This window comes from Anabrus simplex, chromosome X, assembly GCF_040414725.1.
Source record: "Anabrus simplex isolate iqAnaSimp1 chromosome X, ASM4041472v1, whole genome shotgun sequence".
NCBI classification, from domain to species: Eukaryota; Metazoa; Arthropoda; class Insecta; order Orthoptera; family Tettigoniidae; genus Anabrus; species Anabrus simplex.
In genome coordinates this window covers 112,837,263-112,909,351 of record NC_090279.1, presented here as the reverse complement: position 1 = coordinate 112,909,351, position 72,089 = coordinate 112,837,263, and the positions used below count along the sequence as shown (strand labels likewise).

The 72,089-nt window shown below is 41.0% G+C and overlaps 1 protein-coding gene across 1 annotated transcript; it reads left to right on the top strand.

The window, feature by feature from the left end:
* The first annotated feature begins 24,067 nt into the window (after positions 1-24,067).
* LOC136886065 (CD209 antigen-like protein D) lies at positions 24,068-57,280 on the top strand. The gene is made up of 5 exons (XM_067158796.2): positions 24,068-24,110; positions 36,574-36,682; positions 39,770-39,814; positions 44,230-44,448; positions 57,094-57,280. The coding sequence occupies exons 1-5, from the start codon at positions 24,078-24,080 to the stop codon at positions 57,237-57,239; spliced, it is 552 nt and encodes a 183-aa protein (XP_067014897.2). The 5' UTR covers positions 24,068-24,077; the 3' UTR covers positions 57,240-57,280.
* Positions 57,281-72,089: the final 14,809 nt, after the last annotated feature.

Genomic DNA, 72,089 nt, shown 5'->3' with positions numbered 1-72,089 from the left:
TTGCAATCCAACACCTGGTTTCTGAATCTCTGCCTAATCATAATAAAGTCTATTTGATACCTTCCAGTGTCTTCAGGTCTCGTCCATGTAAAAAGACGTCGTTTGTGGTGTTTGAACCAAGTATTCAACCAGCCGACTTCATCTTTCGTTCCTTTGTCCCAATCCGAATTCTCCTTCTGTAATACCTTCCCTTCCTTCGCCTATCACTGCATTCCAGTCTCCCATCACAATTAGATTCTCGTCACCTTTTAATATTGAATTAAATCTTCTATCTCTTCACATGTTCTTTCGATTTCCTCATCATCCGCTGAGCTAGTAGGCGTATAGACCTGCACTATTGTTGTGGGCATTGGTTTGGTGTCTATCTTGACGACAATAATTCTTTCACTATGCTGGTCGTAGTAGCTTACCCGCTGCCATTTTTCTTATTCATTATTTAACCAACTCCTGCCTTTCCCCTGTTTGATTTTGTGTTGATAATTCGGTAGTCGCCTGACCAAAAATCCTGTTTTTCCTGCCAACGTACTTCACTTATACCAACTACATCTAACTTTAATCTATCCATCTCCCTTTTCAGATTCTCTAACCTACCACAAAGATTCAAACTTCTAACATTCCACGCTCCGACTCGCAGAATGTCATTATCCATCGTCCTGATGATCGCCCCCTCTCGTGTAGTCCCCACGCGGAGACCCGAATGGGGGACTAGTTTACCTCCGGAAAATTTTACCCGGGAGGAAACCATCATCAGTACATCATTCATACAGAGAGAGCTGCATGTCCTCGGGAGTTAGTTACGGCTGTAGTTTCCCGTTGCTTTCAGCCGTGTAGCAGGATCAACACAGCTAAGCCATGTTGAGTATTATTACAAGGCCATATCAGTCAATCATCTAGACTGCTGCCTTTGCAACTTCCGAAAGGCTGCTACCCCCCTTTCGATGAACCATTCCTTAGCCTGGTCTGTCAGCAGATACCCATCCGGTATGGTTGGACCTGCGGCTCGGCTATCTGCTTCATTGGGACACACAAGCCTCCCCACCGAGGCCAGGTCGCATGGTTCGCAGGGGAAGCTGTTTACAAATATGGTATCAGATTTACTGTAACACCCACACTTCTTATGTAATTACGTAATTTTCCTTCTTTAAATTCGCGCGTAACAATGTGCACTGATCTATAAAATATGCACATTAGAGTAATCGAAAACGCTCAATTGCGGTAAAATCGACAGTCTGATGTCTATGTTTACAGAGTGTAATTTATGTTAAAAATAATGATCAAATAAGTTTTCTATTAGCGATAAAATTATATTTATACCATCCAGACGGTAATGCAGATAGGGCTAGTAAATATAAAAATACATTTCCAGAATTATATAAAATTCGAGAAAAATAAAAAGTTGTGTTTCCTGTAGAAATAAGAAATATAAGCAAACTTGAGAAGATATCAAACATGTCAATCAATGTATATATTTGTGATGAAAATGAAACGTATCTTGTATATCCACTTTATCATACTAAACTAAACGAGAAAACATGATAATTTGCTTTTGATAAAAAATGAAAACAATTCACATTATTGTTGGATGAAAGATTTATCTAGATTCGTTTCAACTCAAACAAATATACGTAATCTAAAATTTATACTTGTGATGGATGTTTGATATTTTATTATTCGCAATAAGAATTAGATGAACCTGAAAACAATTGCAAAGAACAAAAAGCAGTAAAATAGATACGCCTAAGACAGATGAAAAATATGATTAAAAAGTTTTATTCATTCATTTACATTACCATTTGTAATTAGTGCTGATATTATTACTTGTCTACCAAATCCTGAAAAATCGTACACTAATAAATATCAAAACATTAAGCCCATTTCTGTTAGTTATTATATGAAATATGCTAATTGGGATTTTAAACCTCTAATTGAATATGTTGGTAAGGATGCTCCTAAAATTTGTAGATATGCTTATAAAAGAATCACAAGATATTTATAAATTATATAAAGGAATTAAACCAATAATAATGACAAAAGAAGATGAAATACATTTTAAGATTCTAAAAGTTGTTTTATCTGTGATGAGAAATTCGAAGTTAGAAAAGAAAGTAAGAGACGATCATCATTTAACAGGAAAATTTGGAGGAGTGGTCCATGAAAGTTGTTAAATTAATGATAAAGATCCAACTTTTCTACGTGTTTATTTACATAAATTAGCTAATTGTGATGTTCATTTATTCACAAAAGGATTAGGAATTGATAGAAATGATATTGATGCAGTACCAAATAGTGGAGAAAAATATATATCATTTAGTGAACAAGTAGAAAATGGATTAATATTATGGTTATAAAATACATTTAAATTTATGGCTTCTAGTCTAGGTAAGAAAGGCTGAGCGTCGAAGAATGCATTTGAACTATGGTGTTGGAGAAAACTCCTTAGAGTTCCGTGGACTGCGAAGAGATCTAATAAGTCCATATTACAGGAAATCAACCAAGGCTGTTCACTGGAAGGTCAAATACTCAGACAAAAACTGAAGTACTTCGGTCATATTATGAGAAAACATGATTCACTGGAAAAGACCTTAATGCTGGGGAAAACTGATGGTAACAGGAGAAGGGGGCGACAACGGATGAGGTGGATTGATGGCATCAAGGAAGTCACGACTCTCAATTTAGAAAGACTTCGGAAAATAGTATACGACAGGAAGAAATGGCGCACTTTGGTCTATGGGGTCACGAGGAGTCGAAAGCGAATAAACGACTAACAACAACAACAACAACAACAACAGTCTAGGTAAGTGATCATCTAATCTAACAAAGGACAATTTTCAGAAACAAGTAAATATTTTAAAGGTGAAAATTTGGTTTTAATGTTTTAGTAAGGTGCTTCTCCTTATGATTATATGAATTGTAAAGAAAAACTTAAAAACAGAATTACCTAAGAAATATGTTTTTATGCCAAATTTTTAAAATCTCATATAATTACTGAAGAATATCTTCATGCAAAACTAGTTTGGAAGAAATTTAATATTAGAAACATGGAAGAATATGCGAGATTATATAATAAAACTGATGTACTAATATTAGCAAATATATTTATAAATTTTAGAGATATTGTATTGAAGCATATAAATTAGATCCTGCTTGGTATTTTACTGCTCCTGGTTTAGCTTGGAATGCTATGTAAAAAAATGACTAAATTATGATATGGTATAAATGGTTAAAAGAGGAATTAGATGCGGTATATCGCGAAGTAAAAACTATATGCAAAAGCTAATAATACATATTTAGAAAGTTATAATCCTAAGGAAGAATAAAATTATTTAGCCTATTCAGATACTAATAATTTATATGGTTGGGCTATGTCACAATATTTACCCTATGGCGGTTTTAATGGATAGAGTCGCTTTATTTTAATAGTAAACAATATGTGAAATACCTTATAATTATATACATGGCTTTATATTTGAAGTTGAATTAGAATATCCAGAAAAATACATCATTTACATAAAGATTTACCTTTAGGACCAGAAGGAGGAAACAAACTATAAACAACTTTAAATAATAAGGAAGAGTATATTTTACATTGCGGGATTTAAAACCGTATCTAACTCTCGGATTAAAATTAACAAAAATTCATAGAATTTTAACTTTTAAGCAATGAAATTGGTTACAAAACCATACAGACTTGAATACAGACATGAAAACGAAGGCAGCTAATGATTTTGAAAATATTTATATAAATAAATGAATAATTCCGTCTTCGGTAAGACAATGGAAAGCGTTACACATGAACAAAATGTTAAAGTAATAACTGATCCAGAAAAATACACAAAACATATTTCAAAACAAAATTATAATCACAGAATATTTTCTGAAAATTTAGTTGCTGTTCATATGAAACAAATAAAAATAAAATTTGATAAACCAATTTATATTGGAATGAGTATTTTAGATATTTCAAAGATAAAAATGCATCTAAATGAAATATTATGAAACCGAAATATGGAAAAATATTGATTTGTGTTATATGGATAGTGATTCATTTACATATGATATAAGAATTTATAATTTTATAGCATTATGAAAAACCGTTAAATTAATTTGATACAAGCGAATTTGGAAAAGATAATAAATTTGGAATACCACATGCAAATAAAAAGTATTTGGAAAATTAAGAAAATATGAAATTTGTCGGAAAATAATGGCTGAACACGTTAGTTTGATATCAAAACTGTACGCTTATAGACTAGAAGACCAAGAACATGAAAAATCAAAAGGAGGTAAAATCAGTAATTATAAATTAAATTACTTTTGATGATTATAATAAATGTTTAAACGTTAAAATAAAATAATATAGAACAATGAATTTAATTATATCTTATAAACACGAGTTATGTTCCGTGGAATGTTATAAAATAGTGTTAAGTCCTGATGATTGTAAAAGATATACTGTATATGAGAAAATGGAATTTATATATTACGTTGGGGTAATTACAAAATAAAAGACATTGAATAGAACTTTTATTTATATAAATGAGTCGTATGGGTATGAAAAGCACCTTGCCTTGCTTTAGGCTACCTCAGGGAATGTAATAGGTTGTATTGCATGACTGATGTGCAGATCCAGGATATTCTCCAATAAGATGGCAGTGTTCTCTAACCTTAATCTCAGGGAATGTAATAGGTTTATTCATGCATAATAATATCATAAAATGTCTTTTGAATTGGAACTGGACGTGATATAAGCAAATGAACACGGTCTGAAAAATCTTGTAATTCATTTTAAAAGCCATTCACTACAGTTTTCTCGACGATACACCTTAAAATATGATAAAGATGAATCGTATGAACAAAGAAGTTTATAAGCAGCGTAAAACGGTATATGTTATCGGTACACGGCAGAGACATGTCTGGTTGGCAATGATGAAAAGGTGCTGTAAAACGTTCAAAATCTGCATAAACAGTAAAGGGAACGATAATATTTCTCATATTTTATTTCTGCATTTTCACTATTTGGAAGAACAAGCTTTGCGGCTGGGTGAGTTGTACAATCAATGAAGTGAGTAGCTAATATGCTTTCTGATGAAAAGTACTGCACCCACCCGTCACACGCGCACTTCATTTGTCCGTATGATGAAAGTCGAGAACTTAACGAACGTGAAAGGTTTTGTTATAAGACAGTCGTAGCCTGGCAGGTTATGAAAAAAAGCAAGGAATAAATTTAGGAAAACGATACATAAACATAAAGCGGACCGACAATTCTCTCTCTCTCTCTTTACACCGTACAGAGAAAATGAAAAATCAGGATTGTTTTCCTCAAATTTCGAAATGTTTGTTAAGTCCATTGGAAAAGTAACGTCATCAAAATTTAAGGTATGTAGCAACTCAATGATCAAATCTTCATACTGTGATGTTGTTGATGGAGTATGTGTTACCGGTTTTAATGCCATTGCGACACACCATAGAACGCAATAGTCATCATTATTCTACAGTATATATTGATAACAGTTTTTTTATCAACAATGTCTCTCGGAAGTGGGATATATTGTCTTCCTGAATTTAATGATCAAACTTACAGATATTAAGCGGAAGATAAATATTTTTGTAGTGCCCTACTGCTCGCACCCTCTTCAATTTTTGGCCCTACAGCAATTCTTCTACAATGTGTTCACGAAACCACTCTGCAATATACCTTTGTCAATTTCGATGTTATATAAAAAGGTTCATGAATTTTATTACCTTTCAATGGGGCATTTAGCTTACGTGCAGAATGTGTAGATAGCAAAGAAACACATTAAACACATTATAAAATGATATTGTGATATAGCATATATGCCCCATGAATATAATGCGCAATATTGCGTAACACTGTGGACTCATTGCAAGAGGGATGGCTTGGTGTAGGAGGAAGTTACACAACCACGCGGAGTTGGAGACAAGCCGTAATGTAGCCTAGCAACAGCGTTCAGTTTGAATATTTCAAGTAAGTTAGCTGGGAGTGTTACGAGATCGCCTGAGTGCATTATATTTAAAAGAGACCAATCGTGAGCTTGGAGGCGGAGTTTCTGACGGCTGGGAACCCCAGAACAAATGGACTCAGAACTACCAACTTCGATTTCTGCACTGTGGGACCATCATCATTTCACCGTCCGGCTCCATGGCTAAATTGTTAGCGTACTGGTCTTTGGTCACAGGGGTCCCGGGTTCGAATCCCGGCAGCGTCTGGAAGTTTAATTATAATTGGTTAATTTCACTGGCACTGTGGCTGGGTGTATGTGCCGTCTTCATCATCACTTCATCCTCATCACGACACGCAGGTCGTCTACGGGCATCAAATCGAAAGACCTGCATCTGGCGAGCCGAACTTGTCCTCGGACACTCCCGGCACTAAAAGCCATACGCCATTTCATTTCATCACTTCACCTAGGCAATCGGTTATCAAGCCACACCCCACGGTTTTTAATATGTACAAGAATTTAATTATGAATTTACAACTACCTGCAGGCAGGAATATTTATTAATTATGTTTCTGGTAAAGAAATAACATATTTTACTGAATCAGCGGTATGTCCCCCAGTAGGCGGTTGGACTCTTGAGACATTGCATCAATGGAGTTCCTCGCGTTTGAACGAGGACGTGAAGTCTTGAGAGAAGCGTGTGGCGTGGGACGCGTTCTCGCACTCACTCTGCTTCGGAATTTTTGGGTGTGCACTTTGTACTATTACAAGTGACGCTTTCTTCAAACTGAGTGTAAAGAACTATGTATCGTTAATTGTGAGACGTTATAGAATGCACTATCCCTGTGCAAGTGACTTAAAATAAATATGGGAGTGAACAGTACGACTCGTTTATATTTACAAAGGATCGAAATAGGCTAATTCTTCTATCTAAGACATGCTTACAATTGAGCCATGATGAACTTGTGCCGATCTCAGCTTCCGTAACGGACCCCAGAGCCGCTACGTCTCGTAGTTTACACCATCATGGCGTTACACACTGCTGGTCCTCGTTGCTGCCAACACCATCTTTGAAATTTGGTGCTCAAGTTCACACCGTCATTTTCGGTTCGAGTTCAAGCATAGCATTATACAGAGCGGTCAATAACGAAACACACACAATTCTCGCGACCACGGTACGCGAACCGATTATAGTTTATGCATTACGTGAATGCAAACTTAGTCCACGGGCTTTGTAATATCGATAACATATGACGTCTTATTCAGTCAATTGTTCCCGTACCAAGCCCGCACTTCGGCAATACCGTAACGTAAAACACAGGGCGCAAGTCCTCGACTATTAACACAATCACCAAAGAGATAAGTAGCGCCTCCCAGGGCGGATTCACGCCAACTACGGAGGGAATGGCCTCGATAAAACACAAAACAGAATAGGGAAGCGATTGAATTTGGGCAAGGCCAATAGGTCAACGACCATAACAGAGGGTGGAAGGAGTAAGGGGTAGAGCAATTCACTGTAATGACTCTCACCGTAAGACTTAAAGGACAAAAATGTATTACAATACAAGAAAGACAATAAGTCGTGTGGGTGGTGCAATATAAGTACATAAAACAAATTAAAATCAAATAAATTTAAAAGGAAAACTATTGAAAAAGCGAATTTTCAGAGAATTACCACCAAGCGTGGTCACCAAGCTAGAATACTTTCTGTCTCAATTTAAAAAGTTCAATAATATTTTCCAGAAGTAATTAACTTGAGTTTGACTATTAAGTTCATAACAATTTAATGTTCGAGCTCGAACACATTTTTCTTTTAAAATAAGATGTCTTGTAATGTCATTTATGCCTTATGTGTACTTTTCTGGGTACGCGTGCCCCTTTTAATTTACCCATTTACAGTTTTTAGAATTATAATTAAACAATTAATTACATGGTTTGAGATCCCTAATGAACACGGAAGCATTTCGAATGAAAACATCTATCCGTGCCCCCCATCAGATCGGGAATGTCCCCAAGTAACAAAAGGTAGGCTAAAATAAAATTAAGAAAGAGCCCACATCAAAAGAGAAATAACAAATGATTGAAAGAAATCAATAATAAGGAAAGACAATAATATTGAAGCAATTAAAACTCATCTCGTGAGCCAGTTCATCACAACAACGGTGTAAGTACAACACACAACAACGAACGTTAGCACATCTCAAGTATTGTTACAACACTGACTACGCCGCGACAATTCAAGCTAATCAAACCGTTATCTGAAAACAAAAGGCGGAAGCACAGCACAACAATGCAATATAATGGAGGGCAGCCTAGAACAATAATTATCAACCAAAAATGTAAAGAAAGGAAAATTTGATAATAATAACATTAATAATAAAAGAAAAATTATTTAAAAAAGGAAATGGAATAAAATTTAACTGAACCAGAAACACGCTTCAGTATTCACTTGATTTTAAAATCGGCAAACGTTACATTAACTTTTAAATACTCAGTTGCCTTTATGAGGCTAACAGTACCAGCACACTGCACACAATTTTACTTGTCACAGCTCATGTTTAAAGAGCAGGTATTATTAAAACCACACGGTTCTCGTGACCAAGAAGTATGTCCAACAATAGAAATTATTAACTTCTTCAAATATAGCATAACAGGTTAGGCATTTCTAAATTGTCGGAATTCAACAATGTTAACCACAAAAACTTCAGTTCCAATGCCTTAACGTGGTCGTAAGTGCGAATGAATCTTAAGTCCACCCAAGAAGAAAATAATTAATGACAATGGCGAGCAGACATGTTGGATTGCTTACAGCAGCAAAATGACGAAGTGTCGCGGAAAAATCTGGCCTAAACATATTATATGGTATACAAGGTTGGACTTACCCAGGGTGCTGCGGCCTTTTCACAATGTACAGATTTTAAAACTTACAACCGTGGCGACGGTATATCCATGTATTAGGGCATGCTTCAATGGTGAAAGGAACGGTCACATTAAAACCTTTAAAATAAGAACTGCACACGACCCACCACTAATATTAATTCAGCTTGCTACACGACACATATTAGGGTGGTTTGAATACACGCACAGACCGTATGCTGGCCACAATAACAGGAGTCCTCACCCGAGCCATCTTTCCTAAAGCGAAACTGGCCACCAACAACTCGGTACCAGCAGCTTACGCCAGGGCGCGCTGTGGAAAACAGTCAACAGTCAAGTGGCGCGCTAACCAATACCAACTTCATAACAACAAAGCTCCACAGAGCATCCAATGGTGAGGAATTAGCCCACCGTTAAATTACAATTTACACCAATGACAACCTTAAATGTACGACTATTAGTTATTGCAGAGTTGTGTAACATTGGGCAAGGTTAAGCAATAGTTTCCTTTCTCTTTTTCTTTTAAATTCCACACGAACAGATTTCTGATGTAGCGATAATTCCACATAGTCCTCATGACTATACCGCTACAACAAGTGACGCTTTCTTCAAACTGAGTGTTAAGAACTATGTATCGTTAATTGCGAGAAGTTATTTTAGAGTGATTAGCATGCACTATCCCTGTGCAAGTGACTTTAATTTTATACGAGAGTGAACAGTACGCGTTGGAGGCGGTTACTTCTGCCCTGTGTGTTACGTTACGGTATTGCGGAAGTGCGGGCTTGGTACGGGAACAATTAACTGAATAAGGCAGTATATGTTATCGATATTACAAAGCCCGTGGACTAAGTTTGCATTCACGAAATGCATAAACTATAATCGGTTCGCGTACCGTGGTCGCGAGAATTGAGAGCGCTTCGTTATTTACCGCTCCGAATAATGCTATGCTTGAACTCGAATCCAAAATGACGGTGTGAACTGGAGCACCATATTTCAAGGACGGTGTAGGCAGCATTCAGGACCAGCAGTGGGTCTTGTAACGCCATGCAATGTGTTACAACGATGGTGTAAACTACAGTATGAGACGTAGCGGTCTGGGGACCGTTAAGGAAGCTGAGATCGGCACAAGTTAAGTTCATCATGACTCAATTGTAAGCATGTCTTAAATAGAACAATTAAGCCTATTTCGATTCTTTGTAAATATAAATTAAAAATAAATGTCAGTATTTTTGTCGCTGAACTGTATTTTTATTTAAAGTAGAGTAATGGTTGATTCCAGGGTTTTTCTTTTTTCTTTTTTTCATTAGATGGGAAAGAGGGAAATGATTAGGAATTCGCGAGGACCAGACATGTTGACAGAAATGGTTACCTAATATTATAATAATATTATAAAGAGTAAAATGTGTATATTTGTTTGTAACGGACAGACTCAAAAACTACTGAACCGATTTTTAAAATTACTTCACCTACAGAAAGCTACATTGCCAGTGAGTCGGCTATTTGCTTTACGTCGCACCGACACAGACAGATCTTATGGCGACGATGGGACAGGAAGGCCTAGCAGAGGGAAGGAAGTGGCCGTGGCCTTAATTAAGGTACAGCCCCAGCATTTGCCTGGTGTGAAAATGGGAAACCACTGGAAGCCATCTTCAGGGCTGCCGACAGTGGGGTTCGAACCCACTATCTCCCGGGGATGCAGGCTCACAGTTGAGCCACCCTAACCGCACGGCGAACTCGCCCGGTCAAACGTGGTTTACAAAGAGGTTCTGGGGTAAATGAAAAGCAAATTTCCTGTGAGTTTTTATACTTTAGGGATTTATAGATAATGTTTAGTGCAGTACCGAGAAACAAGTAATTTTTATCATACAATGAAATCCTCGCGAGCGAAGCCGTGGGTAAACACCTAGTGGTTAATAATTTGGAAAATTTCCAGCAACCGAGAAAATTCTTAGAGTTCGGAGCAGGTCCTACGTTTTGCCGTCAAAAGGGGCTTAATCTAGACCCAATCAACCACGCTATGCTACCAACTTTTCCAGGGTTATCTGTGGAAGGCGGTGGTGAAAGAAGTTGCTGGTGGGAATGGGTCTACCTACGATATCAAAGATTAATATAAAACCTTTAAAGAAACTTAATAAAATTATCACTAGGTGCAGGAGCAAGTTATCAAGTACAAGAAGAGTTTTGATACAAGAATAGAAAACCCATGAAACAGGGAATGTAAGAATTTTGAGTGTCAAGCTCCAAATGTACAAGTTTACCACGACGCAGATGTTGCGTTTAGTTAGATAAGTAGAGATATCTCCAAATACACTTGGCTCCAACAATAACAATTTACTGCCTTCCAAAGGCACCACTCGAAAATTACACAAATCTCAGAACAGAGCTTACATGCTCTACAAATTCAACCAAGGAGGCTGCGCTCCCAAACACTTACAGACTACTCAAGGCAACTTTACAAAGAACAACGTACAATTTACAATATAGTCAATACCGGGGTATCTAGTACCCATAATCCTGGGCCTTCGTGAAAAGAAGAACAGGTTAAATTACTTGCCACAACTCAAAATGTATGGAGACGTATACTTGCGCTCCTTGAAAACCAAGTTTTAAAACCCTACTTGGGCTTGTGGCCCGATGATGCAGAGGCTAATCCCAAACTACTGAGGTGACTCGAAGGACAAGTTCAATTATGATTTACATGAGAAAAACAGTTACAAAGTCGTAGTCACCTCCAGATAAATTGAAGGGTACTCGAGAGGGTAACACACTCTCTATCGCCGATTTACAGATGAGTAAAACGTTATGAAATATTACATTAGAAGAAGAAGTTTACATTTTAGGAAACAGGTGGTTACATAATTAGAGATTAGAACCTTCCCCTGGCGTGGGTTTGCGGAAATATTTACAGAGATAGAAAACTGATGGCCATTACCTGGGATGATGTACTGCCTGCCGAAGAATGGGGCGTCCCACCTCTTGCCTTAACACACACACGCTCAGTAATACGACGATCTATAAGACAAGGTAAATTGGAAAAGTCGCAGCTTATATACCCGAGAGGGGGATTCGAGAAGGCTCTGGACTAAATTCTCACACACCTTCTCATTTTTATTGGATAGGCCAAAAACCTACAAGAAGCCAGTGATTGGCTGAAAAATAATTACTGAAAATTTTTAATTGGCCAGATTCAAAAGCTGGGGGATGAGAAGGAAGTGTTGCTAACCTTGAAGTACCAAACTAATGAAAGTTAATTTAGTTGAGAAAACCTATAAACACAAAACGTATTTAAATAACTAATTCTTCCACATTGCACCAGAGTGCATGGCCTCAGTTTTTTTGTAGAGACATCTGTGGAGAAGTGTTTAAACCTCTTGACGCACACGAAAACTAACGAAATAAGTCTAATCAGTTTAGGAAACTTTAAAAATAACTTATTACTCAATGATTCAGTAGTGACATCATCTGATCAATATCCCAACTTAATGCATGATCTGTTTCAAGTTTTGTTCGATAGATAGTGTTCCTTAAGGCGCTTCTTTTAAATGTGCACCTCCCGGTACAATTATTATTATTATTATTATTATTATTATTATTATTATTATTATTATTATTATTATTATTATTATTATTATCATTACCGAGCTACGATTTGAGGAATCATGCAGCAGCTATGTTTATGATTTGAAACCACTTATTAGGAGGACTAAATAGCACAAATACAGTCCAATGAAATTTAGCCCTGGATCTTACATAAAACCCAAGTTAGGCCTACTGACTAGGTGCAAATGACTATAGCCTCCTTGCCTGTCGACATGAGGGGAACCTTAAAATAGTTTTACAATGACGAATTGTATACGTTTGAAAATTAGGTAAATAATTTTGAAAACTCATCCTACTAAGTTAGAGAGAAACTATGAAATTACCCTCGATTGTGTTATTTGTATTGTGAATGACACAACGGATGGATCATTATTATATTATTGGCACAATTAGATTTGCTCCTTGAATAGAAAATGATAAACTGCATCTCTGAAGTATATACTCACCTTTAGTATTCCGCACTTTCTTCCTACAAACACCGTCTCACTGCAGACTGCCACTGTATCGCTGGGATATATACTTCCCACCTAGTGATCTAGGTGGCAGTAGTGATCAGGTGATTAAATTTGAAATGAAACTGTGCAACCCTCTTACACTAGCGAGTGGCACTCCATGCTCTGAAACAGCTGGGAGGATAATATCCCAAAGACCTATAAAGAGTTAATTAATATCACATGTCTGTAGTGAAAATAAGAGACCACAGAAGCTATCTTCAGGGCTGCCAACAGTAGGCTTCAAATCCCGGATCCAAGTTCACAGCTCCGGGTCACCCTATCCATACAGCCAGCTCACACAATCATAGGGGCCTATCTACACACAATCAGCATCTTGGGGGCGCAGTTCAACGGTTCGATGTCCCATCTTACGACCGTTTTTCGAAGAAGCCTACCGAGTTTTCCTTATTACGACACGCAGGAGAAATATGGGCGTCAAATCAAAAGATCTGCACTGTTATAGTGATTTAACTACACGGTGTTACGTGTTAGATGTCTCTTCTAAGATTATTTTTGGAAGGTACGTACTGGGTCATCCATATTACGATGTGGTGCAATTGCTTCTTAATTAACATACGTTTGTTGTGAAGGTAGGAAACCACAGAAAACTAGCTTCAGCTGTGCGCCACGCAATCCACACAGTCATAGAGGACTAACTATACACAATCACCATCTTGGGGCACAGTTTTACGGTTAGATAACCCTCCTATCACATTTTCTTTAAGGAGCCTACCGAGGTATCCTTATTAAGACACACACGACGTCAAAAGATCTGCTCTGTTCGAACTAGACACATTTCTCACCTTGAAACAGTTTTACGGTTAGATGTCCTTCCTAGCACTGTTTTTGGAAGTATTTATTGTGTCATCCATATTACGATGTGGAGAATGTCTGGGCCTAACTATATAATTACTTCTTCGCCTTAAGTGCGTGCACACACGAAAGAAATAACTCTACTTATTTATTATTTCTGGCCGTCTGCACCCGTCAGTCCACATCCACAGTGCGCAGACACGTAGCTGCTCATCCTGTACCGCCAAGTGGCTGCGTAGTGAACAACATACATTCGGGAGATGGTGGGGTGGTTCTCGGCCGGGTTTTAATCCCGAAGCAGGTCAGTGATTTTTACCACGAGGTAAAATAATCTCGGAGCTGCAGGCTGCCTCCTGGGGCCGAAATTTTCTGCCATTAAATACTACTGCCCTATTACGATCAACTGGTTTGCAGAACTGTTTATATGTAGCTACAAGCGACTTCTCCACCAGGATAACACTAGGTATCAGAGGTTGAGCAGCCCTATAGTCGTAGGTAAAAATTCCCGACCTGGTTGGGAATCGAACCCTGAGGGGGCTCCAAGTAAGTGTTGGGGGAACGCCACTCTCTGAAAAGCCGCAGCTCCATGTTTTAAATTGTAACTGATAGTTTTCTTGATATAGCATCAAATAAAAGTGTATTCGAGAGGTGTGTAAATAGTCTCTTAAAGATAAGTTGATATGAAGGGATTATACCGCCATCTTGACCCACTACGACATGGCTATGAACATGGACATTTTCGTGGTTTTCGATTCGGACAGTTGTTTTTAGTAGGCTGTGTTCCTGATCTTATTGTATTTTGTTATGTTTGTTATATTTTATTATGAAAGTTTACGTTTGTTAAATAGTCTGTTGACAGTGCAAATGAAATTTGCTCAGTGTTGCTGTATCTTGTGCTTCGTGAATGAATAAATAAATAAATTCCATTTCTTCCACCTATTTGCTTACAATGACTCCTGCACTGTATAAGGGAAGTGGGGAAACCCTTGCTCCCATAGGCTTTCTTAAAATATTCTCAGCTCGGTAAATTCTGTGAAGCAGGCTGCTACCCTACTTACACATACCCCAAGTGAGAATTTCTCCTCTAACAAGGAGGGACATGACTCAGAATAAGTCCGAGGTGCCCAATACTATTCCATAGCGATTGGTATCAAGACTCTCAGTACCACTTACTCGGCCCCATGGTTCCCGAACTAGGACGTGATTATAGTCACTCCCACCGGGGTTATGGTTGGGCACGAAAGCGTTCAACAAGGATGCAGCCGTCAAAAACGCCTTCGAAATATTTCTCACTAGGAGACGGTCGGACATCTAGGAAACGGGTGTGAATGCACCTGCATCGCGTAGGGGAAATTAAATTGCATTTAATGATGCAAATTCTATCTAATAAAAAATGTACTCGTCATGGAGTTGCCGTTGTGAGAAACTTTGCTACCAACTAGCAGCGTACATCACCAACACACTCATGGGGGGAAGAGGACTCACGTGTGCGACAGTGAGCATTACAGGTAAAACACCACGACAGTTGGGAATATGATAGAATAAGTGTTGACCAAGAGAGGTCGCACACAAAAGATGATAGAGAGGCGCCTCACAAAATTAAGTGGGAAAGGTGTCTATCCCAGCTAGAAGACTCGTGGTCTTCAATCCACTGTCTAAAGTGGGAACTAGTGTCCCCTTACGTCAGGGCATACCGGGGATGCTATTCTTACTCCCCATCCAGTGGGGTCCAGAGTGCTGAGGTTTGAATAAAGGTCTATTCTGGTTCGATATTATTATCTCGAAATGCGCGTGTCAAGAAGGGCATCCGGCCGTAAACGAAAATGAGGCTGGTATTATCTGAACAAAGATAAAGTTTAATGTATCTACTGTTATGTCCTGTGTTTCCAGGTGAACCCACTCGCCACAATTGGTGGTGGCATGGTTTCCCGGTGCATAAACATCATTTCTGCGCACACATTGACGGTCGTGGCTACCTGCGGAACGTGAACTGTGCAGAACTCCGGCCCTTCTTCTGCGAGATCAAACTGTGAAAAGATCCCTTGTACAGCGTTCAAAGTTAATAAAGATACTTCTAAATAAATCGTGATATTCTTTGTCCTGTTTGAACACGAAATTCAGGGAAAAATAACAAAGTCATTAGGCATGTAAATATCTACATTCCTTTAAAAACCACAAGGTCATCAGACATGTAATATGCTATCTTCCTTTAAAAGGCCATCAGATATTAATGTTCTGTCTTCCTTTAAAAACAACAAGAGCATCAGATGTGTAATATTCTATCTTACTTTTAAAATAAGGTCATCAGACATGTAAAGTTCTACCTTGCTTTAAACAACAAGGTCATCTGACATGTCAAGTTCTACCTTCCTTTGAAAACAACAAGGTTATCAGACATGTAATGATCAACATTCCTCTAAAATAACAAGGTCCTTGGACATGTAATGTTATACCTTCCTTTAAAAACAACAAGGTCATCAGACATGTAATGATCTACCTCCCTTGAAAACAACAAGGTCATCAGACATGTATTGTCCTACATTATTTTAAAACAACAAGGTCATCAGACATGCAATGTGCTATCACCCTTTAAAAACAACAAGGCCATCAGATATTAATGTTCTGACTTCCTTTAAAAACAACAAGGTAATCAGACATGCAATATTCTACCTCCCTTTAAAAACAACAAGGTCATCAGACATGTATTGTTCTACATTCCTTTGAAATAACAAGGTCATCGGACATTTAAATTTTTACTTTCCTTTAAAACAACAAGGTCATCAGACATGTAGTATTCTACCTTCCTTTAAAAACAACAAGGTCATCGTACATGTAGTGTTCTACTTACCTTTAATAACAACAATGTCTTCAGACATGTAATATTTTACCTTGCTCAGAAAACAAGACGGTCATCAGACATGCAATATTCTACCTTTCTCTTTATGAAATAAGAATGTGTTCAGTCATTTCATGTTCGATAAGAAAATAAAAAACCACAAGGTCATCAGACATACGTAGTGGACATTGAAGGCTCAAGACGATGTTGACAAAATTGTGCAACTGATGTTTTCTCCGCTGAAAATAGAAAAGCTCTTCGACTCGCTCAGCTACCGCCATCATTTTTGAGCTCAAATGTACAGCTGATTCTCTACGAACAGCGATGGGACGACTGCGAACAGAGCGGCAGATCTCTGTGATATTCGATGATCTTAAACGTGATACACGTACTTCAAAGAGCGCGTGGGACATGAAGTAAGAAGCACCTTTTGTGAGCGCGTAAACAAATGTAGTAATAATACTAATAACAATAATATTAATAAAATGAATTAGAAAAATTAGGAAAATGTCAATGTAGCAGCTGCATCGCATCTAGGCCTGGAAATGAGACGGTTAATTTATCAAAATGCGCAAAATCAAACCATACGCGAGGTAAACATAATTTAAGGGTCTAACAACGACAACTACGGAAAGGACGTGGAAGGTGAAGGAGCCCTACTGAGGTCCGCGGGAAATATGGGGAAAGAAAGTTTCTCGACAATCACCCTCGAACTATTGATTATTAACAAAAAGAACATGTTTACAAAGTCAACACAAAGCAAAAGTAAATGTCAGTTAAATCACATCAGTCGAAACATATTTAAATAACTATAAACCGAAACCTTAATCTAATCAAGCTCTTCGGACAATAGGAAATTATCTCCAGCATAGAATCAACACTGAATGACGTCAGGCACTCGCAGATAAGATCGAAATTTTAATATGGCACACAATATCGCTTTTCAAAGCAGAAAGTTATATTTACATCAAATTAGACAAGAATGAATTTAAATGAATTTAAAAGCAATAACATAGCGCTTAGCGTATAAGGCTAGAGTCCCCAGAGTGGGACAGACCCCAAGCGCTCGCTAGGTCGGTCAGATGCAAAAGACGCGGACAAAATACTTAGCTCTCACGAGGAGCCCGAAACCGGAAGTCGCATTCACCAATGAAAAATGTTTATGTTTTGGCCAATAAGAAACACTGTTATTTTGGCCAATTACAAGGAGCTTCTAGAACAATCTTTCCTGCTGAACCCGCATATCAGCGGATATTAGGAAACGACAGGAATGGGCCACATACGCGTGGCACACCCTGCTACACAAGTCATGAACCAAAATGAGCATGTCTTTATGGAATTTACGGAACAATATACAATTTGAAACCGGAAATTTAAATCAACCAGATCTCTTTGAACATAAATCTTCTTCATAGTCCATTTTCTTCATAGGCCCAAATATTGATCATTGTAAATATTACACACTACTGATTATTCAAGTATTTTTCTTGAGAATTTCCGGAATGCATAAGAGAGATACATGCAATAATTTTTGGAACCCAAAGTAAAATTTCGCTGTTCTCTCTTGAGGACGCACGGGTCACATCACAAATTGCACTGTTGTGGGGTGAACATACCGCCAGGTGGTGTCCTAATGTAGAAAGAAATCACGGCTATTATTGCTGCTGCGAAGAACAGCCTCTTGAATTCCGCTTTTCCGGCTAATCAGATGACCCACTGCAGACCGTCATACGGGGACCTCGCTCTTCCAAGGCCCATAATTCTTCAGTCCATAATTCTTTCAAAGAGAAATATTTGTATCTTTATCTGGCCAGGGAACTGGTATGCCAATTCCCTTACGCCATATTATGTTGATCAGAGTGAGACATCAGTCACACAATTGGTTATGGATTTTGTCTGGCCCAGAAACCGCGTCGGCGCACAACACTCTGCACGTCCCAATCCTTGAAAGGCACCTCATAGGATTTCGAAGGAGAGGTGGTGAGCCACAACTGCATGTTTTATATACAAAAATACTAGGTAATATTTTCCAGAGCTGAAGATTCCTGCCAAAAATGACGGGATGTCCGTTAATGGACTCGGACTGTTCAGCGGAGTTTCGCACACTCTTGCGATGATAGAGATCCACATGTCAACACATTTTATCTAGAGAGTAATTAAGAGAAAACATATAAGAAATTGAACAAATGATAGGCTACAAGATCATACGATAAGAATTAAACAACTACATAGAACATACATTTAGTACAAGACGTAATCGACTTAACTTAAACTGTAGGCTCCGCGTTGAGTTATGGGAAGTCATCCTTAATTGCCAAGGTTAACGTGGATATTCCTGTATTTCTCTTTCGTTGGTGACAGTCTGATGGTTTAGTAGCTCATGGTGGAATACATGTTGAACACTGCGACGAAATCCATCCTTGTGTTCTGCTGGTTGTGGAGGTCCGGAGTAATTCACTGAAACTTGAACAGAATAATTAGCAACAATCCTAGGTACAGTTCCTTTCAATATTAGTGAAAGATACGTATTTCCTTAGCAATAATTTAATCACATTCGACGTGTGTTGGTCAAGTAGTTTTATGTTGGACTTATGGAAACAGGCACACTTTTATAAGCTCCCGTCTGGCATTTAAATAGGTCGCGTCACTACCCATTGCGACGGTCTCGTAGTGACGTTCCAAAACGAAGTGAGGTTATGCAGCGACGTTGTAGACCAGAATGGGAATCAACATGTATACTGCTTCATTTAAATAGAGCACTTTCCCCCACTAGTCGTCGGAAATACAGGTCCAATTCAGATACTGTAGCACTAACGTCACAAGTACGTTGTCGGAGATTAAATTCTTAATATCACAATTTAGACATAACATCGTCATCACTGTATGAGGTAGTTTCATATTTACACGCACATTTGTAGATCGCGCTGATATCTCCTTTCATCTGCCAGATGAGGGACAGCTGTGAAGGTGCATGATTTGTTTATTTATTCCTTACTTTCGTGTCGAGCTAGTCCGTCCCCGCTCGATTGATAGCATTTTGCCGCTCCACTAAGACAAATAAGACACGTGTTATGACGACAGAATAGAGGCCAGGTGTTTGGTCATTTGGAAAGAAGCTTACTGTCACAATATGTATAATTATCTGGAGACAACAGTAGCAAAAACGAGCATACGCACACTGTAACATATGCAGATCGTACAGTCATTGATGTCGAGGTTGATAGCTGGAATCTCGTCAGAATGAGAGCAAATTAAGCACTGCTTAAATTTAGAGCACTTTGACTGTATATAACGTCAATTGTTCACTGAATTGTAATTGCTACACAATTCAAAAAGTAAGTATTATTAAATATTTGTGATTATTAATTGATTCAAACAAGAAATAGAAAAATCACATTATCGATTTAAGTAATAAAGTTAGAAGAACTCTTGAAATATTTCACAGTTTAAATTAGATATCCGTTACGAAATTGTTAGGAGAGGTTTATTGCTCTGCGATTCAGACCATACTTATTTTCGAAATATTGGCATGGGAGGGGCTTAAAGAACGTAATCAATTCAATGTAAGCCGATAAAACCTTATATTACGAATAATGTACAACAAAGAAATATTAGGCCAAGATGTCCATTATCCGCTGGAACAAAGCAGCTGTATGCCCTTGAATTACACAAATATATTAACAAGAATAAAAATATAATTAAACATGAATATTCAACACGCAGTATACAAATACGAACTTAGCATAACAAAACGCAATTTGTTATATTCATTACAAATTTGTTTGATGTGCTTATAAGTTCTTTAGAAACTAGGGTACTTCAGTAAGCCAGAAAATGAGCTTGAAGTGTCATAAATTATTTGTAAAGGATAATAAAACTGTAATTAAAGAATAACTAAATGAAAATATCACGTCGTCATTTCCTATTAGATGCTGTACTTTGCGCTGTTGATCACACACATCATACACTCATCGTACACTTGTATTTCAGGCATGATATATATATATACATATATTGTTCTTTATAATTACATTTCTGAATTTCCATACAGAAAGTTTCATCTTACGTGGTAGTACTGATATTCTGAGTCGACTCTGATGAGGTTGTTGTGATTTTGTTAATAATAATTGTACCGGGTGGTACACCTCCACGCCGCTTGTTCAAATATTGCGCCAATTGAAACTCTCCGAAGATAGCTCCGTGTGAATTTGGATGTGTTTTTGTTGGTCATTGATCAAGAAGTGTGGACGTTCTCTACCAGATGTCTCTACAAAAACTATGATCATGCACTCTGGTGTAAAGGAATGTACCTTCTTGAAGAAATTTTGTATTTCTAAGTTTTGTTTTTACTAAATTTTGTTCTGTGGTTTGTGGGTTGGCAACATTGATCCTTTCTTTCCGCCTGTTTTGAATTTATCCAATTACTAATTTCTGTAATTAATTTTCCTCCAATCATTGCTTTCTTCTTCGATATGTATATGTTGCTCTAAGCTATCCAATAAAAAGGAGAGGTTGTGTCTAGTCATTCCTGAGAGGTCTCGAATTTTCCACGAGGGTATAAAACTGCTGTTTTTCTTGTCCCGGGGCCACTAGTATAACATCTAACTCAGTGTGTGGATATGTATCAGGGGGCGTGAAGCGCCTCTTTCTTCAAGCAGCAGCTCTTCAACAAGGTAATGGCCTTTTAACATCTTCACTTATTGCTAGCTCAGCAGTTTAACTCTCGGGGAGGATTCAAAACCTTTAGTATGTAACCTACCTTTTTAAAATGTAAATTCCTTTTCTGTCTATGTAAAATCTACAAATCTCTTTTACTGTAAAGCGGGGATGGAGAGTGCTTTACCCTCTCGAACTCCCCTTCATTTTGAAACTGAGGTGACTACGTTTTCATAACCGTTTATTCTCTTCCTTAATGTATTAAAGTTTTCTCATAAGGGTCACCTCCCTAGCTTGGGATTAGCCCCTGTGTTTCGGCCTAGAGCCACTTAGGTTTTAAAAGTGTATTTAGGAGTGCAAGTTCACGCCTCCAATCCCTTCTGTACTTTGGGCCAGTATCTTAAACTGATATTTTGTTTACTTCTTGAGAAGGTCCAGTAGATTGAGTACGAGGTGCCCCTGTGCCATTAATACGTGCCTTGAGGGCAGTTAGTGTAAAGTCAGCTTATGGCCTCTTAAATAGGCTTGAAGACTTTGAGAGCGGGTCTGCTCTTTCTTGTGTATGAACGGTGCCTCTGGGAGGCTTGAATTAAAAGTTGGGAGCAAGTGCTCCATGCATTTAGGTGTTTTCTGCCCTTTAGCAATTATGGTTGTGAGCTGAGAGCTCAGAAATTAAACTTGGGGCTCGAAGACCAAATCTTGTAACGAACTGCAAGTTGTTAATTTGTTGATCTGCTACTTGGTACCTGTTATACTCTGTTATTTGTTGATTTTGAAAAGAAAATATAACCTTTGTTAATGTTTTAAATTAACTTTAATTTTGTAGTTGAGACCTATTCCAGCCCGCACCTTCTTTCACCTCCGCCTACCACGGATAACTCCGTAATAATAATAATAATAATAATAATAATAATAATAATAATAATAATAATAATAATAATTGTACCGGGAGGTACACCTCTACGCCGCACATTTAAATCTTGCGCCTTAAAGAACTCCTCTACAGGAGAAACTGTGAACTTGAAACTGGAACAACGTATACATTTTCTCTGAAGATGGCACCACAAAATTTGCTATTGTGAACTGTGTGAATTTCTACTTGATTTTGTTTTCCATTCATCAAGTAGTTTGAACATTCTCTCATAGATGTCACTGCTAAAAACCTTGATCATGCACCCCGGTGCGAAGTGAAGGAACCTTTTTTGAAGAAATGTTGTATTCATAAGTTTTTTTATTTACTAAATTTCGTTCATTCATTTTTGGGTTGGCAATATTTATCTTTTCTTTCCAGCAGTTTTTAATTTAGCCAATCCAGAATTTCTGTGATTAATTTTCAACCAATCCCATCTTTCTTCTTCGATTTTGAGTGTAACTTTGTTTTTAACCAATAAAATCGGGGCTACGTGATGAGAACAACTGATGGATTGTCAGGTGGAACTTAAGTGCGGCGAGGTTGGACTGCAGTACCTTTTGAAGCTCAGACTTCTATGTTGTATAAATGATCGGAGCAAACATGCTCTTTGTAGAATATTGTTCCTGTCAAGAGCATTAACACCCTTTGCTATGTCAATCAACCAAGCTATTAACAACTGTAAACTTTGTACCTCTTCTTGCTAGAGATTACGAGACCATTAATACTATTGTTATTCATTCAGATTTTCTATTTATCAATTATTGTTATTAATATTATTACTCTTATTATTTTATTATAATTACTATTAAGTTTATGTCGTGGTTTGCTGTGGGATGATAAGTGTTAGGGTTGAATGAGTTGACAACTTAACACCACAAACTTTGAACTTATATTTCTATCCATTTTTTTCTAATTTAATGTGTGAGAGCCAACGGCCGTAGCCGTGTTGAAACACCGGATCCCGTGAGATCTCCGAAGTTAAGCAATATCGGGCGTGGTCAGGAGTTGGATGGGTTGCCACGCGCTCTTGGTGGGGGTAAGGGAATGGAGGAGCGGAAAGGAACTGGCCACCCTACCGCACGTAAACTCCGGCTCAGGAACACCCCTGCGGAGTTTCGGACCTGCCTTCGGGCAGAACAACCCTTACCTTACCTAATGTGTCAGAGAGGTAGTTGCAAGTGTAGTGTATTTTAAGTAATAACATGTTAATAAAACTACAACTGTAAAATACTCTATGTAAGAGCCTGTTGCAAGATCAATTCCTTTCAGGTATTAATATTATTAGAGAAGTTAGGTATATCATAAACGGAGTCCTGTAAATAGATTGACAACGTAATGAGAAAATAATGACTACTAACTACTTCTAAAGGTTAGATACATCAGGAACGATACATAATTTCTATTATCATCTGATGAATTTGCTTAGGAATTATTTAAACATTTCTTCTTCCCTGTTATGCCAAGTTCATTCCAAACAGCCCTGATTGCTGATGCACCATCAATAACTACTCATTATTATTATTAACATTATTTTTGCTATTGCAGACATTAAAATAAGAGCAGATAACACTTCGAGAATCCATATGTTATGTATCGGGAGAAGTAATCGCACTGTACGCCCATACAACCCACTGTCACCTCGCATTGAATTATGTGTCATTACGAGAAAATGGCCAGTACAGTCACGTCATAGCACAAAATGAAATATTGAACGTCACGTTCCTGTAATATATGACTGTACTTTCCTTTTTCTCCGATAATCGTAAAATTAAACAATAGGACGTAAATCAAATGCAATATTATCATGTAGGTACTTTCCTTTATCTTTCACCCCAGTAACTACATTGTCATGCCGATATTCACACACCTTCAGGTATATATTCATCAAGGCAAGCACTGACCATTGTCAGAATACGCCCTACGTCAATATGAAGATCATCTGGGTCCTACTTCTCGTGCTGGTAAGTTCTTTGCTTTCAAATACTTGTATTCTTTCATAACTTTCTTCTGCATTCATAGTACAAGCAATTCGACCGAATCGATAATTCTCATTGTTGCACGAATATCTCTAACGGCTAGTTAACAAGTACTGTCTCATGCCGGAAAAGTTGTGTGTCCAAACGCAAGTACCACTCAAGTGCCAGCTGTCGATACAATCGTGTACTTTATTTACTTCCTACTTATGGCTCTGACAGTATGAAAGTTTTTGAGGTAGGGCTGGTCTTGAATACGACTGCACACTGGTGTTGTTATTAGGTGAGGAAAGCAATGGCAAAATCTCCTCCGCCGGTTTTGTGTAATTCCTATACCCGCATATCACTCGGTGGTGCTGCCAGGCTAATAATCTCACAGAAACAGAACCAGAAACATTCTCAAGAAATGAAAGTAAATCTCTCTTCTGAAGGTAATATGCTACTACAATGACAGAGAGCGAAGATAACTAAAGCCGCATCCAGCAGCAAGTTGCGTTTAGTTATCCCCAAAGAGCCAGGGAATGTAGAGAGAAACCGCACTCCCCTTATAATGAACAACAATGCAACTAGAAAAAATTCGCTTATCGAAATTCAAATTACAGTCACATAATGGTAACAATAAGAGTAATAATAATGAAATTGTGTCTGAATCCCCAGTATCAAAAGTTGCTGTATGCTAGGACGCGTGTAGAAGGTGCCTGCTGTATCAAAGAGCCTCGGTCACAAGTAAACTGTGACCGAGGAGGATAGCAGATGGTTCTCTAAACACACTTGAGTGTCTAGTACGCCCCAATGTGCTATCGCTGGAACCTAACTAATGTCTACCGCGGAAGGAGAAAATTGTTTCACGCCATAAAATAGATAAAGAAATTGCTGAGGAAGGCAATGACGGCTGAGAGGCGAGAATGCGCTGGTTGTGATCGAGAGGCAAAATTCAGAACGGGAAGCAAAAGAGACACAATTCCAAGCTGACCGAACGGCGAACAGTTCGAACTCGAAACGCACACTTTGATTCGTAATTATTCACTGATTGGTTTGAATTCATTGCTATTACTGTTCCTTTACACCTCTTTTATATATTCATTCCTTGTACTTATCAGTGTCCTATCTCGTGGCGGAGATACATTTTACTCCCTTTTTAAACATTGATATTCCTTGTTTTAATTTCGCCACATTTCAAAAAACAAAATGGTGGCACTCATTTACCGAACGCGTTTCTCCGTTATAATAATTAGTGGATCGCTCTGAGTTGTGAGTCCTTTCCTTACGATGTTCTGGTCGACTTCATACTTTGCCCTTACATTGCCTCGTTTCTTTCTTTCTACTTTGGTGCACGATCTATCTTGTTGTGCCCTTCAGCCTCAGTTATTGCCAGAAATAACAGAGCGATCAACGCCTCCCATCTTTGACGCATAGTCAAAATACGTTTGGTGTATGTGTCGTCTTCACCATCATTTCATCCTCATCACGACGCCCAGGTCGCCTACGGAAGTCAAATCAAAAACCCTGCACCTGGCGAGCCGAACATATCCTCGGACACTCCCGGCACTAAAAGCCATACGCAATTTACATTCCAATGAGTCGGTTTGGAAAGTACGCAACTAAAATCATAACGAGGTAAACCATCTACTGCACATTATCAACAAGCTACCTGGAGAACAACATAGACTGTGCCGTCGGTGGTAGAAAGGAAACAGTTTACTACCGCAAAATGTGTTCGAAACAACCCGGCTTCTACACAAACAACTGGTTCGAAAAATACCAGAAAAAGAAAAACTACAGGTTTAATGTATTTCGTGTTCGAACTGCAAATATACAGTACTTAATGTAAAATAATTATACAGCGTGAATCTGCCGCCCATTGCAATGTAGTTTTATGCGACCCACAATATTCATTCCGTCCTGAAAACATCTGCCCTGTCGGTATGCTCAGACAACACAACCGGACATCTTGGTATTTACCGTCTCACCATGATAGCACGCCGTAATTAAACACTGGAAGACATGCGTGCGCCTTCTAGATCATTTGAACCTGACACGTCGGCGAAACACTAGATTGCCTAATAGCCACCGAGCTTTGAAAATGGAGCTCTTGGTGTAGCTCCAGACGGTTTGGTTGAAATTTATGTTAATGCAGTATTCGCCAGACGGACCTACATGCAATTGCCCTTGTACTGATGTGTGGATTATTACGAGCTGCCTCCAGAACAGCCTCTTCTGTTTCACCCCATGTAACGGGGCTACCGCGGACTAGTGGCTGGTTGGAAATCACGCAAGCTGTCCTTAGGTGTCTTTCAATACGGCGAAAAGTCATAGCAACCGGGTGTCACCTGTTGAGCTACCTTCCCTGGTACAGACGTAGTGCCTCGCACGCGTTTTGTCTTGCTTCCCCATAAATGAGGAGTATGCCAACGTATTACACTGTGGAAAACATGCTTAATGGCAGCAGATATTACAGTACATTCAAGCTCTAACCAGGGGAGTATGGCAATGTATTACTCTGTGTAAAACGTGCCTAATGGCAGCAGATATTACAGTACATTCAAGCTCTAACCAGGTGAGTATGCCAACGTATTACTCTGCGGAAAACATGCCTAATGGCAGCAGATATTACAGTACATTCAAGCTCCAACCAGGGGAGTATGCCAACGTATTACTCTGTGGAAAACGTGCCTAATGGCAGCAGATATTACAGTACATTCAAGCTCTAACCAGGTGAGTATGCCAACGTATTACTCTGCGGAAAACATGCCTAATGGCAGCAGATATTACAGTATATTCAGGCTCTAACCAGGGGAGTATGCCAACGTATTACTCTGTGGAAAACGTGCCTAATGGCAGCAGATATTACAGTACATTCAAGCTCTAACCAGGTGAGTATGCCAACGTATTACTCTGCGGAAAACATGCCTAATGGCAGCAGATATTACAGTACATTCAGGCTGTAACCAGGGGAGTATGCCAACGTATTACTCTGTGGAAAACATGCCTAATGGCAGCAGATACTACAGTACATTCAAGCTCTAACCAGCGGAGTATGCCAATGTATTACTCAGTGGAAAACATGCCTAATGGCAGCAGATATTACAGTACATTCAAGCTCTAACCAGGGGAGTATGCCAACGTATTACTCTGTGGAAAACGTGCCTAATGGCAGCAGATATTACAGTACATTCAAGCTCTAACCAGGTGAGTATGCCAACGTATTACTCTGCGGAAAACATGCATAATGGCAGCAGATATTACAGTACATTCAGGCTCTAACCAGGGGAGTATGCCAACGTATTACTCTGTGGAAAACATGCCTAATGGCAGCAGATACTACAGTACATTCAAGCTCTAACCAGGGGAGTATGCCAATGTATTACTCTGGGGAAAACATGCCTAATGGCTGCAGATATTACAGTACATTCAGGCTCTAACCAGGGGAGTATGCCAACGTATTACTCTGTGGAAAACATGCCTAATGGCAGCAGATACTACAGTACATTCAAGCTCTAACCAGGGGAGTATGCCACCGTATTACTCTGTGGAAAACATGCCTAATGGCAGCAGATATTGCAGTACATTCAAGCTCTAACCAGGGGAGTATGCCACCGTATTACTCTGTGGAAAACATGCCTAATGGCAGCAGATATTGCAGTACATTCAAGCTCTAACCAGGGGAGTATGCCAACGTATGACTCTGTGGAAAACATGCCTAATGGCAGCAGATACTACAGTACATTCAAGCTCTAACCATGGGAGTATGCCAATGTATTACTCTGTGGAAAACATGCCTAATGGCAGCAGATATTACAGTACATTCAAGCTCTAACCAGCGGAGTATGCGCAGGTCACAGGATGATTAACAGAGTCGTTCTACTGTTTGAATGTCGCAAACGAGGGTCCGTGTTTTCGTTTTCAAGTAACATACCGATGAAAAAATAATTTAATGATGCCGGATTCGAACCGCTGCGCCGCTGGTACATTCCGTCGATTGCTAGGCGAATGCCTAATCACATCCTCTATGTTAAACTGCTGTAAACATGCCCGTAGTACGACGAGAGGTTATATAAGCCATCCGGTTCGGTGTTTAAGATACTAATTACTGCCATGTTACCTAGTTTTATGTAGTGACTAGCAAATGTACCCGTGCGTCGCTGCGGTAATGTACAGTATTCTATTCTACTAGTCCTGGTTACAAAGGAGTTGGAGAAGGATCTCTTCCTACTGAGAGTCAAAGTCGATAAGGGGGGTGATGATAACAATAGCAGATAACCTCCTGCTGAGAGTCACTACCGATGTAAAATATTAATTATAACTGCAAACACACCCTTACATCGCTAAAAATCGACCTCATTGCATATACAGTATAAGAATCGACATACGAATTATACGCATGTTTACAGATTTTACAGATTAACTGCTGCTAAACGTTACATCATATCGACAAACTGATTGTACCATCATAATAAGCCACATATAGCTGTCTAAATGCCTGATATTAAGATACATTCTCCTGTATCATTTATTTATGGTTTAAATTGAGTTAGAAATCTTGAACTGGGTAAGGTTTGGGTAAGGTTTTCTCACAGTGCAATAGTTTTTGGTAGTAATACGACTTCTACAAACATAGAATTTGGCTCGCGTATGGATACTGGGTGAGTCAATGTTCTTGCAGAACTAGGTGATTCCACCTTTCGTAAAAGTGATTCGAAGTACGAATTATACGTGTACGAAGAGGAAAATGTAGGTATTATTGAGAAATATAAAATCTAAAGAACATATATATAACCAAACGTCATAGGACCAAAGTCGTAGACCACTCCAAATTGAACTCAGATTGCTCCATCCGTTTTGTGATAAGACTTGCCGTTTAGCCGCGAAATTCCCCGAAACGAAGGTCTGCACCGACATTAAAATTACCTCAATATTCAGAATTTCTCGGGGGTTAAAAATTGAAATATTTAAAGATCTTCGAATCTTTCCGTCCGTTACAGGATATGACATATAATTTTGCCAAATTTCAATTTTCTAGCTCGTCTGGCAGACTGTGCCCCAATCTTGCTTTGCGGGAGGTGTTAAAAATTAGGACTTTGGAGAAACTAAAGCTAACAATTATGCAGATGGTCATTATTACCCTTGAAACGGGTAACTGTAGGAACATTTCGCCAAAAGAATCATTTTACGGGCACAAGCTGGGTCTAACTACGATATCAGAAAATGAATTTAAAACTTTAAATAAGAGTTATATTTCTTTTCAGATCTCAAACTTAACAAAATTCTTCACTTAGAGAAGGGAAACCAATGCATCAGGTACAATGACAATTTTGATACCAGAATAGAAAAGCCCAGAATGGGGAATTTAACAGTTTTGGGCTTCAAATATACAAGTTTGCATTGTCGCCAAATTAGCGTTTAATTACACACAATATTCCAAAGCACACTGCTCCAACCGATACAATTTACAGCCTTGCAAAAGCACCGCTCAATATTACACTCAAGTCAGAAAAGAGTTTACATGCTATCCGAATTCAACAAAGCAGACTGGCTCGCAGTTTCTTACAGCCTACATAAGGCAACTTTACAAATAACTTATAAGGTCTGGCCTCTCTCCGCACAACCTACCACTTACAATTTAGTTAATACAGCGGTATCTAGTACCCATACGACTGGGCCTTCGTGGAAAAGATGAACAGGTTAATATTACTGGCCCAAACTCAAAATGTACCAAGAATAAAAACCTACTTGGGCTCGCGGCCCGATGATACAGAGGCTAATCCCAAGCTAGTGAGGTGATTAGCAAGAAAGGTTAATTAATGCTTCATAGAAAGAGAGACAGTTACAAAATCGTAGTCACCTCACGATAAATTGAAGGAGAACTCAAGAGTGTAATGCACTCTCTATCCTCGATTTACAGTTTAAATCTTTATTAAATTTTACATGAGAAGAAGTATTTTACATTCCTAGGAAGGGGATTCCCCTCTGGTAAGTCTGCGGAGAGAGGAAACTGGTGGCCAATTACCTGGGCTGATGTTCTGCCTGCTGCTCCCTGTCCTAGTTAACACACACACTCTGAACCTCGACGATCAATATGACAAGGTAACTTGGAAATGTCGAGGCTTATATACCCTAGAGGCGGGTTCGAGAAGGCTCCAGAATAAATCCGGACACACCCTCTCATTTTATTTGATAAACCAAAAACCTGCAATATCCCTGTGATTGGCTGAAAAGTAATTTCAGAAAATTTGTTATTGGCCAGATAGAAAGCTGGCGGGATGATAAGGAAGTGTTGAAAACCTTCAAGTACCAAAATAATGAAAGCCAATTCTGGTGAGAAAGCCTATAGGAAACGACTCAGCCGGTCAGCTGTTGTTACTAGAGGTTGAACGTGGAGGAGTACTACTTTGTAATTTACAGGTGTGTACATGATCCACATAATTTTTGAAACAGCCTGAAGGAGACGAAGGTTCATTTGTTTTCAATAGAGGACACTTGTTTCTTATGTGATCGGCCCACACTCATAGCATTTGCGGGGAATGAAAGTTTGACGAGGAGGTGACCGAGATTAGAAGAAAGTGGTGGGTCGTGAGCGACTCCCAGAGCGTCGGCATATTTTACTCCTTCCGCAGACGTCACATGGCCTCAAGTTCCCTAAACGTTTGCGGACGGGAAGCAAAACACAAATATGATCTATAGAGGACGAAATCCCTTCAAAGATAGTTTGTACACTTCGACTTTCATAATAGTGCATGCAGTCAGCCTTTGCACTCGGAAATAATATTCTTGAATTTGAGGTGGCAGGGCTCTCGTAGGGATAAAGTTACAGATGTTAATTTACAGAGAAGAGAGCTGAGTTGCAAGAACCAAATTTACAAGATCACTATTTCCTCTTATCCTTTACACAATATGGGAGACTGCGCATCGTCCAACCTCACAGAGGCATCAGTTTCTAAATGCAAACTTCCAACCTATCGGTTGCTCTTAATTAAAGAACTCACACAAGGTAGCCCCTACGACAGCTTGTCTATTGCTTAACAGTTGATAACTTTCTGTCCCCCAAGCCAGTTCACATCATTTACACCAGACTCAATTCTACACCCCAAAATGGATTTACAGGAGCATGAGAACCCATACCGAATGGCCTAGTTATAACCGGCAATAACAAAGTGAAGGAGGCAGAAAACCTGCATTCCTTCTAGAAATACTCAAACCCTAAGTGGGCCTATGGCCCAATGATACAGAGGCTAAGCCTATTCTACAGCGGTGTGACTAAATGAGAACATTAAATTTCAAAAGAGTGTTAAGAATTTGAACGGTTTAGAAACTTTCGTCACCCCAAGCCAAGTTGCAAGGGAACCAACAGAGGGTCACCACTCGTTGTTCCCTTACAGTACATATTTCCCAGTAGGGAACAGGGCAGAGGGTCAGCACTCGTTGTTCCCTTAGAGTACATATTTCCCAGTAGGGAACAGGACAGAGGGTCACCACTCGTTGTTCCCTTACAGTACATATTTCCCAGTAGGGAACAGTACAGAGGGTCACCACTCGTTGTTCCCTTACAGTACGCATTTCCTAGTAGTGAACAGGGCAGAGGGTCACTACTCGTTGTTCCCTTACAGTAAATATTTCCCAGTAGGGAACAGGACAGAGGGTCACCACTCGTTGTTCCCTTACAGTACATATTTCCCAGTATTGAACAGGACAGAGGGTCACCACTCGTTGTTCATATTTCACAGTAGGGAACAGGAGAGAGGGTCACCACTCGCTGTTCCCTTACATTACACATTTCCCAGTAGGGAACAGGACAGAGTGTCACTACTCGTTGTTCCCTTACAGTGCATGTCTCCTTTTAGGGAACGGGACAGAGGGTAACCACTCGTTGTTCCCTTACATTACATATTTCCCAGTAGGGAACAGGACAGAGTGTCACCAATCGTTGTCCCCTTACATTACATATTTCCCAGTAGGGAACAGGACAGAGTGTCACCACTCGTTGTTCCCTTACAGTACTTATTTCCCAGTAGGGAACAGGACAGAGTGTCACCACCCGTTGTTCCGTTACATTACATATTTTCCAGTAGGGAACAGGACAGAGGGTCACTACTCGTTGTTCCCTTACAGTGCATGTCTCCTTTTAGGGAACGGGACAGAGGGTAACCACTCGTTGTTCCCTTACAGTACATATTTCCCAGTAGGGAACAGGACAGGGGGTCACTACTAGTTGTTCCCTTACAGTACATATTTCCCAGTAGGGAACAGGGCAGAGGGTCACCACTCGTTGTTCCCTTACAATACATATTTCCCAGTAGGGAACAGCACAGAGGGTCACCACTCGTTGTTCCCTTACAGTACATATTCCTAGTAGTGAACAGGACAGAGGGTCACCACTCGTTGTTCCCTTACAGTACATATTTCCTAGTAGTGAACAGGGTAGAGGTTCACTACTCGTTGTTCCCTTACAGTACATATTTCCCAGTAGGGAACAGGATAGAGGTCACCACTCGTTATTTCCTTACAGTATATATTTCACAGTAGGGAACAGGACAGAGGGTCACTACTCATTGTTCCCTTAGAGTATATATTTCGCAGTAGGGAACGGGACAGTGGGTCACCACTCATTGTTCCCTTAGAGTATATATTTCGCAGTAGGGAACAGGACAGAGGGTCACCACTCGTTGTTCCCTCACAGTACATATTTCCCAGTATTGAACAGGACAGAGGGTCACCACTCGTTGTTCCCATACAGTGCATATTTTCCAGCTGGGAACAGCACAGAGGGTCACCACTCGTTGTGCCCTTAGAGTATATATTTCGCAGTAGGGAACAGGACAGAGGGTCACTACTCGTTGTTCCCTTACAGTACATATTTCGCAGTAAGGAACAGGACAGTGGGTCACCACTCGTTGTTCTCTTAGAGTATATATTTCGCAGTAGGAACAGGACAGAGGGTCACTATTCGTTGTTCTCCTACAGTGCATGTATCCCAGTAGGGAACAGGAGAGAGGGTCACCACTCGTTGTTCCCTTACAATACATATTTCCCAGTAGGGAACAGCACAGAGGGTCACCACTCGTTGTTCCCTTACAGTACATATTTCCCAGTAGGGAACAGGACAGAGAGTCACCACTCGTTGTTCCCTTACAGAACATATCTCCCGGTAGGGAACAGGATAGAGTCCTCAGACTGGCTGAACATTCTACATTTAAGCCATCAAATACATGAAATAAAAGACGTAAACATTCCTCTCAAGATATCTGCAGGAGCTATCACATGTTTTTAAAAAATTCTGCCATTACGTTGCTTTACCGTGTCATCCGAATACCGCCCGCTGAAACCGCCTCCGTTAGGACACGTGGCACTCAATTGACTGAAGCTATGAAGAAGACAAAACTGCCCTGATGCGCCCAGGATTTATAGTACTTTTGAGGGTAAGATTCGAGAACTCTTTAATTATAGGCTGAATTCTTTTACCCCTCCCCCCCCCCGACTTTAATTGGCTAGAGAAAATATTTACAAAATTCTGATGGGTTGATTCCTATTGGGGAAGAAACCAAGAGAAGTATTGATAATTTTGATACATGAACAAAGCAGTCTTTAAAGGTAAGGTCAGTCAATGGTAGAAATCAATTTTCCCTTAACAATTTGTTACGGAGTTATCCGTGGTAGTTAGAGGTGAAAGAAGGTGCGGGCGAGAATAGGTCTCAACTTACGAAATTAAAGTTAATTTAAAACTTTAACAAAGGTTATATTTTCTTTTCAAAATCAACAAATGACAACAAATAACAAAGATGTAACAGGTACCAAGTAGCAGGTTAACAATTTCATAATTTACAGAGCCCCCAAGATTAATTTCTGAGCTCTCAGCTCACCACCACAATAGTTACAGGGCACAAAACCCCTAAGTACAAGGAGCACTTGCTCCTAATTGCCAAGTTAAGAGGATAAGAGCAGACCCGCTCTCAATTTTACCAGCCTATCAAAGGCTACAACAACCTTCATTCCTAACTGCCCTTAAGGCACACATACAGTGAAACGGGGGTATCTTGTACCCAACCTACAGGGCCTTCACATGAAGAAAGCAAACACTGGGTTAATTAAATGGCCCAACAAACCAACTTGACTGGAGGCGTAGCTTGCACTCCTACATGAAACTTCTTAAAACCTAGGTGGCACTCGGCCAGTTATACAGGGGCTAATCCCATACTATGGAGGTGACACGATAAGAAAACTTTAATACATTACGAAGAGAAGAAAAACGGTTATGAAAACGTAGTCACCTCAAAACAATATGAGTGGGAGCTCGGGAGGGTTGGGCACTCTCTATCCCAATTTGTAGTCAAAGAGACGACATTTTACCAAATGTCTATTACATTTTAAAGATCGGTTACATGAGAAAAGCTTCGAACCTGCCCCGAGGGTTAAACTGCTGAGCTAGCAAGAAATAAAGTTATTAAACGGCCATTACCTTGTGGATGAACTGCTGCCCGAAGAAAAAGGCGCTTCCCGCCCCCTGCTATACCGTATATGTTCACACACTGCGAAAGATGTTACTGAAGTGGCCCCGAGACCATAAAATCAGCCGTTTTTATACCCTCGTGGAAAATTCGAGACCTTTCAAGAATGAAAAAGACACACCCCTTCAACTTTATTGGTAGACAAGGAATTACACATGGAAACCTGAGGAAGAAAGCTATGATTGGAGGAAAATTAATTACAGAAATCACCGATTGGTTAAATTCAAAACTGGCGGAAAGAGAATGGTTATACTGCCAACCCAACAAATGACTGAAAGAAATTTAACAAAGAACAAACTTATGAATACCAAATTCCGTGAAACCTTTGATTTAATACAGATTTTAAAGTTCAGAATTTCTCCTGTAGGGAGGTTTCAACTGGCGCAATATTTGAATTAGCGGCGTGGAGGTGTACCGCCCGGTACACAATTAACTATCGTTTTCCCGCCAGCGGGGAGTTGGGCAATTAAACAGTTGATAGAGACATCTAACTGTAGATAATCAAACCTTCTTGTACTACATAAGTTCAAGTTAGTATACAGAGAGAACAGAGAGAACTGGCCCCAGAGAGTGTGCCCTGGTACAGTATTAATGGCGAATGCCCTCCGAGCAGGCCTGGTGTAGGTCTTACAGGCGACCTGCATGTCTCTGGGGATGCGAACTCTACTTAGGAAGACAACACAACACCCAGCACTCGATTAACCATTTAAAGTTAAAATCCCGACACGGCAGGGAACCGAACTCGGTACCTGTTTCACCAAACCATACTAACCATTTCACCATGGAGATGGACAATTTAGTGTAATGGAATTTAATACAATTTGAGAGGGATATTTTTTGATTGAAGAATGTTCAAACAAGGGAACGTGTTGTACTGTCAGTGGTTGAGATAAGTGGGAGGAGAGCATTGCAGCAATAGCGGGACAACAGTACATTATTCCGTGCAATGATCAATTCCACTTTTACCTTTGGACGCTAAGTCTCCCGGATAAATTAGCATCACACTGCCGTATCCGTCACGATCCTAGTTTTGCTGTTGGCTGAACCGAAGTCGCAGGTTTCCCAGCCAAGACGTGCGGGGTCTCCCAGGCCCCTTCTTCCCTCGATCCTCCGTTGTATATTTATTTGGAGGAAGGCGCCTCATGATATGAGATCTTCATGATCTTAGCAGCCGAGCACATTTCTACAGATAGACCCACATTTCAAATGATGCTACTCCATACAACAAAATGGAGAGCACACAGCTCCGCGCTATCAGCACTTTGGTCCCAGCGCTCGCTGACGACGATATTCTCGACCCTTTGCAGCGGACTGCTGCACTACCTGGAGCAGTGACAAGTAGACCAGCAAAGCGATATACATTACTGCCACAAGTAACAAGTAGTCAAGCCAGGTAAATCTACTGCCACAAGTAACAAGTAGTCCAGCCAGATGATATCTATTACCCTGCCTCGAGCCGTAATAAGTTATCCAGCTCCGCGATATCTCCTGCTACCCTGCCTCGAGCCGTAATAAGTTATCCAGCTCAGCGATATCTACTGCTACCCTGCCTCGAGCCGTAATAAGTTATCCAGCTCCGCGATATCTACTGCTACCCTGCCTCGAGCCGTAATAAGTTATCCAGCTCAGCGATATCTACTGCTACCCTGCCTCGAGCCGTAATAAGTTATCCAGCTCCGCGATATCTACTGCTAGCCTGCCTCGAGCCGTAATAAGTTATCCAGCACCGCGATATCTACTGCTACCCTGCCTCTAGCCGTAATAAGTTATCCAGCTCCGCGATATCTACTGTTACACTGCCTGGAGCCGTAGTAGTCCAGGACGTACGCACGAGTGTGAAGATGTAGGATTGTTTCAAGTGGGTGTCCTTGCTCATCTTAGAAATACAGTGGATTGTGAACTAAGTGTAGGCTTTAATTTTCTATGTCAAAAGTTTCCGATCTTCGTTACAGGTTGACATGCGACGATTCGCATCAACGGAGAACCATGATAAATCTTCTCATGATAGCAGTGAAATGAAGCAGCTGGATTCGGTGACTTCTGTACATTCACCATTACACGGTAAGCCTCATTCACAGTCGGTATGCCTTAACTCAAAGGAGTAGGACCTCATTCTGTGTGGGCGAATCTCCTCTCTATCCAGGGGCTATCAGCTAGGGAACGTGCTTGTGTCACACTCCTCCATATTCAATATTGTATACTGCGTTCTGATATTCCGGAGGGGATTGGAATTAATTTCAGCGAACGAAGAACAAAAGAAACTGTACTGGTCAGAATAATGGAAGTAACAATCCACCAGCAAGTGAGACAGGTGTGTAGTCTGTCTATTTTACAGTTCAAAGTGTATATAGAGCAGGCAATGTGGGATATGAAGAAGTAGTCATTGTTCTGGTGGAAATCAAACAAATCCTAGGGAAGGGCAGTGGAATGTAGTAGATAAAGTCAGGTGAAGTAAGTGATATAAACTAGTAAATGTACTCACTAAGGAAGTGGAGGAATTTCGTGAGCTAGGAAATAACAGACGACACTAGCTGGTCATTTATCGAAGATCAGCATTTGGTAAATTACGCCTTCTTTTAAACGAAACTTTCTAATCATCATAAATATACAATTCAGGGTGTCGTTCGCGAAAGTATTTACCTGGAACATGAGACTCCATGAGACAGAAACATGCTTATCAGAGAAAGAGGGTAGAGCCTTTGAAATGTGGTGTTACAGAAGAATTCTTGAGGTAAGTAACGAAAACTCGTGTACTTGCCTCGAGGTTGTGCAGTTCTTTCCAGCAGCACTCCCAATGCGGGTGAGCATATTGAACTACATACCTGCAGCACTGCCAACATTACATTTCTCGAAATAGTGGGAAAGAATCGTGGGCCCTCTAGCATTGCAAGTAATTGCGCTAACCGTTACACTGTGAAGCTTAAGGTGAGATGCACGATCATAGAACAAACCAAGAGAAGTTGACTGGAGGGAGTTATGGGATAAGTATGTAAAAGTGTTTAGGCTTATGACGGAGAACAGGGGAAGTTCGGAAAGACAGGTAGGCCTAATATTTTGAGGGGTAGAGAAGTGAGGGCAAAGGGATCAAGGCAAGGGGAATTTTGACGAGTGTATCTATGTGTCGTCGCTGGTAAAACACAGAGGGAAATATCAGAGTGTTACAGGAAGGTGACAGGTAAGAATAAAGAGATACGTAGAGACTAGTACGGGACGCGATCTGATGAAGTGGATGGGGTCGAGGATCTGTTCATTAAGGACTCTATAGTTAGGCTCGTGGAGAAAGTACATGGAAGAAAGGGAACCAAGGTAGAGGAATGAGGACGGTGAGAGTTTTGTGTGACAGTTTTCCATGTTGGTACGAAGAACGTACGGCAAGCAGGAATAACTACCAACATAGTGTGGGATCTTGTTATGAATCAGTGCGATACCTCCTAGGAGGGATACTGAGTGGAGGGGTACTTTACATGAACTAAGGAGTAGATATATGTGAGACTGGGAGTGAGTGTGTATGCATCAATCAGGAGAGAGATACAGAGGACAAGTGACATAATGATGCGGAAATTGTATGAAAGTTTACTGTAGAGATAGAATGTAACCGATAGCAGGGGAAGTATTTATTCGGATTAAAGAATAATTAAAAGGTTAAAGATGAGAAACACGAAGTTCAAGAGATGATAGTTTGGGGGTACAGACTTGGATAGATTGATACAAACGCGGAAACAATGATTTGGGTAACGGCACAGAAAATAATGTGAATGTGTTGATCGGTCAACTGTCAACTCGGAAGGTAATGCAAATGACAGAAATTTAAATTAACCTGTGAGGAAGAGGTGGATGAGAAAGTGACGGAATCGAATAGATGAAGGAATATTATTGATGTGATGGTGGCAGAACCAGATGAGTATTTTGAGAAAATGCGGTGAAGGTGTTTCTGTTCAGCAGACGTACATATTACAATAAAAGTGTGAAAATGTAGACGCATGCATAGGAAACAGAGGGATTGTATGGACCTCTTGTAAGAAGGGAATAATTTATTTTCAACTATAAATAACTACAGTTACGAACATGCATTTTAGTACGAGTTTCCTAATAAATTTTCACTCGGCCCTAGCGAGAACCTTCTCTCTCGCTCTTTTCCCAACAGGTCAAGTATCATTGCATGTAATTTAGTTACTGGCAAATAGTACCACCCTTCGTTTAGATCCTGTGCGGCAGTATGAGAAAGAAGAGTCTCTCTGACGTCTGGTCTTCGGCAGTACACCGGAGTGAAAAGGCTTGTGGTACTTCACAGCATTGAAGGACTAAAATCTAAGAATGTTTCCTGTTTTTAGCATTCTGAGTCTCCTTAAGAAACACGTTCACTGCTCGGTGGTACCTAATATTCTGTGTTCCCCGTCCAAGGGACAGTTCATACGGTGTTGGACTGGAAGACCTCGTGGGCTCACTACTGCAGGAGAGGAGGAGCAGGCCACATGTTGTTAGCTGTGTTCCAAACAGAATGCTACACACGTAACTCTCCAAACGTATAATACGGAAGTTTCCGGTGAAGTTTTTCAATACACTTCACAACCGGAAACCAGCTTTTTAAAATGTGCATATCCTATAAGTTGCGAACATTTTCTCAGTTCACAACTTGAAAATTTATTCCCCCCTTTTCTTTCAGGTCAGACAGAAAAGAAAACATTCGATATTAATTTTTGTAACTTGTTTACGTGGCATCAGCTGTAACTGAGACAATTTATATCTTGCTGTAAATTCAAGGTTCCTCTCTGTAAAACTGACACCAGCATGTTTTAATATGACCGCTGCTCCTTTGAAACTACAGTAATAAGTATTAATATCTACTATAATAGCCTTCTACTTGTGCAACAGGAACTAAGTAAGGAATCTTCACCTTCAAGAATGATAAAAGAAACCAAATACACCTTTCTTATCATGATGAGGACAACAAGAAATCTTTAATAGAAAGAGTGAAAAACATACAATAATCTTGGTACATATTTTGTTAAACATAACAATAATTAGAAGTGGCCCTTTTTTGGTGAACCTGAAATAATTCTTTCTTTATATTATTTACATAGTTTCTGATAGATATTCAGGATCACAATTTATCAGAAATTAAATATTTGGTGCGTGTTTTTCTTCCAGATACCTCGATGTCTGCTACTAAAGCAAAGTCCTGTCCTCGTTCAGGTGAGTAAAAAACGGTTAATTGGTTAAACAGGTTAACTGTGACTTGTGTACGGGAGAGCAAACGAATATTCGTTTATGGCTCACATACATTCGAACCGAAACCATTCATTTCCTCAAGAGACGTTTAGAGATTTTGGCATTCCTAGTCCTGGATATCAATAAACTTAATTCGATGAGAGGAATAAAAGGAGAGAGGTGTAAACACAGACAATATAAAGGTGGCCTGGCATATTACTTAAAATCATCCCCCCACGTAGTAGGGAATTTCACGCACTTTCAAGAGATGGATAAAAAATAAGTAGAATATTAACGGAGACAGTTTCAATTGGTCATTCAGTGACACGACATATAACTAAAGAGTTGTTTAACCTGAATTACTCTTGCCGGATTCTTACACTCCACGACCCTTGAACTTCCCACAGCACAAACGTTTCACAGATAAAGTGCTCACTCTGTAGTTGCAGTATAGATGCTTGCTTGGAGCAGCAGTCTGCAGAACGAGTGCAGTAAAGATAATATGATAAACTTGTTGTAAGAGGAGATACGAGAGGGTCTTGCGTCTGATCTGAAGGTGGGATCCGGTGAGTGTCACGTGAAAACGACTGTAGGCTTGTATTACAGAGGTCGTGGATGTGATTTTCCGTGGCTCCTCAGTTCGGCACGAGACAAATATCTGTGTGTGAGGTTATCTGAGTTTGTCTCATGTTGTATGGAAGGAGAGCAACAAGAACCTAGTCAATAGAACTACTAGGGATCTACACTTCCAAGCGAAATGCAATACATCCACAATTTAGCAAACAGCCTCCATGGTGTGCTCAACTCTGTCTCACTCGTCAGCTGCTAGAGGATCTAAGGGAGGTGCTAACTCCACGTATTTATTTACTAGCACTGTACCCGTTCCTCAAACAGCAGTGGAATACAAGACGTCTCCAAGAATTCGCGGTTCAGTTCACATACTACTTCCGGTGTTTAAATGATAATTGTGGCAGTTCTGTGAAGTACGACAAACGCGGATAGAACCTCAACAACGGTACAGTAAAACACTGTGACTGAACAATCAAGAAACACGTTGTTATTGATGTCTCCCCTATTCGTTTGCGCTATCAAAAAACTAAATTGACTGCTTTGTTCCATCTGTAATGCGATGTGACATGGACACAGCATCGCACAGGACTGCAACTAAAAATCATATCCGCTATTATCCGGTTATAAGGTCAATTTGTACGTGAAAGAATCGAACAAAACCTGCGATTCCTACAACTTGTGTTATATCACATTTTTCAGTGAACCAAACCTTAACTCAGACAACTCCTTAGACCTCCCGAAAGAGAACTACACTATGTGATGACCCTAAAGTCACATACACCCTATAACAGAACCCTGAATGCTTACACACCAGTGACTTATGTCCCGCTGTGTTCCAGTGTTAAGCGTTTCCTTTCACAATATTCTCATAATTTGGCTTGAGAAAGGCGGTTCCCTTGATGAGTTCTGATGTCATGTATGCTCCTGTTTTGTATAAGTCCTCATTTATTGTACAGTAGTGTAACATGGGCCTCGCAGGCCAACACTGTGTTAACTTGTTTAAAAGCTTAGATTAACCATTTAATATCTTCCAAGCGCCTGGCTTAATTCAACCAAAATGTGTACAAATGATGAAGTTAACAAAATGTGGTTCACTCTTAAGAAAGAATAATCAAATATGGATCAACCTACTCTCCATTTACATATTTTGAAGTGGTTCTAATGCCGCCAACTATATGCAATATTTAGAAGAAGCTTTGCAGTTACTCTTGTGGGCTGATCCGACTTTGACTGAACACTGTACGCTCTAACAAGTGATTTGTGTACATTTAGATGGTTCCAGAATTATTAATATTGAGCAAATGGAGGTGTCAACGAAACACGGGAAATGTAGCTAAATTAAAATAAGTCATAATTACAGGTTTTTGTTAATTATCTCGCACATCTTTTACTCACGATACAATGTTAAGCCACTGATATCTCAAACAGTCAGCTCGCACTCATGAAGCTCACTGTATTGAACTTGTTACGCACTTCAGTTCCCTTCCCGCACCGTGAAGGGGTGGGACGGGCCTCTCTCAGACCAAACAGTCAGTTCGTAAACACAGAGCTTTCTGTATTGAACTTGTTACGCACTTCAGTTCTCTTCCCGTACCGTGAAGGGGTGGGACGGGCCTCTCTCAGACCAGTCAGCTCGCACTCGAACAGCTCACTGTACTGAACTTCTTACGCACTTCAGTTCCCTTCCCGTACCGTGAAGGGGTGGGGTGGGCCTCTCTCAGACCAAACAGTCGGCTCGTACTCGATGAGCTCACTGTATTGAACTTGTTACGCACTTCAGGTCCCTTCCCGCACCGTGAAGGGGTGCGACGGGCCTCTCTCAGACCAAACAGTCAGTTCGTAAACACAGAGCTTTCTGTATTGAACTTGTTACGCACTTCAGTTCCCTTCCCGTACCGTGAAGGGGTGGGGCGGGCCTCTCTCAGTCCAGTCAGCTCGTACTCATGAAGCTCACTGTATTGAACTTGTTACGCACTTCAGGTCCCTTCCCTTACCGTGAAGGAGTGGGGCGGGCCTCTCTCAGACCAAACAGACAGCTCGTAATCACAGAGCTCTCTGTATTGAACTTGTTACGCACTTCAGATCTCATCCCGCACCGTGAAGGGGTGGGACGGGCCTCTCTCAGACCAAGCAGACAGCTCGTAATCACAGAGCTCTCTGTATTGAACTTGCTACGCACTTCAGATCTCATCCCGCACCGTGAAGGGGTGGGGCGGGCCTCTCTCAGGCCAGTCAGCTCGTACTCGAAGAGCTCACTGTATTGAACTTGTTACGCACTTAAGTTCCCTTCCCTTACCGTGAAGGGGTGGGGCGGGCCTCTCTCAGTCCAGAGAGGTTTGTGGTGTGGAGAAATAGAAAACTATATTCGATAAAATGTTAAAGAAATGCCAACTGGAAGTTAACAAAGGAATGAGTTGTCTTGGATTCTCTTCGTTTAAAAATGAACTCTAGCAGTGGTTAACAGTACTTCACGACCTCCCGCCACTTTGCCGTCTGAAGCTCATTTGAGGAAACTAGTGAAGATGATTTAAATGATGATGCTACTGCTGTGGTAGTACAATGTTTTAGTGGCAAGCAGGAGCATGGTTCATGAGATAAAGCTTTCAGAGAACTCTTATTCGTTGTGAGTGAAGGTTTATTTATTTTTTAGCATTTCTCGAGAGGAAAGCAGCAAATCATGCTCTGGTTTTAATGTTTGTACAAAACAACACATGCTGCGCCAAATGTCACCCCTCATACAGTCAGAGCAGGCGAGTTCAGGAATCATTGGGTTCTCGAGAGATGGCAGCCAGTCGAATAAAATGTTATGGAAATCCATAGGATAATCCGGCAACATAAAAGGATCTATTATGTTCAATTTTCAATCCAGCTGAATCTAGCAGAAAACTGTGGGCTTTTTCAGAAGTGATTTAACACGATTTTGATATTGTCGATTATTCATTTTACACATCAGTTTATCAGTAGATAGAAGCACTGTAGTACAGTCCGCACACATCAGTCTATCACGTAGATAGAAGCACTGTAGTACAGTCCGCACACATCAGTCTATCACGTAGATAGAAGCACTGTAGTACAGTCCGCACACATCAGTCTATCACGTAGATAGAAGCACTGTAGTACAGTCCGCGCACATCAGTCTATCACGTAGATAGAAGCACTGGTAGTACAGTCCGCGCACATCAGTCTATCACGTAGATAGAAGCACTGGTAGTACAGTCCGCGCACATCAGTCTATCACGTAGATAGAAGCACTGGTAGTACAGTCCTCACACATCAGTCTATCACGTAGGTAGAAGCACTGGTACAGTCCGCACACATCACGTAGGTAGAAGCACTGGTACAGTCCGCACACATCACGTACGTAGAAGCACTGGTTTACTGTGCGCACACATCAGTCTATCACGTAGATAGAAGTACTGATCTTCCTGCTAGGCAAGATTGTTGAGGCTAGAAGTCTATGTGGTGGTAGGCCGATTCGAGCCCCGTCATCAGCGATGGAGTGTTATGGAATACAATTTCTAATCACTGGATTGCGTACCAAAAGCCTCTCGACAGTGATCATTTAGAGCGAGGGCATAGAACACTGTTGATGGTGATTCGTCCGTCGGATGGACGAGTTAAGCCATGAGCAAACACCTTGGTGCTATTTGACAGAAGTAGTTCACCCTCTCCTTTCTCATACGTCACATCCAACTCCTCTCCATACACTGACCATGTCGTGCATCCAAGAGTACGACAAATAACAGTGATCTTCATTTTAAAACGTAGGATGGTCTAAAATCTGAAAGCGTGAACTAATTGTTTAAACGTGATGTTCTGACTGCCCACAGGTTACACACTGTTTGAAGGTTTCAGCTGTTATAAGGCATTCGTTGAAGGAAAGAACTGGACTGAGGCCAGGAAGCAGTGCCAGAGAGACGGAGGTGATCTGATGGTGGCAGAGAGTGACGAGGAGCGGTACCAGGTGCTCCCTAAAATATTCAATTCTTTGTTTTCCAACCCCTGGTTTGGAGTCCACAAGCCTGAAGGTTGCTGGGTGACTGTGCATGGTAAGTTCTTCTCTCTAGCTCTCTTCTGCTCATGAAATACTGTATGTCGGACGGAAGACATTTCTTATATTAAACATTTAGCTAGTGATGTCACTGGCTGATGAACGCACGAGGAGTAGATAACCATCTCCTATTAACACATTGCTGTCCGTCCCATCTGACGTATAACTGGCCCCTGTGGGCGGAAGGTTTTGGCAGAGACATGGAGTTATTGCAGGGTATCATAATTTAATAATTTTAGGTTCATTCACAGTTATATCTGTTCATTTTAAAGGTTTTGGTGAGATTTTAGATTTTGGTTCATTCTGGTATTGATATCTGTTTGATTCCTCCACCATATACGCCAACAAATCATTACAAATGAACAACTTGACATCACAACCTATATTTTCTGGTTCACTCGGCGAAATGTTTAACGCCAGGCGTCCACGAGAAAGACTCCAAAAACAGTATAATATCCTGTTAGGCCACTCACAGCCAGAAATAGGGAGAATATTATCAACAGTACTTACATCTGGACCATCTTTGCTATCTGAAGCATCAGGTCATTGCTCACATGGTGCAATAAACGTGTCATTCAACGCATCACTTCCACATAAATGCATGACACTAGCACTAGAATTATCATTAGACAATTCATCTTCACTCTCCTCACAATCACGGGAAACATATGACAAATTATCAGCGTATAATTCATGTATAATATCACCAGGAGTCAATCCACTGTTTTTGTTTACCGGGGCTGCCATTTTTGTTTACTAGCATTGATGGATGCACGGAAGATATTCGAAGGCAAAAACAAATGCAACTGACGCACTAAAACGGGCAAAACCAGTACTAAAAGAAGCGTAGTTTTTCTACCATTTAGGCACATCAACGATAATCTCCAAATAGTTCCTCAATAACCGTTAGATGGCATCAGAAGACAGACTTGCACAAACACGTATTTATACGTGATCGGCTGCTTGGAAACACGTATTGATACGTGAGCGGACAGCATTGTGTTAACTATAATCAGGGGAGGAACTAAGAAGTCCGACCCTCAGTAGCTCAGGCCGTAAAGAGCTAGCTTTCTGAGCCCAAGTTGGCAGGTTCGATTCTCGCTCAGTCCGGTGCTACGCCAGACTTGTGTCCATAGATTTACTGGCACTTAAAATTTTATTTTGAAGGGCAAAATTCCGGCACGCTGATGTCTCGAAAAACCATGCCAATGTACTTATTGGGGCGTAAAACGGATAACATGAATTAAGTCCAAAGGAAAGGAAAGGGCCGTAAAGGGCGTGAAAACCGTGAAAGTATGAGGACCTCTTGGTGCTGTTGGAGAAGTGATCTTCCTGTTCCAGTTTTGATTCACCGACCTGACATTCAGTTCTCCGAACTTTCCTCCCTACTGACATTACTTTAGACTTTGTTCATGTCATTCTTTCCCCACCTCTCTTCAACTTCCATGATGTTAGATTGCAGGCTTTCAGCTCTCTCTGTCATTAACAACAAATCATCGGCGCAGTACAAACTTCTTACGACATTTCCACCTGACTGAAACCATCCCTGGCACTTCCATTAGCTGATCAACAGAAATGAGGACTGTATCGACGTGCAACCTTCAACCAAGAACTCATCGTACAGTCAACTCCCAAAATAAATGAGTTTGATTGCTAGTAATATTCCCTCAGTATGGCTAAATCATTTCCCGCAGTGCTCTGCCACATGCCTTCTGTAGATCTACGAATCATAAACATAAATTTTTACTCATTTCACAGCACTTTGTAATAACCTGGTGTATAGTAAATCTATGATAGTGACAACCCCTCTGCGGCCTGAAACCTCACTGGTTCACATCCGGCTTACTCTCAACCATTGATCGCTCTCTCTCTTTTCAAAAATACACGTAAACGCCTTTCCTGGTGCACGAACGAGTCGCCATCAACAGCATCCTTGAAATACCTACATAGTTCTTGGAATCCTTCCCTTGGTTACAGATAGGTGCAATTACTGCTTCGTCCAATCAGAAGGTACCTCTTTAACATAGTTACTCTGTTATACCACTGACAGCCTTCCCAGGATATTTCGAGCCTAATTTCGTCCAATTCCTGCTGCTTTGAGACAATAAAGTGTATTTACCATTCTAAAGCAAGCACCATAGCTCTTCTCATGGGCGACGTCCACTTACACAGAACAGGGATTTCATTTATAAACGATCTGGCCATTCTCACAGCACTCGGCCTACCTTGCTGTCGTAACGTGCCACAAAGTGGAGTTGCCCGCATGTACGTAACAGGCCAACTGTTGAACTAATCTCGAACATTCGTGCTCAGTATTTATCATCGAGTGTGTATCGGCATGTTCGTCAAAACTGCGCTAGATCACACTTTAGCGATATAAACTGTTATCTATCATTATCACTAAGTTATTTCGTGATGTTTTATTGCACCTGGCCTTCTTTTCCACCCAACCAGGCACTGAAATATACATAAGTCACATTATTGTAATTGGATAGAAAACAAAGAAAATTACATTAAGAGTGATGAGTGATGAAATTAAATTAAGTTGAAATAAATAAAACTAGATAGCGCATGAAATGTTAATAAGATTTGTAACATAAAACGATCAATAGCTTTAAGCTAATCTTCTACCATGACGACAGAATGGTTGTGATTAGCAGCTTAAAGTTTACATATGATCTTTATTGGCACTGAATGTCTCCAAAGTGCTTCATTGAAAGTACGAACAGCGCTTAACTCTCTGATACTTTGAGGAACACTCGGAATGTAGCCTCAGTATACACATTTACGATAGTTTAATTGCTCCTTTACCAGAAAAGCCGGATGTTCCCGAGTCCTGTCGTAAAGTTTATCAGAGACTGGGTCATGAGTGAAGTAAACACCATCGCTTTTGCCCGGTATGTCATCTTCGGCAGAAATGCGTCGCGAGAACACTACAAGGAATGCATGATGTGCATCTCAAACGAACCTTGAGTCGTCACAAGTTGAATTAGTTTCCTATGTTAATCAAAAAGTTTTGAAATGTGCGACCACCCACCTACTAAAACACCACGAGAAGACCAAAACAGCAGATAAAATTAGAAGAAATATGCAGTTAAAGAGAGAAACCGTTGAAGCCTAAATGATACGTTTAGAAAGAGATTACTTAAAGAAATGTAAGCCATAGGAAAGAGAGATTTGCACATGAGGATGAGACAAGCACCACACCCGGGCCGTTGTTTTACGTACGGCGCGAACAAATGAACGACTTACGCCGAAATGTTAAATTAACGGAGCGATAAAGAGTATGCTAGCATGGCTCAGTAGGGCCAGATCTGTAGTGCTTGAAGGAGCTTGAATGAAATAAAAGCATTTAGGGTTGTTCATTTCGCGTGGCTGTATCTAACCAGCTCTAGCTCCTGTAAGGCAGCCCCTCCGATGAGGGTGGACGGCACCTGCAATGTGTAGGTAACTGCGTGTTATTGTAGTGGGTATAGTGTTATGTGTGGTGTGTAAGTTTCAGGGATGTTGGCGACAGATCAAAAACCAGTCTCCGAGCCAACGAAATTAACCTTTGAAAGATAAAATCTCCGACCCCAACAGGAATCGAACCCGGGACCCTCTAGCCACGGGCTCGGACACTTAAGATGCGCGAGGATGTTTTCCCTTTCGGTCCCTGTATAGGGAATATAGCCGTGTGTTGACAAATATCAGGAGATGAGGCGAAGGCTCTGTAGGCGGCCAGAATCACTTGCAAGCTTACAATATCCCAGAGACCCTGGCACAGCGTGGGTTGTAGCGTATATAAGTTGCGGTGTTGGGAAGACTGTGACAGGATTCTGAGCTGCACGTTAGTTCTCCGTTTTGTGCCATTTGAATATGGAACGTTTCGTCATAAAGAAGCCGTAAATGTGTACATCCTCGGTAAGTTATGAAAATGTTTTATGTAATTTAACATCAGCACTAGCATGAGCACGGATGCGTGCCTAAGTTCTAAAGGTAGGTCTGTCCGTTTGTCAAATGCCCGCGGACTAATGGCTCCATCTAAAGTGCGGGTAACTATTTTCTACTGTAACTGGCGAGCGTCATAACTCTCATCAAGACGGCCGAGGTTTGAAACACTTTTAAAATGGGAAGTCACGTTCTGCTGATCCGGATTCTACTTAGAACCGTAGATCCCGTCGCTTGCCATTCTTTAGTTCCTTGCAGCCGTAACTGCATCATTTGTGTTTGTGTATCTTGAGCTTACCTTGAACCTCAAATGGTGAGTGGATGCCGTGACGTACCCAGAAAGTAATTTCAGAGGGTGGGGCATAAGTCCAAGCCAATAGCGTGGTCACGAATTTTCGTTGGGAGGGGATATGAAAAGAAATTCTGTCCTACCATGTGCGGTGATGGATCTTCAGAATATATTGAAGGTTTTGATTGTTACAATGTACCAGGGCCATTCAAAAAGAAATGAACCGGAGGCTATACAAATTAAAACCGGTGAAAGGGCCGTAATGCAATTGGCTGCGGAGGTCGGTGCGTTCCCTATAAGAGTGCTGAGGTCCTAAACACTGCGCTGTAAGGATCGTAATGCAATTGCCTGCGGAGGTCGGTGCGTTCCCTATAAGAGTGCTGATGTCCTAAACTCACCGCTGAAAGGATCGCAATGCAATTGCCTGAGGAAGAAGTATCAGTCCCCGTAGGAGTGCTGAGGTCTTCACCCTTTTCCGCCCGCATTTTCACTCCGCTTATCCCCTATTATTTAGCAAAAACTGAAACAGACCGTTCTGTTTCAGAAAAAGTTAAATACAGTAAATACTATTGATCACAATGAATTCAAATTTTCAATAACATTAGAAAATATACCATCACATCCATTTCTCTGTTTATTGAGTCATAATGTGTTTTCCACACACACACACACACACACACACACACCCCTCGTGATACTCGACACAGAGACAGTCTGCATTTGTCACATTCACATGTTGTCTGAATCCCTCAAAACCAATAATCACGTGATTTTGGAAGTGGAATGATGCACATGTATATAAGATTTTATTTCATCTGGGCAAGGGTCTTCCCATTCTGTTTTTATTTTACCGGAATGCGACTGTTTGAAGGCTGCATTGTTATATGCGCAATAGGCTATGTCACTGAATAATTTTTCTCCTCCTAACGTACGTAAAAAGCAATCTCTTTCCAGTAATTCTCTTTCCGAATTATGCGCAGGTTCAGCATCATCCATTTAATCATTCGAGTAACGAAACGAAATATTGGTGTTACCTGAATTGCCGTGGCATCGCCATGAGGTCCGATTTATCGATATTCGTTTTCATTCATATCACTGTTATCACTAAAATTATCTTCGTTGATATATTATTCACTCATTAAAAATTCACCTGCACCCCTACTCAAGGATTCTGTGTCACGTTTTTCGCCCATATTCAGCTCAGTTTCAATATACGCGATATTCAATCCCGCCATGTTTACGAACGAAACAGCTGACCCGCGCTCGCGGAAGTTCAAGACCGTTGCCTAGGCAACGTCAAGACAGATTATCTCTCTTCCTTTATTCTCTAAGACTTGTAGATTGCACTGCGTGTTCGTAAATGCCTTATAAACACTTCACTGATGAGAAAAATAAAAAAACTATCGCACAGATCGCAGACGAATGCAGATAATGCAGCAGGGCGCTTTCGGGCGCTAAGGACGGGAAGGCTAAATGAACAGTCGGGCGCTTTCGGGCGCTAAGGGCCGGAAAGGTTTAAAATCACCGCTGAAAGGATCGTAATGCAATTGTCTGCGGAAGAAGGTGCAGTCCCTATAAGAGTGCTGATGTCCTAAACTCGCCGCTAGAAGGATATGGCTTCACACCGCGTGAAGACAGATCTAGCACACACACTAAACCCAGTCGTGCTGGAAACAGTGGAATGGTGGCTTTAGAGAAGGGCAAACGGTGTAGAACCAGGAATTTTATAAGACTGCCATTCAGTGGGACAAGTCTCTCAGCAGGGCCGGGCAAAATGACGGTACAGCCTCCGGGTCGTTTCTTGTATCCAACAATGGGAATCACTTTGTGTACTGTTAACAGACACCGGCTGCATTATTGAAACTGTTCGTGGAAGTAATAATACCATGTGTGAAGAAGTAGAAACAACATTTAATTTGTCTTCTTTAAGAAGGAACCACCTGCCGGTTCGTGAGACTCAATGCCAACTCTATTGCTCCCACAAACAAGAGTATATTCCCAGTCCTATGGCTTTCGTAACACCGTTAGTGGCGGGAATCGAATGCAGGATGTCTGAAGTGAAATTCTAATATAAGCAGACTTAAAAATAAACCAGCCGGTAGCACGGTGGATCGGTTCGATTCCCGAAAATTTCAGGGACTTTTACCTGAATCTCAGGGCTGATTCAAGGTACACTCAACCTACGTGATTTGAGGTGATAATTGAATGTGAGATGGCGCTCCCGTGTTAGAAAGCCAAGAATAACGGCAGAGGTGATTCGTCGTGCTGACCAATGACTCGTCATAACCTGCAGGCCTTCGGGATGAGTAGCGGTCCCTTGGCAGGCAGCATGGAGTTTGGTTTGGGAAAGTAAAGTAAAAATACTAACTGCCTCTGTTTTTAAAAGTACGAAGTCTCGTTTTGATGTGGCTCAGTAGGCTGAGTCACTGGCCTTCGGGGTCCGAGTTTGCAGGTTCAAATCTCGGCTTGGGTCGGTGGACCTTAAAGGGTGTTGTAATGGCAACAGATCCACGTCGTTGGTTTCGGGCGCGTTAATAAAAATTATAAAGACGAACATTAGCGACAAGAAACTGTAACTTATTCTGTATCCCGGGCTTGCGAGGGTACCTTACATTCTGTGTTCGCCGCATTATTAGTATAAAATGTCGTTCTTTACATGACAACTATTACCATGTTCATTCCAAACCGCAATATTGCGTTTTTAGTCAAACTATTTATTTTTGAATTCATTTCACTTGTATTCGCAATGCTGCAGGGGAAGGAGTCCAGACACTTGTATTAGCTCACAACTGTAGTCAACAATGACGTCAGAAGGATTGTCGCGATTAAAAGCAAAGTTATTCTTTGACATACTCCCATCAAATAAAAACCTCACATTTCCTAAAATTTCCAGAGCTGGAATGACCAGGGCAGAAAGCCATTATTCCGTTAACAGTGCACACTTTTCATTCCAATCAGTGCCTTGAATAGTAGGAAAACTATGATGTGTTACGTAGAATTAGAACCAAAAAATGTACGAACTAGAGGAATGGCATGCTGAAGAAGAGAGAGGTCTAATAACCCAGATACTTCGCCCCAATATTATACTCGATACCCAGAAGTAATCCCATCCATCAGAGATGATGATGATGATGATGATGATGCTTCATCGGCCCAATCGGAGATGAACGACAGAAGACAGAAAGCACATCACAACAAGCAATATTCAATCTAATGTTATTGCTGATCAATTTTATGAGCTTCTACATTCCAAACCTTCTTCCCACTCTGTGATATTAGGGCATCTAATGTAAAGGGAGTTCTTTCATTACTCCCTCTTGTGTTATTATGCAAACGATCGTTGCTTCATGTTTTATCCTCATTTTAATAATCATCTTCACAATTTAATCACCATCACCACCAATTTTATTATGGTCGGTACGGTAAAACTGAATAAGACATAAGTGTTAGGAAGTTGTATTCTCTATAACTTTTGTTATGCAGTACTTTTCGATGTGACCAGTAACACAGGTAATTAAAATTTTTATTTTAGGCACCGTCCCCTAAACTACCACCTCAACCAGGGGTGAACAAAATTTATTTATAGCGTAGACTGTAGTTCCTAATTCCCCGACTTTACATACCCATTTTCATTAAAATCTGTTCGCTCATTTCGCTGATATGGACTTAGCAATAAAACTACAATTTGTTCTCATAGCCGGTATGACATAAATGATCTCAAATTTAATACTATTTATTTATTTATCTTCTGGCATGCATTAAAATTATTTAGAATTCTACATCAAGATTACAAATGTATTGAAGTGCCTGTGGTGTTCCTGTAAGATATGTGTGGCCATTCTTGAACTAAGTGGTCTCGCAACGTGATGAAGGTCTTTTCCTCCACTTGTACAGAAGATCCACACTTACACCGTGATTGGTCCGAATTCTGTTTAATTTCGACCAGATCTTTCTAGGCTGAATAAACCCTGGCACCTTCTCAGTTATGCAGCGCATTTCTGCATCAGAATGTTGTATCGCCGCAAATGAGGTCGAGGGATGTGAGTGAGAATAGTGAGCCATTGTGTGGGAGTTGACAGATTGTTCCTGTAATCATATTATTTGGTATTGCTGACAGGACCAATAATGATATAAATATTTGAGAAATACATTGTAGGACTCCCCCTAAACTACCATTCCAGTCAGCGTGACTGTAACGACTTATTGCCCGACTTTATACACCGATTTTTATTAAATTTTCTTCAGTCCTTTACTCGTGATGCGTGTACGTACATACAAAGAGACAAACAGACAGAAATTACGGAAAATTCAAAAGTGCATTTCCTTATTACTGCGGTCACGACCGATACGGACGTATCATTACTTTTAAATTAAACTCTTATATTATATATATATCCGCGCGAATCCGTCTCTCTTACGTGGAGTCTTATTAGCTATTATATACCACTTGATTTCTCGGGAAGTGTGCACACCGACCGAAACAAAATTCCTGCCTTAATGTTCCCTTCCCCCTCCACAACTGAAATCCTGGCTACGCTACTGACGAATCCCCAATGCCCTTTTTCTGCAGCAGAACTGCTGTTTTGCACTCAGGTTTCAAATATCCACATTATTGCCCGAAATTAATATTTTGAAAACGAAAAGAATATGAGAGGTGTAGACCTAATTTCAGTGAATTGTTCCTAAAATTTGGCAACGGTGAACGAGGTCAAAGTAGTATAAAATCAGATTTCAAAGATATTTAGTTCTCTTTTCATTCTTTTCTTCACAGCAGCAATTTTGTGCTCAACGAACGAACAAGTTAGTGTCATCAATCAGTCAACAGTCTATTTGCTTTACGTCGCACCGACACAGGTAGGTCTAATGGCGACGAAGGGACTGGAAAGGAAGCGGCCGAGGCCTTAATTAAGATACAGCACCAGCATTTGCCTGGTGTGAAAATGGGAAACCACGGAAAACCATCTTCAGTGCAGCTGACAGTGGGGTTCGAACCCACTATCTCCGAGATGCGAGCTCACAGCTGCGCGCCACAAACCGCCCGGTCAACAGGTTCTGAACAGTTCGATAGATGACCGATGATAATAAAACTGGTTTGTGCAACGGAACAAGATTGACTGTAGTGAAGCTAGACAAATGTATCGTTCATACAGAAACTCTGAAGAAAGTGCTTTGTTCCGAGCATTCTTAATCCCAACGTGTCGTCCCTTCTTTGCCTTCTCTGTCTCAATGAATGAGTCTCCCCTCCGAAGCTTAGTCTCAAGAGAACACAACTACACACGATATGCTTTGTAATACTTGTTCTGATTCTATTCAAATGGGGTAGAACTCCCAGATGGCAGTGCTGCAGCTAAAGTGGTTTGAGGAGCATCAGGATGAACTGGCCTGTTCAATCACTCGAACCACATAGCCACAGTGCTCCAGCTAAAGTGGTTTGAGGAGTATCAGGATGAACTGGCCTGTTCAATCACTAGAACCACATAGCCATAGTGCTCCAGCTAAAGTGGTTTGAGGAGTATCAGGATGAACTGGCCTGTTCAATCACTCGAACCACATAGCGACAGTGCTCCAGCTAAAGTGGTTTGAGGAGTATCAGGATGAACTGGCCTGTTCAATCACTCGAACCACATAGCCATAGTGCTCCAGCTAAAGTGGTTTGAGAGCATCAGGATGAACTGGCCTGTTCAATCACTCGAACCACATAGCCACAGTGCTCCAGCTAAAGTGGTTTGAGAGCATCAGGATGAACTGGCCTGTCAATCACTCGAACCACATAGCCATAGTGCTCCAGCTAAAGTGGTTTGAGGAGTATCAGGATGAACTGGCCTGTCAATCACTCGAACCACATAGCCACAGTGCTCCAGCTAAAGTGGTTTGAGAGCATCAGGATGAACTGGCCTGTCAATCACTCGAACCACATAGCCATAGTGCTCCAGCTAAAGTGGTTTGAGGAGTATCAGGATGAACTGGCCTGTTCAATCACTCGAACCACATAGCCACAGTGCTCCAGCTAAAGTGGTTTGAGAGCATCAGGATGAACTGGCCTGTCAATCACTCGAACCACATAGCCATAGTGCTCCAGCTAAAGTGGTTTGAGGAGTATCAGGATGAACTGGCCTGTTCAATCAGTCGAACCACATAGCGACAGGCTTCCCAGATGACAGTGCTCTAGCTAAAGTGGTTTGAGGAATATCAGGATGAACTGGCCTGTCAATCACTCGAACCACATAGCCATAGTGCTCCAGCTAAAGTGGTTTGAGGAGTATCAGGATGAACTGGCCTGTTCAATCACTCGAACCACATAGCCATAGTGCTCCAGCTAAAGTGGTTTGAGAGCATCAGGATGAACTGGCCTGTCAATCACTCGAACCACATAGCCATAGTGCTCCAGCTAAAGTGGTTTGAGGAGTATCAGGATGAACTGGCCTGTTCAATCAGTCGAACCACATAGCGACAGGCTTCCCAGATGACAGTGCTCTAGCTAAAGTGGTTTGAGGAATATCAGGATGAACTGGCCTGTCAATCACTCGAACCACATAGCGACAGTGCTCCAGCTAAAGTGGTTTGAGGAGTATCAGGATGAACTGGCCTGTCAATCACTCGAACCACATAGCGACAGGCTTCCCAGATGACAGTGCTCTAGCTAAAGTGGTTTGAGGAGCATCAGGATGAACTGGCCTGTTCAATCACTCGAACCACATAGCGACAGTGCTCCAGCTAAAGTGGTTTGAGGAGTATCAGGATGAACTGGCCTGTCAATCACTCGAACCACATAGCGACAGGCTTCCCAGATGACAGTGCTCTAGCTAAAGTGGTTTGAGGAATATCAGGATGAACTGGCCTGTCAATCACTCGAACCACATAGCGACAGTGCTCCAGCTAAAGTGGTTTGAGGAGTATCAGGATGAACTGGCCTGTCAATCACTCGAACCACATAGCGACAGGCTTCCCAGATGACAGTGCTCTAGCTAAAGTGGTTTGAGGAGTATGAGGATGAACTGGCCTGTCAATCACTCGAACCACATAGCGACAGTGCTCCAGCTAAAGTGGTTTGAGGAGTATCAGGATGAACTGTCCTTTTCAATCACTCGAACCACATAGCGACAGGCAGCTCGGTACTTGGCATTTATTAGCATTTTCACTTATTGGGTGGTGGTATCTACAACTGTGTAATCATCCGCAAAAAAATGAAAAGGCACGACACTTTGAGAAATGAAGGTATCGGCTAAAGAAAGGGAAGGATGGAAATGAAGACTCTCAGGCATCGAAAATGCAATATCCTCGTGGTCGGTGTAGAACGAGTGTTACTAAAGAATAGATGAATGTGAGGAGCCTGGAACAAGTATGTGGAGGTAATGCCAGGGCTTGGAACCCGTTTTGCTATCCTCTTACGATTGGCAGGGATTACCGTGGATGTATTATATGGTCCCTACCCACGGGGATGCAGTTATCGCAAAAATAAGATAACAACGTTGTCACAAGCTCAAAATACACCGATAAGAATCCACAAACTTGAAAATGTTGAAAATATACAAATAGCGATGATTATATAATATAAGGGACAATCTATTTATTACCATTATTTTAATAAGGCGTATAGAATTGTAAGAATAGGTAAGTCAAACCAGAATAGGAGTACAGTGGTACATAATGATAGAAAATAGAATTAAATATAGAAGAGTAGAACAAGAAAGTGGAAGTACAACTGGCAGCACAGAAATAACAAGGTACTATCGCGATTGGAGCACCAGCCGAGGAAGTACATCTATGATTGATGGTTGGAGCACGCCGTGATGTTCCTTATACATTTCAGCAAAGCCTGTGAGAAGTGAACATATTTACACGGGGCTGCTTGACTTCATGATGTAAACAGGTGACGTCAGTTTGACCAAGTTGTGCCTGTGCAGTCAAATAGAAATGGCTCTTGTTTTAATAGGAATACCACGGGGCGACCATCCTCTATCAAGGTCCGGCACTTCTAACATATAAGGTAGGGAAGCACTACGAAGGCCGTGAAAATGAATGACTCGGGGTCGGAAGATAACAAGAGTTGACCAAGAGAGGTCGGACGGGAAAGATGCGTGTTTGGGTATGTGCGTGTGTGTGTGAGAGAGAGAGGGTGTGTGTGAAAGATGCCAGGCCCAGCAATAGGACCCTCAGTTTCAAGTGAGAGCTAGTGGTGCACCTTCTAATCTTCTCTTACGGTACAGGGGATGCTTTTCTAACTCCCCCATCCAGTGGCGGAGGTTCGAATGCAGCTCTATCCTGGGTTATATTTTTATGCCAAAATACGCGTGGAGTCGCGAAGGGCACCCAGCCGAAAACCAAAATGAGCCTAGGTGGATGCAGTAACCTCGGAAATAACAGGGATAATCGGAAGAAAGATAAAGTGTTATGGATCTACTGTACGACACTGTTCTTTTCCAGGTGATCCTATTCCCAGGAGATGGTGGGCGCCTGGTGAACCGCATAGCAGAGCTGATCTTAAGTGCACCCGTGTTCACAGAACAGGTTGGCTGTTTAACGCGAGGTGTTCGGAAGGCCGACTCTTCATCTGCGAGATCCCGCTCTGAACAGATCTCATGTATCGTGTTGACATTTAATAAAGGTACTTGTAAATAAGTCGTGGCGTTCTTTGTCATGTTTGAAGACTATATACAGGAAATCATACAAAACAACAAGGTCATCAGACATGTAATGCTTTACATTACTTTAAAAACAACAAGGTCATCAGACATGTAATGCTTTACATTACTTTAAAACAACAAGGTCATCACATATGTAATGCTTTACATTACTTTAAAACAACAAGGTCATTAGATATGTAATGCTTTACAATACTTTAAAACAACAAGGTCATCAGATATGTAAAGCTTTACATTACTTTAATAACAACAAGGTCATTACATATGTAATGCTTTACATTACTTTAAAACAACAAGGTCATCAGATATGTACTGCTTTACAATACTTTAAAACAACAAGGTCATCAGATATGTAATGCTTTACATTACTTTAAAACAACAAGGTCATCAGATATGTACTGCTTTACAATACTTTAAAACAACTAGGTCATCAGATATGTAATGCTTTACAATACTTTAAAAGCAACAAGGTCATCAGATATGTAAAGCTTTACATTACTTTAAAACAACAAGGTCATTAGATATGTAATGCTTTACATTACTTTAAAACAACAAGGTCATCAGACATGTAATGCTTTACATTACTTTAAAACAACAAGGTCATTAGATATGTAATGCTTTACATTACTTTAAAACAACAAGGTCATTAGATATGTAATGCTTTACATTACTTTAAAACAACAAGGTCATTAGATATGTAATGCTTTACATTACTTTAAAACAACAAGGTCATCAGACATGTAATGCTTTACATTACTTTAAAACAACAAGGTCATTAGATATGTAATGCTTTACATTACTTTAAAACAACAAGGTCATCAGACATGTAATGCTTTACATTACTTTAAAACAACAAGGTCATTAGATATGTAATGCTTTACATTACTTTAAAACAACAAGGTCATCAGACATGTAATGCTTTACATTACTTTAAAACAACAAGGTCATTAGATATGTAATGCTTTACATTACTTCAAAAACAACAAGGTCATCAGACATGTAATGCTATACATTACTTTGAAAACAACAAGGTCATCAGAGATGTAATGCTTTACATTACTTAAAAACAACAAGGTCATCGGACATGTAATGCTTTATTTTACGAGGTATCTGTGGAACAGCAGAGGTGAAAGAAGGTACGGGCAGGTATAGGTCTCAACTACAGAATTAAAGTTAATTTAAAACTTTAACAAGGGTTATATTTTCTTTTCAAAAACAACAAATAACACATAGCAACATTCAACAACTTCCAGTAGGTCAAATAACAACGAAAGGCAGGTACGAATAGTTTTTCCCGTTCAGGGGTTTTTACCAAGTTTTGGGCTTCGAGTCCCACAATCACAATCCTTGAGTGATTAGCCCAACTTTACCAATGTACAAAATTGAACAGAGGGGCATAAAACCCCATCATGCCAAGGAGCACTAGCTCCTAATTACAATGTCAAGGAAAAGAGCAGAACCGCTCTCAATTTTTCAAGCCCATCAAAGGCTACAACAAACTTCACTTCTATCTGCCCTTAAGGCACACAATGAAATAGGGGTAATTAATACCCAACCTACGGGGCCTTCGCATGAAGAAAACAAAACATCAAGTTAAGTTCCTGGCCCAAAACAAAGGGGATGGAGGCGTAAATTTGCACTCCTAACTCTACATATTAAAACCTAGGTGGCTCTAGGCCTATACACAGGGGCTAGTCCCAAGCTAAGGAGGTGACTCCTCTGAAAGACTTAAACACTTTAAGGAAGAGTAAAAACAGTTAGAAAAGCGTAGTCACCTCAATTTTCAAAATGAAGGGGAACTCGAGAGGGTAAAGCACTCTCTATCCCCGAATTACAGTTCAAGAAATAGTTGTTTTCACATAGACAGAAAAAGGGATTTACATTTTAAGGAGATGGATTACATATTAAAGGTTTCGAACCTTCTCCGAGAGTTAAACTGCTGATAGCTGCCCGAAGAACGAGGTGCTTCCCGCCCCCTGCTACATATTCACATACACAGAGTAGATGTTATACTAGTGGCCCCCAGACAAGAAAATCAGCAGTTTTTATACCCTCGTGGAAAATTCGAGACCTTTCAAGAATGAGTAGACACACCCACCCAACTTGATTGGTAGACTAAGCATTACACATGGAAATTTGAAGAAGGAAGCTATGATTGGTGGAGAATTAATTACAGAAATTCGGGATTGGCTGAGTTCAAAACTGGCGGAAAGAAAGTATTAAAATTGCCAACCCACAAACCACAGAACAGAATTTAATAGAGGCAAAACTTAAGCATACAAAATTTCTGCAAGGGAGTTCATTCCATTGCACCAGAGTGCGTTATCATAGCTTTTGGTAGGGACATCTCTTAGAGAATGTCCAAACTTCTTGATACGGAGCAAACAAACACAAATCGAAATAGACACAGTTCAGAACACTTCAAAATTACAAAATCTACAGTAGTGACATCTTCCGAGAAAACGTTGAGTTAATACAGATTTTCAAGTTCAGAGTTTCTCCTGTAGAGGAGTTTCAATTGGCCCAAGATTTGAACTCGCGTCGCGGAGGTGTACCGCCCGGTACAGACTCCCCCCCCAAAAAAGTCCTTCCACGGGGTGACATCAAAAAAATGTTTTCTCCAAAACCAAGGCCAAATTTTTTGCAGACTGGTTGAAGAAGAATTTAGCAGAGAAAATACAATTTTTCAGTAGACGTAGGTCACTTAATTTGTTTGATAATGATGGGTGGGAATCGTTTAAATCCAGTTTTAGAATTTCTTTGTTGTTGTAGAATTGCGAAACAAAACATTAATTCATGGAAGTAAAATTTTTCTAAGTCCACCAAGGTTGATTGAAGCAGAAAATTATTGATAGTAGAAATAGAGTGTCCATGTAGCTTGAAGAAGTACATTAGCTGCCGATTACTTTGACGGCAAGACTTGCCGCTGCTGCCGTATCTAGAGGAGGCCGCTCGGACCCCTCGAGTACCCAGAGATACACCTTTCCCGCTACTATGAGAGGGGTAGTCGTGGTGAAGCACGCCGCAGACGCGACGATTGTTTACAGTCCTCGAGCAGTTTCCAGGTGGTGCGTCGCACATCAGCCTTGATCGGAAGGAGGACTCCGGCTCGCCGTACACTGGTTGACCTCACTGGAGTGGAGTGGGCCCGTACCCCACCTCAGTGGCGGTACGGCGCCGCACGGCTGCGGGAGCACTGAAACATTAAGATCTCGGAGGCAGAATTGTGTTGTAATATAATGTTTTAGGGTACTGTCTTGGAGTTGAGGCTGAGGGGCCAGCGGCGTGGAAACTTTATATTATTTTGCCACAGGTGTGGTTTAGCAGGAGGCGGGAGCGTGGTAATGGCCATATTGACGGGACAGCAGAGCAATTCTGGAGAGGATTTTACAAAATAGTACAAGGTAGATGGACAAACAGAGTGCAGAAGGCCATAAAAATAAAACCCAAAAGTTTAACCTTTGGGGCTCTTACTAGATGTTGAAGATCCAATGAGCAATTAATTTACACCGGTTTCACCTGAGACAGGTGAACACTAAATATTATCTCGGTGGCTGGGTTGCTCACTAACAATGTCACCAGCGTTAAAAAATCCAAGACGGTACACGGCCCATGAAATCTGGGGGCAAGCTTGCCCGCGGGAACACAATTCTTGACCATAACTTGGTCTCCTACATTTAAGTTGGTGGGCCTCCGTCCAGGATCATATCTTTCCCTAACCTTTTCATCAGAAATTTTAAGATTGGCCTTGGCCTTCTTCCATGATCTCTAATATTATCTGGAACTATTGCCTCTGGTAGAATATCACTAAGAGACTAAAGGTTAGCAAGCGGTGTGTTGGGTACGAACTTGAACATCAAGGAAGCTGGAGTAAACTTATGAGATTCATGAACCGCCGAATTCAAAGCAAAAGCTAACCAATGCAGGGACGTGTCCCACCTAGAATGATCTTCATGATGATAGGCAATAAGAGCCGACCTCAGATTACGAGTGACCCGTTCAGCTAGAGATGGTTGAGGTTACTAAGCCGAAGTAGTCACATGAGAGATGGACAAATCAAAACAGAATTTACGAAAGAGATTGGATGTGAAAGCATTAGCATTATCTGAAACAATATATTGACATGGATCAAAAGAAGCGAAAATGGAATTTAAACAAGAAATGGTGGACTGAGCGGTAGCCAGCTTAGTCGGAAATAACCAAGAAAATCGAGTGAAGCCATCAACACACACCAGGTTGAACTTGTTGGCATTCCCCTCTGACTGGGGGAAGGGTCCTACGTAATCGATGTAAAGACGTTCCATGGGGCGCGACGCTTGAGAAGACAAGAGCCCTTGTTTAGTGGACATCGTGGGTTTACTAAGCCAACAAGATTTACAAGCCTTTACCAATTCACGGATTTCTCCGTCCATACCCTCCCAAATGAACATTTCTCGAATCTTTTCTCTAGTTTTGAAGATACCTAAATGCCCCCCAATGGGGTCTCATGATAGTACTTGAAGTTCATGGACACGAGAACAGCTGGAACCACAACTTTCATCATCGTATCATGCCTCGACGGACAACATAGAACACCATTCCTCAGTACATAAGAGACGACGTGTTCCCCAGAAGAAAGGGTTTCCATTATCGGAGACATGGTCGGATCTTCACGTTGATATTTTTCAATATCCCTAAAGAGCATGGGAGCATCTGTTAGAATGGCATTAACCTCAGGTAGTATGGACTCGAGAGGTGAAGAGCTATCAACCTGTTCAGGGGTCTCTACCTCATTAGAAAACATACGGCTTAGTCCTTCTGCCACAATATTTTCAGTACCTCGTATGTGCCTAACATCAAATTGGAAGGCAGAAATACGGATGGCCCACCGGGCTATACGACCAGTACGACGCGGCCTACCTAAGACCCAACTTAAGGCTTAGTTGTCTGTCTCCAAGTCGAACTTGACATGTTCCAGATAGAGGCGGAACTTTTCTGGAGCAAACAAAACTGCTAAACCTTCAAGTTCGTAGATGGAATACTTGGATTCTTGAGCCGATAATGTCCTAGAGGCATAGGCGATGGGTCTCCTCCCTAGTTCAGTCTCTGGAAGAAGGACTGCAGCTACCGCCGACGACGACGCGTTGGTTTGGACGATGAATTTCTTCGAGAAATCTGGCATAGCGAGGACAGGAGCATTACAAAGGGCTAATTTGAGGTCTTCGAAAGCGGCTTGTTGAGAAGGCCCCCACTCGAATTTGGAGCCTTTCCTGCGGAGTAAGTTCACCATGCCTATGAACCTGGCAATCCCTTTGATGTCCTTGGGAGGTTCGAAATCACGGATGGCCTGGGTTCTAGAATGATCGACTACGACACCATCGGGCGACACAATGTGCCCTAGAAATGACGTAGAGGGCTTAGCGAATGCAACCTTTGACAACTTCACCGTTAACCCTGCCTTACGAAAGCGACTTAGGACCTCTTTCAGATGATCAAGATGTTCTTCAGTGGTCTGAGAAAACACGACATCATCAAGATAATGATACAAGTATTCAAATTTGATGTCCGGGAAGACCCTATCTAACAGTCTCGTAAGCACAGCTGCTCCCGTGGGGAGCCCGAAAGGCACGCGATTGTATTCATACAAGTTCCAATCCGTGGCAAACGCTGTCAGGTGTTTAGATTCCTCTGCAAGCGGTATCTGATTATACGCCTGATTAAGATCTAAGATGGTGAAGAACTTTGCTTTACGAAACCATGAAAAACAAGAGTGAAGAGTGAAGGTCTGGAAGGGGCACCGATTGTAACACCACCTTCCGATTGAGAGCTCTATAGTCAACCACAGGCCTGAAACCCCCCTGTGGTTTCAGGACTAGAAAAATAGGCGATGAATACGCCGACTTAGAGGGGCGAATAATACCATCTTTCAACATCTGATCTATGATTTCTTTCAGCGCCTTCATTATAGGTGGACATCCGGATGACGACAAATATGTAAATACCAAGTGAATGTATTGGAAAATCAAATGCTCCTCAATAAATTATGCCGGTGTGAGTTATGTATAAAAGAAAGCGGTAATCGGAGAGAAATTTAGGCGCAGGGATTCTTAGGTAATCAGATAAGAAGATGAATATTTGTGTTATTACTTAAGCTATTCGAGGACGGTTATAACCTCCAATGATATTCCGCCAATATCCCGCAGAATGGCCGATTAACGACTCTCTTGCTTTCTACCCAAGGAACAACCACGAATTTAAATGAATGATGAGGAAAATGGCAATACCTTACTTCTGTGCTGGCAAGCAGTCAGAGGCGTCGCCATGGTAACTCATATATTCGTTGTCGGTCTGTCGGTCACTCAATACAGAGCGTGGTATCGGCAGAAAATAGTAAATTTTTCCGTCATTTGAAGGGTAAGGTAAATTATGAACATAACGAAAGTTGTTTATAATGAAGAGACTTTTCACATACGGTCCACAGATTTTACAGGAAATCAATACCATAAGATAAAATGGAGGAAAACCATTGTGGTTTTCCTATAAAACCCCCATCTTTTCAAAGATTTTAAAATGATATGCATATCGAAACCTTCCTCGGGATGAGTATACTAAATATGAAGTTTGGTTGAGATCTATCCAGCCATTTTGACGTAATGGTGGAAGAGACAAACAGACAAACAAACTGAGAGACACGAAAAGTAAAAACCACCGATTCGGTCTTGAGTTGACCTAAAATGGATAAATATTTGAAAATTTGGCAAAACAAAAGGAAATACAGACAGTGGACCCCCTACAACTTTATTTATAAGATTTCTTCTACCCTGTTATGCCAAGTTCATTCCAAACAGCTCTGTTTGTTGATGCACCATCAATAACTACTCATTATTATTATTGTACCGGGCGGTACACCTCCACTCCGCTAATTTAAAATGTGCGCCTGTTGAAACTCCTCTGCTGGAGGAAGTCTGAACTTTATTGACAGTATTAATTTTCTACCGTCTCAGAAGATGTCACCACGTGGAAAATTTTGAGTTTTTGAACTGTGTCATTTTTGATGTGTTTTTGTTTCGCTTGAAGTAAGAAGTGTGAACTTTCTCTTCTAGAGGACACTACTGAAGATCTACAATAGTGCAACCTAGTGCGGAGTCAAAGAACTATTTTTTTGGAGAATATTTAATTTCAAGAGTTTGTTCTTTGTTAAATTTATTTCTGTCATTGTTTAAGTTGGCAATATTTACCCCTTTCTTCCCCTTGTGTTGAACCTAACCAATCCCGAATTTCTTAAATTAATTTCTATCCAATCAGATGTATCTTCCCCCAACTTGAATCTGTTGCGGGGTCCTATCCAATAAAGAGTTTGTGGGAGGGTGTTTTCTTTCCCCTAACGCCTAGAAACTTCCGCGAGAGTATTTAAACTGCTGATTTTTGGGTCTCTAGGCCACTTCTGTTCCATCTTTCAGTGTGTTAAGTACATTGCAGGGGGCGGGAAGCGCCTCTTTCTTCTCCTGCCGTTCAACACAAGGTAATGGCCGATTAATAACTTCTTTCTTTGCTAGCTCAGCAGTTTAACTTTCGGGGCGGGTTCTAAGCGTTCAACCATGTAACCTTTTCCTAAAATGTAACTTCCCTTTTCATCTATTCTCTTGTAAAACGACATATTGGGATAGAGAGTGCTAACCCTCTCGAGCTCCCACTCACATTGTCTTGAGGTGAACTTATTTTCTCGACCTATTTTTCGTTAATGTAAAACAAATTGTTCTTTTCTTAAGTCACCTCTTTAGCATGGGATTAGCCCTTGTATTAACGGCCTAGTGCCAAGTAGGTCTTAATCAAAGTGTATTAGGAGTGCAAGTTCGCCTCCTCTCAAATTGTTATTTTAGAGGTCATTTAATTAACCTGCTTTTCTTTTAATAGACCTCAGTAGATTGGGTATTTTACCCCTGTGTTTATGTCCGTTGAGGACAACTTGAAGGTGGAGTTTGGTGTGGCCTGGGAGAGGCTTAAATTTTGAGAGCGAGTGGCTCTTTTGAAAATTCTGGGTTGTATGCCTCATGGAGGTTTTTCAGTGTAATTTGGAGCAAGGGCTCCTAGGTATAAATGGGGTTTTCTCCCCCTCTGTTAAAACTTGTGTTTGAGGTAAAACTGAGCGGATTGCCCAAGCATTGTGAAGTCAGGGCGCAAAGCCCAAATTCTGTAAATATTGTAACTAACCCCTTTTGAATTGCTACTTTGTACCTGCCATGCTTGTTATTTCTTTGTTTTCGAAAAGAAAATATAACCTTGTTAACTTTTAAATTAATTTTACATTGCACTATAATTTCGTAGCTTGAAACCCATTCACACCCGCACCTTCTTTCACCTCTACCTACCACGGAAAAGTCCGTAACAAGTGGTAGCAGAGCGTGGTTGAATGGGTCTCAATTTAGCCCCTTTTGACGGCTAAATATTGTTTGTTCCGAACTCTAACTATTTTCCCTGTTGCTGGAATTTTTTTGTCTTTCAAAATTGGTCTGTCATCATGTCCGGCCCTCGCGATGTTCTCCTTCTTAACTATTTGCGTAAGGAGGAGTTGATCTATGAATTAACTATCAGAAATGTGCAATCTGGAGGCACGGTTGCAATAGACACTAACAAGCTTAGAGAGTCCCTTGATTTGCCCATTTCCATCCCCAATTTGGGAGAGAAAGAAATTGACGACTCTCTTTCCACGATCACGGAGAATATTACTGGGCTAGCTTCTGTAGTTAGTTTTTTTGATGAAAATGATCCGTCTCCGAATCAAATTAAGCGTGTGCAAGGCAGGCTATATCATTTTTCGAATAGGGTTAACGATCTGTTGTCTCTAAAACTGAATGATGTTCAGAGGAAGGAAGCTAGTACGCTCCTGGAAAATATTTCCGAATTATCTAGTAAGGTCACTCAATTGTTAACTGGGGAAGTTCCTCCCAAATCTGATCAACCCACCATAGTAAATGCAGGTAGTGAGGAAGCGCCTCCCAAGGGAGAAGTTAATAGAATAACCGTTGCTGCTCAAACTATCCCTGCCCCATTGGACAACGAGTCTGAACGCCGTGCATCGCTGAGTAACATCCGTTCTGAATTAACTTCCTTGCCATTGAAACCTTTACCTACTATGTCACCCGGGTTTAGTAGCTTGCCTCATCCATTGGCAATGTTGCTCAGAGGTATTGTAACAGTAAATTTGGTACTTTGGTAGAGATGAGACGCAGGGCGTGTACCAGTCGCTGAAGTGCATACAGAGAGAGAGGGTTTTGTTTAAAAGAAATCCTAAAAACTTTGTTTCAGAGTTTATTAAAAGATTGAAATTAATATCACCTCTGTACAGCGTATACAGTCGAAAATTTTCCTCGTCTTATGGCTGGCGATGTCCTTAGATTCCGGCAGCTCCATTTTCCATAGCAGCGAACCACCATTCGTCCCCCGATGGAAGTTCTAGAAGATCTATTCGGTGTTTTGAAGATCCATGGCGTCGAGGTAGTCCTTGTAAATGGTGAACATGAATGAACATCGTTCAGCTCTGGGCGAGTTAGTGCAAAGGCTGCTTCTGCACAGATGATAGAGTGTTTATAAATGCTTTTGACAAAGTCCAAACACAAATGTCTCGGTGAAATGTCACTTAACTTTATCACGTGTCAAGTGAAAGAAACATTCACAAAATAAAGTCCACTCGGAACTGATTGTCAAGTTTAAAGTTACTGAAAGTTTGTTGCACCTATGACAACATGAAGTAAGTTCATTGAAGCACTGTTCAATTTAAATGAAATAAAGATGTTCCGCTCGTGAATCAAACTCGTTCACGTGTTGAAACCAAAAGACGAAATTAACTGAGTACTGACAGTCCTTGGTTTGACTGTCCATAAACTAAATGTACACTGTTCATTAGAATGGAAATGCACTGTTCATTAAAATAGAGATGCGCTGTTCACACCTGCACAGTTCACAGTTCATGACCACAGCTTACGGATTGGTAAATTAAATTTGGATTAAACACAGTTTATAACTTAAAGTATCGAGTCCTCGGCAAGGAGCAATCAGATTCAAGTCCATAAAATTTCAATTTCGAACACTCGAAAATGTTTGCGGGTCTCGGACACTCGTATAGAGTAACAGTCAATAAATAATGTCCAGACGATACACAATTCACCTCACGTCCTATCGGAGTAAAAGGTTGTCACAATATAAGGAAATCTGAATAAGTCCACATTCAACGTGACTATATTAAAGTCCACGAACTTGAAACTTAGCAGCGGCTTCACGCTCGATTACCACACCCGCGAACTGACGGTGCGAATACTACAGTCTAATGTGCTTATAGAAATCCCGGCCACAAACTGGTATCATATTCCGCAGCGCACTGCTGCTCACTATAACATGCTGCAACACACACTCACATTCCCTTTCACTGATCTGCTGAGCGAAGCAGCACGTATTTATATTTGATCCGAAACTCGTAGAACATTCTCCATCAATCCAGGTTTCGTAGTGCAGCGAGGCATGCTGTGACGTCACCCGCTCACTACGTCACCCGCGCGCAGCTGTCGCTCGCTGTCGAGTTAGTTCTTCGTAAGCGTTCCGGAGCATAACACGTAAGTTTAAGATTTTCATAACGGGGACTTAGTCTGTACCGCCGTTACCGGTACAGTATATCTAAGTTTTCCGTTAATACCACCAGTGACGTAATTTCATTTTTAAGATTTCTAGTGGAATTTCAGGATCATGCCCTTGTTTTTTCTCTTTCTCCATGTCAAATCTTGCAAATTATCTATCCGTATGCTATTGGTATTCTCTCTGATAAAATCGTAAGAGCCATTGCCGAGCAATCATCTATTGAGGATTTCCATGCCCATTTGCTAGCTAACTTCATCCCTGCTAGGGCCAGGTCCTCCCTTATTCAGAAGTACTATTATCGTGTACAGCGCTTGGATGAAAACCTGGCTGATTTCATACAGGACATTAAGTTTTATACTAGGGTGTTTGCCCTTCATTTTCCTGAAGATCAGATTGTACAGGCTATTTTAGAGGGAATTTCACCTCCCTATAGGTCATATTTGTGTTTCGCGGCGTGCCCGCAAACTTTCTCGGAACTTGAAGCATTGGCCGTCTCAGCGGAAGGAGTTAGATACGCCGATTCTTTGCGTGTCGCGAAAGAACCCCCGCCTTCCATTAGTAATACTCGGCCTCCACCTCGCCGATCAGTCACCCCCCGTAAATGTTATGCTTGCGGGTCGCCTGACCATCTGCGCAATAAGTGTCCTCCGATCAAAACTAGTAGGGCAAATAATGGAGCTGGTTCATCACAAGGCTGTTTTAAATGTGGGGCTTTCTCACATATCGCAAAGAATTGTCCCAATTCGAATAGCACCCCCTCCTGCTCAACTTCTGGGGTAACTTCCAACAACAATCAAAAGTGACTAGTGGCTGCGGCTGAGTCAACTAATTCTGCTTCCCAAGGCTCAGCCCCTGGCAAAAAGGTCGAGAATTCAGGGAACGATAAGTCTTCGAATACATCTTTTGAATGCCCCAAAGAGTGTCTTAGGATTGCGGCGGCTACCCCCGCACCTGTTCCTTTTCTTAAGATTGAGTTAAATAACGAGCCTATAACAGCTCTCTTAGATTCAGGCAGTGTTTGTTCGATTATTTCGGCTGAATGGTATTCTAAATTGAAAGCTATTTGTAAACTACCTGACTACGTCTCATCTTCTATTCAATATGTTTCGGCTAATTCATCTCCATTAGAAATTCTAGGTTCCGTACTGGTCAAAATTCGTATTTTTAAGTTTACTTGGAAAATTAAATTGGTTGTGGCTAAGCACCTGTCTTGCCCCATTATATTGGGAGCTGACTTTATTTCTCACACTGGTCTTGTGCTCGATCTCCAGTCTAGGTCGTGCACATTCAAATTTGCTTCTAGTTGTAAAATACCACTATTAAAGTGTAATTCTGTGTCATGTTCTTCTATTTCGCCTACCCAGGATGAGATGTTGTTAGACCTTAGACATCTACCTGAGGAGCAGGCTGATAGTATTCGTAAATTATGTCAGTCATTTCCAGAGGTGTTCTCTGATACTCTTGGTGTTACTGACCTTATTGAATACAAAATTGAGGTCACGGATTCGATTCCTGTCCGTTTTCCACCTTATAGGCTATCTCCACCTAAAATGAAGGCTCTGAAAGAAATTATCGATCAGATGTTGAAGGATGGTATTATTAGGCCCTCTAAGTCGGCGTATTCATCGCCTATTTTTCTAGTCCCGAAACCCCAAGGAGGCTTCAGGCCTGTCATTGATTACAGGGCTCTCAATCGGAAGGTGGTGTTGCAATCTGTGCCCCTTCCTGACCTTCATTCTTGCTTTTCATGGTTTCGTAAGGCCAAGTTCTTCACTATCTTGGACTTGAATCAGGCCTATAATCAAATTCCCCTTGCCGAAGAGTCTAAACACCTTACAGCGTTTGCCACGGACTGAAATTTATACGAATACAACCGCGTGCCTTTCGGGCTCCCCACGGGGGCAGCTGTGCTCACTAGGCTACTAGATAGGGTCTTCTCCGACATCAAATTCGAGTACTTATATCACTATTTAGATGATGTCGTCGTATTTTCAGAGACTTTTGAAGAACATCTAGATCATTTGCGAGAAGTTCTCGATCGCCTTCGTAAGGCTGGGTTAACTGTTAAGTTGTCCAAGGTTGCCTTTGCTAAGCCCTCTATGTCATTCCTAGGGCATATTGTGTCACCCGATGGTGTAGCAGTCGATCATTCTAGAACACAGGCCATCCGTGATTTTAAACCTCCCAAGGACATTAAGGGTATCGCCAGGTTCATTGGTATGGTGAATTTCTTCAGGAAGTTCATTCCTAACTTTGCTAATAGAGCGGCGCCCTTAAACCTTCTTCGTAGGAAAGGTATCAAATTCGAGTGGGGACCTTCTCAACAAGCCGCTTTTGAAGACCTTAAATTAGCACTTTGTAATGCCCCTGTGCTTGCTATGCCTGATTTCTCGAAGAAATTCATCGTCCAAACCGACGCGTCGTCGTTAGCAGTAGCTGCAGTCCTTCTTCAAGAGACTGAACTAGGGAGGCGACCTATCGCCTATGCCTCTAGGACCTTGTCGGCTCAAGAAGCCAAGTATTCCATCTATGAGCTCGAAGGTTTGGCAGTCTTATTCGCCTTAGAAAAGTTCCGTCTCTATCTGGAACACGTCAAATTCGACCTGGAGACAGATAATCAAGCATTAAGCTGGGTCTTAGGTAGGCCGCGCCGTACTGGTCGTATAGCCCGCTGGGCTATTCGTATTTCCGCCTTCCAGTTTGATGTTTGACATATCAGAGGTACCGAAAATGTTGTTGCTGATGGACTCAGCCGTATGCTTCATAACGACGTCGAGACCCACGAACCGGTCGACAGTTCATCACCTCCCGAGTCCATACTATCTGGTGTTAATGCCATCTTAACAGATGCTCCCATGATTTTTAGGGATATTGAGAAATACCAACGTGAAGATCCGACGCTGGCTCCGATAATGGAAACCCTTTCTTCTGGGGAACATGTTGTCCCTTATGTTCTGAGGAATGGTGTTCTATGTTGCCCTTCGAGGCATGATAGGATGATGAAAGTTGTCGTTCCAGCTGTTCTGGTACCTATGATCTTCAAGTATTATCATGAGACCCCACTAGGAGGGCATCTGGGTATCTTTAAAACTCGTGAGAAGATTCGTGAAATGTTCATCTGGAAAGGTATGGACGGTGAAATCCGTGAACTTGTAAAAGCTTGTAAATCTTGTTTGCTCAGTAAACCCACCATGTCCACCAAGGTAGGCCTTTTGTCTTCGCATCAAGCGTCGCGCCCCATGGAACGTCTGTATATCGATTATGTAGGACCCTTCCCCCAGTCAAAGGGTAATGCTAACAAGTTCATCCTTGTGTGCGTAGATGGTTTTACCCGATTTTCTTGGTTATTTCCGACTAAGCTGGCTACCGCTCAGTCTACCATTACCTGCTTAAATTCTATTTTTGCTTCTTTTGGTCCGTGTCAATATATTGTATCTGATAATGCTAAGGCTTTTACATCTAATTTATTTCGTAAATTCTGTTTTGACTTATCAATCTCTCATGTAACTACTTCTGCTTATTACCCTCAACCATCTCTGGCTGAACGGGTTAACCGTAATCTCAGGTCCGCACTTATTGCCTATCATCATGAAGATCATTCCCGGTGGGACACGTCCCTGCATTGGATAGCTTTTGCTTTGAATTCGGCGGTTCATGAATCTCACAAGTTTACTCCAGCTTCTTTGATGTTCAAGTTTGTTCCCAACTCGCCGCTCTCTAACCTCTGGTCTCTGAATGACATTCTACCCGAGACAATAGATCCGGATAACATTAAAGATCTTTGGAAGAAGGCTAAAGCCAATCTTAAAGTGTCTCATGAAAAGGTTAGGGAAAGGTATGATCGTGGACGGAGACCCACCCCTTTGAAGGTAGGTGACCAGGTGATGGTCAAGAATTTTGTTCCCGCGGGCAAGCTTGCCCCCAGATTTCATGGGCCATGCATCATTCTCGATTTTCTTACGCCGGTTACCTTGTTAGTAAGCAATCCAGCCACCGAGAGGATATTTAGGGTTCACCTGTCACAGGTGAAACCAGTGTAAATTTTGTGTCAACTTGCTTCATATAATTTGATAGGAATATGAAGGTTATATTTTTTTGAGTTCCACTCTTAAGGCATTCTGCTCCTTCTATTTTATTTTATATGTAAGCATTTCTTGTAAACCTCCCCGA

Bases quoted from the DNA above. Each gene is read 5' to 3' on its own strand.
- LOC136886065 (XM_067158796.2), top strand. From the start codon at position 24,078: ATGAAGATCATCTGGGTCCTACTTCTCGTGCTG. The intron at 39,815-44,229 runs GTGAGTAAAAAA...GACTGCCCACAG, and splicing joins AAAGTCCTGTCCTCGTTCAG to GTTACACACTGTTTGAAGGT. The intron at 44,449-57,093 runs GTAAGTTCTTCT...GTTCTTTTCCAG, and splicing joins TTGCTGGGTGACTGTGCATG to GTGATCCTATTCCCAGGAGA.